Source organism: Lactuca virosa, chromosome 8 (assembly GCF_052849685.1).
Source record: "Lactuca virosa cultivar CGN04683 chromosome 8, Lactuca_virosa_CGN04683_v6, whole genome shotgun sequence".
Classification (NCBI taxonomy): Eukaryota; Viridiplantae; Streptophyta; class Magnoliopsida; order Asterales; family Asteraceae; genus Lactuca; species Lactuca virosa.
In genome coordinates this window covers 236,677,638-236,749,726 of record NC_136433.1, presented here as the reverse complement: position 1 = coordinate 236,749,726, position 72,089 = coordinate 236,677,638, and the positions used below count along the sequence as shown (strand labels likewise).

At 36.6% G+C, this 72,089-nt stretch overlaps 5 protein-coding genes across 8 annotated transcripts; 3 read left to right on the top strand and 2 right to left on the bottom strand.

The window, feature by feature from the left end:
• The first annotated feature begins 35,427 nt into the window (after positions 1–35,427).
• Positions 35,428–38,822, top strand: ERS (glutamate tRNA synthetase). The gene is made up of 13 exons (XM_079067343.1): positions 35,428–35,834; positions 35,906–36,024; positions 36,230–36,351; positions 36,690–36,872; positions 36,955–37,073; positions 37,179–37,227; positions 37,305–37,406; positions 37,474–37,576; positions 37,668–37,731; positions 37,811–37,925; positions 38,005–38,105; positions 38,184–38,340; positions 38,435–38,822. Exons 1-13 carry the CDS (start codon positions 35,533–35,535, stop codon positions 38,654–38,656), a joined length of 1,758 nt encoding a protein of 585 aa, XP_078923469.1. The 5' UTR covers positions 35,428–35,532; the 3' UTR covers positions 38,657–38,822.
• A 7,852-nt stretch (positions 38,823–46,674) lies between these two features.
• On the top strand, positions 46,675–53,430 carry LOC145132575 (brefeldin A-inhibited guanine nucleotide-exchange protein 1-like). 2 transcript variants are annotated; one of them, XM_079067418.1, is made up of 11 exons: positions 46,675–47,943; positions 48,352–48,669; positions 48,812–49,148; positions 49,221–49,643; positions 49,747–50,039; positions 50,123–50,396; positions 50,487–50,986; positions 51,073–51,394; positions 51,480–51,855; positions 51,927–52,573; positions 52,642–53,430. In XM_079067418.1, the coding sequence occupies exons 1-11, from the start codon at positions 46,919–46,921 to the stop codon at positions 53,236–53,238; spliced, it is 5,112 nt and encodes a 1,703-aa protein (XP_078923544.1). In that variant the 5' UTR covers positions 46,675–46,918; the 3' UTR covers positions 53,239–53,430. The 2 variants fall into 2 exon arrangements, with proteins under 2 accessions (XP_078923544.1, XP_078923545.1); XM_079067419.1 differs by lacking the exon at positions 46,675–47,943 and having other exon boundaries at positions 48,501–48,669; positions 48,802–49,148.
• A 1,240-nt stretch (positions 53,431–54,670) lies between these two features.
• LOC145129939 (protein FAR1-RELATED SEQUENCE 5-like) lies at positions 54,671–58,366 on the top strand. The gene is made up of 3 exons (XM_079064781.1): positions 54,671–55,019; positions 55,111–57,392; positions 57,865–58,366. Exons 2-3 carry the CDS (start codon positions 55,212–55,214, stop codon positions 58,036–58,038), a joined length of 2,355 nt encoding a protein of 784 aa, XP_078920907.1. The 5' UTR covers positions 54,671–55,019; positions 55,111–55,211; the 3' UTR covers positions 58,039–58,366.
• A 1,515-nt stretch (positions 58,367–59,881) lies between these two features.
• Positions 59,882–62,360, bottom strand: LOC145132630 (protein FAR1-RELATED SEQUENCE 9-like). Of its 3 annotated transcripts, none has more exons than XM_079067494.1 (3): positions 62,199–62,352; positions 60,317–62,017; positions 59,882–60,203 (listed from the first exon to the last, which is right to left on the bottom strand). In XM_079067494.1, the coding sequence occupies exons 2-3, from the start codon at positions 61,793–61,795 to the stop codon at positions 60,036–60,038; spliced, it is 1,647 nt and encodes a 548-aa protein (XP_078923620.1). In that variant the 5' UTR covers positions 61,796–62,017; positions 62,199–62,352; the 3' UTR covers positions 59,882–60,035. The 3 variants fall into 3 exon arrangements, with proteins under 3 accessions (XP_078923620.1, XP_078923619.1, XP_078923621.1); XM_079067493.1 differs by having other exon boundaries at positions 60,317–61,830; XM_079067495.1 differs by having other exon boundaries at positions 60,095–60,222; positions 60,317–61,830; positions 62,199–62,360.
• Positions 62,361–65,692: 3,332 nt separating this feature from the next.
• CLC-E (chloride channel E) lies at positions 65,693–69,131 on the bottom strand. Its single transcript, XM_079068357.1, has 7 exons — positions 68,659–69,131; positions 68,198–68,582; positions 67,876–68,076; positions 67,333–67,799; positions 66,626–67,245; positions 66,467–66,538; positions 65,693–66,072 (listed from the first exon to the last, which is right to left on the bottom strand). Exons 1-6 carry the CDS (start codon positions 69,043–69,045, stop codon positions 66,478–66,480), a joined length of 2,121 nt encoding a protein of 706 aa, XP_078924483.1. The 5' UTR covers positions 69,046–69,131; the 3' UTR covers positions 65,693–66,072; positions 66,467–66,477.
• Positions 69,132–72,089: the final 2,958 nt, after the last annotated feature.

Below are 72,089 nucleotides of genomic sequence, written 5' to 3'. Positions count from 1 at the left end.
ACATTCGAAATTGAAATCTAATTTCCAAGGACCCAAAAAGCCTTGGGTACCTAAATTTTTCCACTGATTGCAGGTACTATGTGACGAGCAATATGACAACAAATGGTACATAGATAGTGGTTGCTCTCGTCACATGACTGGGAAGAAGGAAAATCTACGTGATTTTCGAAGTCTCAAAAATGCAGGAGTAGTAAAGTTTGGGAACAATCAAAAATGTCAAGTCAAAGGATATGGAAAGATCACGAATGGACAATTCACAGTGAATCGTGTTGCATATGTTGAAGGTCTTCACCATAACTTGATAAGTGTTTCTCAACTTGTTGTGGGTACTGGCAATCAAGTTCTCTTTAACGAAGAAGGAAGTATTATTTCGAATGTAAACACAAAAGAAGTGTTATTAAGATCCAAAAGGAAAGGTGACATGTTCACTCTGGACATCAATCCAATTGTAGGCAAACCTGCTGTATGCCTTCTTTCGAAAGCCACATCTGATCTAAGCTGGCTATGGCATCGAAGACTTTCACATCTCAACTTTCGAAACATCAATAAACTAGTGGTACAAGATCTGGTAAGAGGTTTACCTGTACTTAAATTTGATAATGATTCTTTATGTGCAGCTTGTGAAGTTGGCAAGCAACATAAACAAGGTCATCCAATTACGATAAATTCGAAAATTGTCGCACCTCTGGAGCTTTTACATATTGATTTGTGTGGTCCTTCGACTGTTTCAACTCTCAACAAGAAACGGTACATTTTAGTTATTGTTGATGATTTTTCGAGATTTATGTGGGTTTATTTTCTCAGGCTTAAATCCGAAGTTGCACAAATCATGATTGATTTTATCAAAAAGATAGAAACAACATTAAAGAAGATTGTTCGAAAAATCAAGAGTGATCATGGAACTGAATTTAAGAACAATGTTCTTGATTCATTTTTGGTGGACAAAGGGATTTCGCATAATTTTTCATCTCCATACACACCACAACAAAAAGGTGTTGTAGAACGAAGGAATCGCTCACTGTGCGAAGCAGCAAGAACCATGTTGGCATATGCGAATTTACCTCAATATCTTTGGGCTGAGGCAATATCCACTGCATGTTTTACTCAGAACAGATCTTTCATACACAGGCGTTTTAATATTACACCATACGAAATTCTGAATAATCGTAAACCTAATGTGAAATTCTTTCATGTTTTTGGTTGTAGGTGCTTTATTATGAATCTCAAGGATCATCTTTCGAAATTTAAAGCAAAAGCTGATGAAGGGATTTTTCTTGGATATTCGCACAATTCTGTCGCATATCGTGTGTTAAATAAGCGAACACGAAAAGTGGAAGAAACTTTCAATCTCACATTCGATGATTACTATGTTAAACAAAATGAGCATAAATTTGCAAATCATCCAATTTTACAAGAAACACAAGTTGAAACTGAATCTTTACAAATGGATGATATTGATTATGATTTGATTTTTGGAATTTCAGATCATGCAGTCGATACAGAAATTCATGCTCCTGATAATCACATACCAGAATTTGCGAAGTTTACTGATGAATCAACATCAACTCCTCAAGAAGGCGGAAGTATGCAAAATAATCCAGTGGAGGGGGAGCACTTGGATTCGAATACTTTAAATGACAAAGAGTATTCTTTCGAGGGGGAGAAAGAAAGATTGAATGCTGATGTTGAGGGGGAGCCTAGTGTTGAGAGGGAGCATAATGTTGAGGGGGAGCATAATGCTGATGATGCTTGTTCAATTGCATGTTCAGAAAACGATGAAATGTACGAAGATGCACCTTTAGAATTTGATCCAGCATATCCACCAATGGAAAAATGGACAAGAGATCATCCGAAGGATCAAGTAATTGGGAATCCACAAGAGGGAGTTTTAACAAGAGCTCAAATTCGTGCAAAAAATGAGGTATTAAATACTCATCAAGAATTTTGCATGTTCAATGTTTTCATATCTAAAATTGAACCAAAAACAATTAAGGTTGCAATGGAACACTCAGACTGGGTTGTTGCAATGCAATCCGAATTGTCTGAATTCGAACGAAACAAGGTTTGGAGATTAATTCCTAAACCTGAAAATGTTTCGATTGTCGGATTAAAATGGATTTTCAAAAATAAAACTGACAAAGACGGAAACATTGTTCGAAACAAAGCCAGACTTGTTGTTAAAGGATATTCACAACAAGAAGGAATCGACTATGAAGAAACTTTTGCCCCTGTCGCAAGACTCGAGGCGGTTCGTATATTTTTGGCATATGCAGCTCACAAAGATTTTGATGTTTATCAAATGGACGTGAAGTGTGCATTTCTAAATGGAGAGCTTGAAGAAACTGTTTACGTGGAACAACCTCCAGGTTTTATTAACGAAGAATATCCTAATCATGTTTATGTTTTAGATAAGGCAGTTTATGGTTTGAAACAAGCACCACGAGCATGGTATGCAACTCTTACTTCATTTTTGAAACAATCTAAATTTAAACAAGGATCTGTTGATCCCACATTATTTCGAAAGAAAGTGGGCAATCATCTAATGCTTGTTCAAATTTATGTTGATGATATTATTTTTGGCTCAACTGACCCTGCCTTGTCTAGAGAATTCGAAGATCTAATGAAAAGCAAGTTTGAAATGAGCATGATGGGAAAAATCAATAATTTCCTTGGGTTGAATATTCGTCAAAGCAGAGAAGGAATTTTCATTAATCAGGAAAAGTATACGAAAAATCTGCTAGAAAAGTTTGGATTGACGAATAGCACAAAGTTACGAGTTCTAATGGCAACGGGCATAAAGTTAACACCATCGTTAGATAAACCTGCAGTTGACATAACTTTATATAGGAGCATGATTAGTTCACTACTCTATCTTACAGCAAGTAGACCTGATATCATGTTTTCTGTGTGTAATTGTGCCAGGTATCAGTCTAATCCACGCGAACCACATCTCACTACTGTGAAGAATATCTTTCGTTATCTTAAAGGAACAATTTCGTTAGGATTGTGGTATCCTTCGAAAACTGGGTTCTTTGTACAAGCATATTCGGATACAGACTTGGGTGGTTGTAATCTTGATCGAAAAAGCACAAGTGGTGGATGTCAATTTCTTGATGGCAAATTGGTGAGCTGGCAGTCGAAAAAGCAAACATGCGTATCAATTTCAACTGCTGAAGCAGAATATGTGGCTGCTGCTGCTTGCACCTCACAAATAATATGGATCCAAAGTCAATTGCGTGATTATGAAATAAATATGAAAAAGATTCCATTATATTGTGATTCTCAAAGTGCGATAAGAATTTGTCATAATCCTGTGCAGCATTCGAAGACTAAACATATAGCCCTTCGTTATCATTTTATCAAAGATCACGTGGAGGATGGAAATATTGAAGTACATTTCGTGAAAACAACTGATCAGTTAGCTGATATATTCACGAAACCTTTAGATGAAAAATCCCTTGTGAGAATAATAGAAGGGCTTGGAATGATCGATGGAAATTTTGTTCCATGCGAAAAAGAAGAATGATGGGTGACAAAGAATGAATCATAGGCGCTGAATTAAAAGATAACGCAAAGTCATTCAGCATTCAACGGTTACTGTTCATGGCCAACGCTTCGACCCCTTCGAATTCGCATATTTGTCACTTGTTTTAAGGGTTGAGTTAGTGGTTACTGTTCATAGTCAACGCTTCGACCCCTTCGAATTCGTACATTTGTCACTCCTACTGGAATGATAAAATTTCATCTGTTTGCAACAAGTACAGTATATTTTTCAAATTTTCGAAAATTCAAAAGTCCAAAAAGATTTTCTTTAGTTTTGTCATTTATTTTCGAAAAATTTAAAACTCCAAAAAGATTTTCTTTTGTTTTGTCATTTCATTTTCGAAAATTCAAAAATCCAAAAAGATTTTCTTTAAGTTTTGTCATTTATTTTCGAAAAATTTAAAACTCCAAAAAGATTTTCTTTTTTTTGTCATTAATTTTCGAAAATTCAAAAATCAAAAAGATTTTCATTTGTTTTTGTTTTGTCATTTCATTTTCGAAAATTCAAAAATACAAAAAGATTTTCATTAGTTTTTGTCCTGTCGTTTCATTTTCGAAAATTCAAAAATACAAAAAGATTTTAGTTTGTTCTGTCTTTATTTTCGAAAAATCAAAACAACAAAAATATTTTGATTCTTACTTCTTTTTAGTATTTTGTTGCAGATTATCATGCCGATACAGAGAGGATTATGCATGCAGTACTAGGGTCAGGTACATTTTTCGTATGAATCGTTAAATTTTTTATCATTTGAACTAGTTAGGTTGTCCCTATAAGCATGCTGCTGCATGTTGTCCAAAGCCTCCATGACTCAATGTGTGTGTACGAAAGCCTTAATGAAATTGTTCATACGAAAATTTCTTCCCAATCAGGCTTATATTTACATTAGTCTCTAAGCTACCTGACTCTTCTCAAAATGAGTTAAGAGTTTCCTGTTTGGTCCAAACACATAACAGAGGTACTTTTCGTGTCTTATACCAATCTTTTTCATCCATAACATTCTTACACGATCACACACAAAGACATATGTCCGAGAGGTCTCTGATCAAACCAATAGAGACTTAGACATATCAAAAATCTGTATTAATGATCTGACATCATGAGACCGTGATGAAAGTGAAACCCAATTTACACAACACTTTTAAGGAATTGACGGGGAACATTGTTCCAGATTTTCACGAAACTTTTTGTTTCTGTACCAAAATTCGAAACTCCAAATCATATTCATTTCGAATGCGTGGTCTTGATCAAACATTCGAAACCCACGATGTTTGTTACCCAACAAGATCCAGAACACAATTTTTTTTCTTGAATATGATTTCCGTGTGAGTTTCATTCGAATGTCCTAGTCATGTTACAATTTTTCAAAAACAACTTGTCACTGACTACACTGGTAAAACAAGTAATTTCTGTTACAATTTCTCACCTTATGTTTAGGATGACATGTAACAAAATTTTTAACCTACCCATGAAGCATTATAAAAGAAGCCCTTTGATACTTCTCAACAAGTATTCGATTGTAATTCACGGGAATCCACACAAGCTATTGATCATTTCTCTTAATGATTAATGAAGTAATCTTTGCCCGGGATTTAATCTGCTTTTGTGTCAAATTGTTTCACATCACACTATTCCAAATTTTTTTTTATCTTCGATTCTTATCTATATTCTTTGGAACACTGCACTTACGAAATCCTTGAGGCTCTGAGTAATACCAACTCAGGCTGATGATTTCAAACTTCTGGCATATGACCTGCTTTTTATCCCAAAAGTGAAAGAGCCTTGCTTCTATTCGAAGGGTTCTGACGGTTACAATTCTCTTAGGGATAATACGACAACCTGTTTTTTAATGACGTATGGTATTCTGTCCGGTTATCTAGGTGATGTGATAGCCACTTTTTGACGCATGGCTACTTTTCCGCAGTAATGGTCCGATTTCCAAGGTGCCACGTCGGATATCATTAATTACCTATCCTGCTTCAAATTCAAAATTCAGCGTTACATATAAAAGGGGATTCAAGAGTTTATTATTCGTTTACGTGATCAAAAAGAAATATTCCCAAATTCTCTGTTCATCATCATCTTCAAACCCTAACAATGACGACTTCTGCTCATGTTGATCCTTCGACTGAAGATATTTCATCCGCACCAGTAATGAAGATTCAATCCACTAACTATTACGTGGATGGTGAAGTTTCTCAATATCCAGAAGAATTAAAGATGCTCATCGTTGCTTTGAAGCACTCTGTTTTATCTACGGCGATGTTCAATTCCTTTTCTGTTCCATTATCCTGGCTTTCTCAAGCAGGATCCACTGCGACTTACAACAAAGCATCTGATACGATCACTTTCCATCTGGTGAACGATAAAAAGGTTAGGTTATCCAAGAAACTCTTCTGCCAGATTCTTGCTATTCCGAATTCGCCTCCATATGTTGATTTCACTTTCCCTCAAATAGTTTACATGTTTAATGAGATGGGATATCAGCCACCATTGACCAAGATAAGTGATTTTAAGAAATCTGGTCTTCCAAGACTTTGGAATTTCTTATTTGGTATTTTTATACGCTGTTTAACTGGGAGAACAGTTGGTTTAGACAAAGGAAGAATGGAGGTGTATGCAATGGTTGCAGGCATATACTACGATCTTCAAGTGGATTATTCTACACAATTATGGAAGGAATTCCAAAAGGGTGTAGAACATACGAATGCCCTTCATGGTATTTCGTGTGCACGATACTGGAGCCTTATTTTGCAATATTTTTATAATAAGGAAGGGATTTTGGTACCCAATGACGAAGAACAAGTTGTTTTTCAATCATATCATTATCCGAAGGAAGTTGTAGATAGTGTTGAGGATTTTCCAAATGTGGCTCGTATTCCAGATGCGATGCTCAAAAGAGTTGATCCTACGAATTCAGTTTTGATAGCTTATTTGAAAACCATTGATTCTTCTGTTCAAACTGGGATTTTGTTACCGAGGGAAGAAAAGAAGTCCAAACGATCAAAGAAGTCTGATCCTGCTTCTTCTGAAAAGAAACCCAAAGATTCGAAATCTTCGAAATCTACAAAGAAAAAGCCTGCAACTGTTGAAGTATATGTTGTTGAGACCCAAGTGATTGAGCCCATCATTGAAGAAACACAAGAGAATGTTATTATTCCTTCGAAGACTGGAATGTTTCGAAGAATCAAAATGAAGTCATCCCACAAACGCAAGTCTCCTACACACAAAGTGATTCGAAAACCTCAAATCACTCATCAAGGTGTGTTAATTCGAGAAGTACCAGCACCTGTTTCTCCGGTGTCAAAGAAACGAAGGGCTGAAGATATGGCAAAGCATTTGTCTCAGAAAAAGAAGAAGAAGACTCGAAAACTGGTCCTCTCTACTGAGTCAACAGAAGAAGATGAAGAGAGAATTCCAGAGACTCCAGAGTTCACTCATCTCACAGAAGGTTCAACTCCTGAGAAGACAGTTGTCATACCACCCGAAGATTCGATTGCCAAATCAGTTTCTGAGGCGGTTCGATCTTCAGGCATCCCTGCACACGTATCTGATACGGATGCAAATGTCAATATGGATGAAGGAGGTTCGAAACTTGAAGCTCAAGGTCATGTTATTTCTGCTCCTTTCGAACAGATTGTTTCTGTATCACCAACCACTATTCCCATTACATCAACCACAGATTCACCTACATTCGAACACATAATCAATTAACCATTCACTTCTATTTTCTCTTCTCAATCTATTGATCCACCCAAACCAACTTCACCTATTCAAGAAACCATTGAAATGGAGACAGAGACTGATAATGAGGGGTTTGGTGGTACTTTTGAAGACTTAGAATTTCACGAAGAGGAAGAGGAGTTTCCTGATCATATGCTGATGACCATGAAGCAGTTTAAAATCTTGAATCAGAAATTGAATTCCATAATTCAATCTCAAGCAGATCTCGGGGCTGGTTCATCTGTTTCTAGTTTGGAGGTTGATTCTATGTTGAAAATGTTTGAAGGCAGAGTTATTAGCAAAGTTTCTGGAATGCTTACTGACTCAGAATCTCGCATTTTGGAGAAGGTTGATTATAGTGATCAAAATAATGAACTTCAGATCAAATCTCAAAATTCCATGTTTTCAAGTGATCTGAAAAATTTGAAGCATGCTGCAAAGGAACGACATGTTCTTTTCATTCAAGATGTGAAGAAAATAAGAGAAGATGTAAATTTGCAGATTCACAAACTCCGTGAAGATATGCAAAAAGAAGTTGCCACAGTTCACCAAGATTATGCATCATTGAATCAAAAGGTTGATATCATTTGTGATGAAGTCACACGATTTGTGAAGTTATATGAAAATTTGAGTCCTCAAATAACTCAAATTTCAACATCCGAACATGCAAGTTTTGAGGAAGTGATTAAGTTGCTCAAGGAGTTAAAAGAGATTTCAGAAAGGCCGGTTTCTTCTCCATTGATTACTCCTGAATTTTTATCTCAGAAGTTTATTCAATTCGAAGCCATACTCAACAAGCAACTTGCCCCTCTCTTTCGCATATCAAGCCTTCTTCCAACAACAAATGCCCCACCTGTTTTCACAGGGGTGCAAGGGGGAGAAAGGAAGTCTAGTGGTGAAGATGCGAAAGTGGTGGGAACGATATTTTATTCAAAAATCCCAACAACAAAGCCAGTCATTGTTTCTGCTGATCAAGTGACTTCAACAGTCGTAACAACAATGTCAACTGCAAGACCAATTTCGAAAGGAATTGTAATTGGTAAATCTTCGGAGACTGGTGGGAGTGTTTCGAAACCAAAAGAGGCAATTGAAAATCCTGCTTCTAAAGATAAAGGGAAATCGATTCTTGTTGAAAAATCGAAAGATGAAAAGAAGGCTGAAGCAGAGGCTGAATTGGAAAAACTGAGGATCATCCAAAGCATTATGACTCAACGTGCTAGTGATCCGAAGGGAATGGATAAAGATGATCCAGCCAAACATTATAACTACGAGACAATCGAGGCCAAGGTTGCTTTCAATCACATGTATACATTCGAAAAGAAACCAAAGTAGAGTTATTTGGTTACAAATACTGATGCAAGCCAGCTGGATTTCCCGATAAACGAAATGATGTTTATCATGCCTCAGTTCAAAGCAGAAGGGAATTTTAAAGAAAAAGATGAAGGCACACACATGAAAATTCGTTTTCATGCTGTTCTTGGAAAAGCCCCTGAGGAAGTATGGTCACTGGTTAAAATCAAGAAAGTGATCAGTATGAAAAAGGATGTGATTTTCGAAAACACAGTCCAAAATGTTAAGTACGTGGTTGCCAGGGCAAATGGAAATATTTGCGAATTCACTATTGCAGATTTTCCATTAATGAACTTGTATGATCTTATACAAGTTGCATTACTTTTAAAAGACAAATCATTCTCTTACCTTCAAAACACAGAACCGGATGTGTTCAAGCTTGGAGTTGCTCACATCAATATTTTTATTGAAAACTATTATGAGTGCTTGGAACTAACTGATGAGGAGTTAGCTACTGCCAAGGGAATGAAAATAAAAGCCCCGATGGCTCCTTCGAAGACCCAGGCAGAATTGAAGAAATATGCTGATGGTGAAATTTGCCTAAAGCCTTTTGGAATGGTCTTCGCAGGAAAAGACAAAGCTAGAAAAGCGAAAAGATTTTTATTTCAGGCAAGTGAAGTGGAGAGGTACTCTACGTCTCAGTATACGAACTTAATTGTTCGTATGAATCACTGCAAGAAGAACAATGAAGGAGATAAGAAAGAGTTGAAGAAGATTATCTCCTGGTACACTGAGATTCGAAGGGTGTTGTTGTATTCCATCACACTTCTTACGAACTGAAGACTTCGACTATGATTACAAAGGGGGAGATTGTAAGGGTCGAAATGTTGTAATTAGTCGAAGTATGTTTTGTACCCTTCGAACATTTTTGTAATGTATTTTACTAAGGCTCTTTTATTCGAAGCTTAGAGTCAATGCCTTAGTATATTTTTTGTACGCTTTCAGTTCTCTATAAATAGGGTTATTTACTAGAGTTAGATAAGAACTTTTACAGACTTGTCTATTTTTCTCTGTAAAGAAGTTGAAAGCGTAATAGAGCATAACATATCATATTTACATCCTGTGTCTAAATCTCGCATCAATACTTGAATTCATACTCTGATAATTCATTACTCGATTCTTTGTTTCATCAAATACATTGGAAGTAGGTATTAAGGCAAGACTGTCATGAAGTTGGTTTGTAGATGTCTAAGGTGTTGGACATAGCATAAGTTGCTACAACATTCATGAGTGCTCATAAGTTCTGAGTATTGGATTAAACCCACGCTCATTTGAATCACTTCATGGATTTTATCACGAGTGAATCATGAGACGATAATATCTTATATTCTTCAAACCTAGAGATATGAGTTGTTGACTATGAGTTGGTTATACATTGATTGCACGAAAACACATTGGTAACTCGATGTTATAAAACGTGCCTTTGTGTATGATTCAACAAGTAGTTAGTACAAGCATATGAGTCAAAGTTTATCCATTCCTTTTACCCTTAAAGGGATAAAAGCGATATTTGTGGGCCCCTTGATGATTTAGTGATGACACCCTAAGTGCTTGGCCAAGCCTGGACTGATTTGATTTGTTCAGTTAGTCGGTCGTCATAAATCAGAAATCGGGAAACAACAAATGGACAGAGAGACTGATTATAATCCATGTGTCAGTCCATATGATATCTAGAATGGAGGAATATATGATCACTTATCTAATGGACGCGTCAGTGATTTGTTCAGAGTTCGATAGCAGCTTTTAAGAGCTACGATTGCTGTTCAGGTTGGAGTCATACTTGCAATAATAGTTATTAGACTTATCCAAGTGGGAGACTGTTGGATTAATGTCTAAGCCCATAACTATAATTGGTATATACTTGACTTGACCCGGCATGGTCCATTTGGGTTTCAAGGCATCGGGACATTTGGATAGACCTTTTGTGAGAAGAGGATATTTATGACATATTAATATATTATAAGTTCTAATATATTAATATGAAATCATATTATTTAATTAGTATTGATCAAGAATTAATTTGGAATTAATTTAGTGATCAAAAGAGACTAATTAAATATATGGGGATTGATTATGTAAATCATTAATTCTTATATATGTGGGCTTATGATCCATGATTCCTTATGTTAGGTTTAACCCATGTGGTGACCCATGGATACTCCATGGAGGTTAAAACCCATGGAGCATAAGGAATGGGTAAAGTCATGAGTTACATGGTGTAACCCTGATAGCCACACTATATAAAGACCCCATTGGTTGGTGAAATCGACACTAGTGCATACACAAGAGGGCAAGCCGATTTCTAAGAGTCAAGTATCCCTTCTCATGGTTATTCCAAATGTTGATGATGTTGTGTGAACCATTTGAGGTGTCACACTTGGGACACTAGGCTCTTAAGCTCCATGGAATCAAGCTACAACAAAGAGGTATGTATTCTATCTAGTTTTGTTATCCTAGTACATATGATTGTATGCTAGTTAGGGTAATACCTTGGAAAATTGATATTTGTATGTATAATAGAGAAAACATAGATCCAAGGTATTTAGGCTTACATGTACACCTTAGGAGTGTTAGAATGCTCATAACCCAACACCAAGGGTCTTAAAGGACAACTTAAAGGGTCAAGAACATGCCAAAGTTCAAGAATTGTATGCAAAAAGGTCCTTAATGGCATTTTGGTAAAATGGAGCTCCGTAGTACGCCATGCGTACGTGATGTACGCTAAGCGTACTAGGGTGTGCCCTAGTACGTTGGGCGTACATCATTGTATGTGGGGCGTATTAGCTAAATATGGAAACCCTAATTTTTAGGGTTTGGCTGGTATTTAAGCATCCTTATGGCCTCATTTCCCTTCATCTTACCAACCACCACCCTCTTATTTGTGTTTGCAACCCTAATATCCCCTTGACGAGCCATTTCTAATCTTGTGTGTGTGTGTGTTTTAGTACTTTAGAATAAGAATAAAGGAAGAGAAGACCACCTTGAAGGAGTGAGGCTCTCTAGATCCAAAATCACACCATATTTTGGCACCATTTTGAGGTATCAAGTTCTGAACTTGGTGTTGTTTCTTATAGATCTTGTTTTGGGTTAGTATTTACTCAGTTAGTGGTTCGTGGGGAGAGATCTCAGCGTGGGACGATTTTGTGTTCAGCAGGGTTGCTCCGGTTATGTGGCTTGTGTTATGGATACTCGGGATAAGGGTAAGGCGACCGTGGATTATGTGTTGATTGTGCGCGATTACCCAGATGTGTTTATGGAGGATTTGCTCGGGGTGCCTCTGGAGAGGCAGGTTGAGTTCTGGATTGATCTGGTTCCTGGTGAAGCTCCGATAGCCAAAGCACTGTAGCGGTTGGTTCCTTCTGAGATGCAGGAGTTGTCTACACAGATGCAAGAGTTGTCTACACAGCTGCAGGAGATGTTAGACAAGGGATTCATTCAACTGATCGGTTCGCCTTGGGAGCACCTATCTTGTTTGTGAAGAAGAAGGATGGGTCTCATCGTATGTGCATTGACTACTGTTATCCACTCCTAATGATTGATGATCTGTTTGACCAGGTTCAGGGTGCATCTAGGTTCTCCAAGATTGATTTGTGATCAGGTTATCATCATATGAGGGTTAGGGATGAGGATGTGTAGAAAACAGCTTTCCAGACTCGTTATGATCATTACGAGTTCGTGGTGATGCCTTTTGGGCTCACAAATGCTCCAGTCGGGTTCATGGATCTCATGAACCGCATTTGCAGACCGATGTTGGATCGGTCTGTGATTGTGTTTATTGATGATATATTGGTTTATTACAAGACTCAGGAGAAGCACGATGAGCACTTGAGGGAATTGGTCTAGACTTTGAGGAGGGAAAGCCTTTTTGCAAGGTTCTCCAAGTGTGAGTTCTGGTTTCACGGGGTGCAGTTTCTGTGGCACCTTGTCAACCATAATGGTATTCTGGTCGATCCAGCCAAAGTCGAGGTCGTGATGCAGTGGGAGGTTCCAAGGTCTCCATCTAAGATTCGAAGTTTCCTTGGTTTGGTGGGTTATTATCAGGGATCCATCCAGGATTGCTCCACAATAGTTGTTCCTTTGACGCGATTGACGAAGAAGTCGGTTAAATTTTGTTGGGGGTCTGAGCAACATGCAGCTTTTGAGACCTTGAGACAGCGGTTGTACGAGGCGCCGATTTTGACCTGTCGGAGGGTGTCGACGACTTTGCGGTATATTGTGATGCGTTGATCACAAGATTGGGGGAAATGTTGATGCAGAGGAGTCACATGATCGTTTACGCTTCGAGGCAGCTGAAGCCTCATGAAACAAACTATCCGACGCATGATTTGGAGTTGGGGGCTGTGATTTTTGCACTCAAGATTTGGCGGCATTACCTTTATGGGACCCGTTGTACTATTTACACGGATCACAAGAGCCTGAGGTATTTGATGGATCAACCAAATCTTAATACGAGACAGTTTTGGTGGTTGGATGTGGTGAAGGATTATGATTGTGAGATCCTTTATCGCCCGGGGAAGGTGAATGTGGTGGCCGATGCTTTCAGCCGCGAGGCAGTCGCGACTCCGATCAGAGACATATGTTTGAGGATGACCGTGATTAATCAGCCAACTTGTAACGTCCTAAAAATACGACCCAAAAGTTTCATTTTTAATTTCATGAAACTAGTATCCAAAGAACGTCATAATAAAAATCCACATAAACAAATGTATCAATCAATGTATCACATCAGAGTAAATCAAGAAAATGCGGAACGAGGTGGTGTGTGCCCTGCAATCATCCCGAGCTCTTCCCCTTGGAACTCGAAGTACCTGCAATATAAACTGAAAACCGTAAGCACAAAGCCTAGTGAGTTCCCTAAAATACCACATACCATACATAATAAACATATAATGGGCCCCGCCCGACATCGAGCCCCGTTGGTATACAGATCGGGCCCCACCCAAAATACATATAAACATATATTATATAAACTCATACACATGCAATAATCACATAGATACATATCATACAAGATGATCATCGGGTACCGCCCGGTAAGCATACAAGTACATAACACATGCAAGAGTAACGCAAACATCTAGCACCCTAATATATATAATCATGGGCCGACATTGGTGCCTTCGACCCGCTAAACCCAGTGAGGAAACTCACCTCGCACTGCTGAATCACACTGATAAATCCTTGGCTGCTATTCCGACGAATCCCCTAGTTATCGATATCAAATAACATCCAATTAATAATTGGATTCCAATCCATAACTATTAGTCCATAATTAGGGTAAATGACCATTTTACCCCTTACCTAGTTTGGACCAAGACTTAGGTCCAAACTCATAATCCAAAAGGCCCAATAACCAAATAATCAACCAAGGCCCAAACATGGCCTAATTTTCCAAATTTACCACTTGCAATCAAAAGGCCCAACAAATCCCTAAATATATAAGCCCAAAAGAATGGCCCAAAAGGTCTGAAGCCCAACTAACTGAGTATGTGAAGCGTACTCATCACGTACGCGCATCATACTCGCTTTAGGGCTTATACGCTAAGCGTACCTGCTTGTACACCTAACATACTCCTCCATTCAGACATCTCTCAAATCCAGCACTTAAACCCTTAAGACTTTATTCCAAAACTTAGATCTGACTTCCGTGGACTGATTCATCACGTAAAGTTGCTAATTTTACGTGTATGCATGGCTTGATGAAGCTCTTAAAGCTCAAAAGGACTTAATGGATGACTTAATGCATGGATGAGGCTTTAAACACCATAAAGTTACTAACTTTATGCCTAAGAAAGTCATAATATGCTCAGATCTGAAAGAAATAAGCCCCACAAATGACTTAACCCATCAAGCTAACCCAAAAGGGACCAAAAGCATAAGAAATCAAGATTTGAAGAGAGCTAAGCAAGGAGAAGACAAGGTATGAACTTTATACCTCAAAAGGCTTGCAAAAAGAGTGATGATTCTGGATCTATAAACTTCACACCAAGCAAAGCACCTTCAATCTTCTTTACATCTAGAATCCAAGTGTTACATTACTTCCCTATCAATCCAAACAACCCTTATCAAAACAAGGCTCTCGGCACCGACTCACCTCCTAGGTTTTCCTAGGGCTACCACCACACCACTCTCCACTATCAGTTGCAGAGAGAACTCCCCTTAACACCCTCTAACTAGCTTATGAATACAATTACATACCACTAACACCAGATAATTCTTCGAATGAAAGGTCTCACACTACAACGGTTGGACTCAAACAAGAGTTGCGCAATAAAGCTAAACCTAACCTTCTAAAATTATCTAATCTTAGTAATATGTAATTTAGTGTAATCGCTTACTAGTTAGTTGATGTTAATGGGAACTCCTAAAAGCACAAATCAAGTATCATTCGAGCATCGAGTAAGAATCAAATGATAACCTAAACAGGCCATTCTATCACTGACTGATCAGTACTAGCATACAAGTCTACAAGCTCATACAGTAGGCATATAAAGGCGTCTCTCATAGCATTCTATCATGCAATCCTGAACAGATCCTTACCCCTCATCTAGCATGCGATTCACAGATTCTCAATTCCAATCATATCACAAAACATGTATGGGTATTTTGGGAAAACTTACTTGAGCTCGGTCGATTACATGCACCACACACTTTTCTTTTATTACAAATTTCTTTTATAAAACATTTCTTCTTATAAAAATCTACCAAATCCTCAGTTTGAGTTCAAGCATGCCCGAGAGTATGTTTGAATCCCTCAAACCAAGTCTCTGATACCAACTTGTAACGTCCCAAAAACTCGGAACCAAAATTTTTTGTTTTTATATTAGATAAAACATCAACCAAACGTGTTTATCAAAACCATAGGGAAATATAATCATCCAAAATACATCATAGTCAAATAAGTGAAAAGTCATGGTGTGTGTGCGATGCGATCATCCCGATTTCTTCCCCTTTGATCCGGAAGTACCTGAAATATAAACTGAAAACTGAAAGGACAAAGCTTAGTGGGCTCCTTAAAATACCACATCCCATACATATATGCCAACTCAAGGCTGTGTCGGGTCTATTTCACCCCTGGGTCTATTTCACCTTTGAGTCTATTTCAACTCATATGTCAGCACAAGGCTGAACCGAGTCTATTTCACCCCCGAGTCTATATGAACTCATATGTCAGCACAAGGTTGTACCGGGTATATTTTACACACGGGTCTATTTCACCGTACATACATATATAAAATAGGAACACAGGCATACAACACATACAACAGGAGTCACAAAGACTACAATCACATACCACCCCTAGTGTCCTACAATATATGAGCAAACTCACCTCAGTCTGTTGTTAGTCAACTAGATGCTTGGGCTGCTGAACCGGAGAATCCCCGCACTAACCAACCAAATAAGACCCTAACTAACAATTGGGTCACAAACGATAATCAGGACTTTAATCAACTAATCCCAGCCCCTAGGGTGAAAGACCATTTTAACCTTCCCTCAATTGGCCCAAAAGCCAAGGCCCACACTCAATGGCACAAAAGCCCAAATAATGGTCCAATTCCTAAGGACACCTAAAGCCCAACATAGGCCCAAATCCAAAAAGGCCCAAGCCCTAACAGTGGCTCATAATCAGAAAGACTTATGGCCCAAAAAAGGCCCAACACCCTAAAGCCCAAAGGCGGCCCAAAAGTCAAAAGTCCACATGGTCGTGAACGATGAGTGTTGCCCTAGTACGCCCAGCGTACTAGATATCTACACTGAGTCGGGGATCCAGATATGTACGCTTGCGTACGCCCGACATACGCACCCATTAAGCTCTTTTTCTCATTAAGCACTTAATGCTTTCTACTAAACATCCATATTTCAGATCCAAACCTTGGGGAACGTGTTAATCCATAAAGTCACTAACTTGGAGCCTTTGCATGGCTCAAAAGAACTCAAACTTTAGATTTAGCATCCTACTTTCACCAAATGGACATAAAGGCATGTGTGGTTGATCCTTGACCATCAAGATGCTAACTTTATTAACTAGGGATCTCAGAAACATCAAGAGGAGCAACTCATAACTTCTGGAGTGGAAGAATCCCACTAGATCTCCTTTGTGGGACCAAAAAGTGTTCAAAACTTCACAACAACTTGATCTAAGCATAGAATGAGTAAGTTCCAAGATTTATACCTCATTGAAGTTGGAAATTATGAGTGGAATTTGGATCTACAAGATCTTCCTTGAACAAAGCTCCTTCTCCAAGTTTCTTCTTCTTCAAGGTTCACCATCACACACTAAAACACACAAAAATGGGTAAAATCTCTCTAGATGAACTAGGGTTTCAAAATGTGGCTCAAAAGGGCAATGGAGGCTGGGAAATGAAAGAACCTTGGAACATATGGTTTCTTAAATAGGAGCCAGACCCTAAAATTAGGTTTTGTCCCCTGATTGCGCACGCCCAATGTTCAGGAGGAACGCCTAACGTACGCACTCTCTGCCCAAAAATTACAATAATGCCCCCAAGGACCAAAATTGAAAACTAATTACACGCCAAGGGTCCAAAATGAAAAATACCTTGAATTGGGTGTTACATATGAAGATAAACCAACCACCAATAGAAATCAACACACATATACATATACGTATACACACATGCAGATCTGTAACATCCTGTTTCCTGTCATTTCTTATTTCAAGGTCGTGGGCTGAAAATCTATTGTGTAAAGGCTTTGGGCCTTAAGGAGGAAAATTTTAGTCCTTGTGGAAGGAGGTAATTATGGTTAAGAGATTTAACACTTGAACTATGTATTGGGCCGAAGGGTAGAAAGGGGAAAGTCATATGTCGGGTTCTTACATAAAATATGGATTTTTGTTTGAGAATTTTTTAGTCCAAGTAATCTAGATAATATTATGGGGCTCTTCAATACCTTTCCGTGGATATAAAGATCGTCGAAAACGGAGCTGGTACGAAGAAGTTATGACTGTTAGAAATTACAAAGGTTTTGGGTTTAGTATAGTACGATGGGCGTACAGGGTGTACGTTGGGCATACTAGGCATGGCTGATCGCGAAAGTTCAACCTGGTATGTTGGGCTTACCAAGAGTACGTTGGGCGTACGCGATCAAACCCCAAACCCTAATTTCAGGATTTTGAGCCCTATTTATGCTCATTAACTTCCCTAAACCCTTTCCATTCTCAACCTCCACCTCTCCAACGTCCTTCCTTGAAACCTAACCCTATTTTGAGCCTTGTGCACAAAAGAAGGTGTTTTTGAGTGCTTTGGAGTGTTCTTGGTGCATCTTGGAAAAGAAGGAGCTCATCAAAGAAGTGTTGGTTGTATTGGAGCTTGTAGATCCAGACTTTGTTCACCTTGATCTTTCACGTGGAGGTATAAAGCTTGAATCTTGATGATGCTTTTATTAGATATAGTTAATTTTGGGTGTTATGAGCTTTTGGTCACTTTAGTGCACAACGTTTAGATCTTGAAAGATTGTGACCTTGTTATGGATAAAGTTGAAAACCTTATCCATCCAAACATCATATTGATTGGAGACTTGGACATAATGGATTAAGTTGAGAAAGATGCAGTTTTGGTCCCTTTGAGACTTAAAGACTCGATCTTTGTTGTTTGGATCTTCCGAACGAATACAGTTGGAAAGGTTAGCCATTGTGGAGATATTAGGAACTGTTAAATGTGACTCGAGCATTTGGGTCATGTTCATGGAGCATTTGGAGCACTTAGAAGTGATATAGAGCAACAACGGAACCTTGTTGCTCCATATGATAAAGGGATGGTCCAAGAGTGATGCTCTTGCGCCATGGAACTCCCTCTTGCGCCATGGGGTACCTCTCTTGCACCATGAGGTACTCTTGTTGTGCCATGCATGGCCTTGTTGCACCATGCATGGCCTTGTTGCACCATGCATGTGCCTGTTGCGCCATGGTGATGTTGTTCCTTAAATATTGATGTTCTTGCGCCACACTTGAAGTCTCTTGGACCATCCACATTCCACGTGCGCTATCTGGAGAAGTTTTTGCGCCATGGAGTTTCTGTTACACCAAGATGGTGCAAGTTAGACCATTTTGTTCCTTGATGATCCAAGTATGCTATAAAGTCCTCTATGATGCTCAAGATCATTTAAGGATGCTCTGAAGTTGGTATTTCTCAAGGATTACACCATGTTGTGCCACCGTGATGGTTGTTGGGCCATTAGTGTTCATGATGCGCCACTTGTACATCATGATGCTCCACTATGGCACAAGGTGCTCCATCATGTGTGTTGTTGATGCTCATGGGTGTATGATACCGCAATATGTTACAGAAGATGTTGTATGATGGATTATGATCGGTTGACACCTTTAATGGCCTTATGGGCCAATGGTCTTGGCCCATTAGGGTTTTAGCTCTGATCCCTCAAGTATAAATAGGGATGCATGCAGAGCCATTTGTCGTATGTCTTGTATCTTGATTTCTAGAGTGATAGGCGAATCTCTGGTGAATTTACTTGTAACCTCTATTTGAGAACTCTGAAATAAATAATACTCCCCTCCTGCCCATGGACATAGGTCACCTTGACCGAACCACATAAATATTTTGTCTTTGTGTGCTTATAGTTTTGCTTGTTATCTGCATTACTTCCAAACAAGGGTCATCAGAACTTAGCAAGTGGCATCAGATTTGTTCTGATACTAGACAAGTATCACTTATTTTCCTTAACAAGTGGTATTAGAGTCGCGGTTGGTGTTCTGTTGATTGAAGTTGGCATCTCACAAGTTCAATTCGGAGAAGTTCAATGGTTCGAATGATTTCACTTTATGACAGGTGAAGATGAAGGCTCTTCTAGTTCAACAAGGATGTGTATTGGCACTGGAAGGAGAAGTGAAACTACCAAAGGACATGACGGCTGAAAGGAAGGTAGATATTATGGCAAGAGCGCGTAGCGCAATTTTTTTTGAGTTTGACAGTTGAAGTACTTAGAGAGGTCGTGGCTCAAACGAGTGCATCTGGGCTTTGGAAGAAGTTGTGCGACAAGTATCAGAACAATTCTCTGACGAACAGGCTATACCAGCAACGTTTCCACACTCTTAGGATGTCGGAGAGCACCCAAGTGAAGGATCATCTGGATAACTTCAATAGGACCATCTTGGATTTACAAGGTGTGAATGTAAAGATTGAAGATGAAGATCAGGCACTTATCCTCTTATGTTCACTGTCCAATTCTTATGAGAATTTTGTTGATACCATGTTGTATGGTAGGAGAACGATCACTGTGAATGATGTGAATGAATATTTTTTGTCTACATAACTAAAAAGAAAAGTTTCAGTCGGAGAAGAAGTTTCCAGTTTCGGTTTGTTCATAGGCAGAGGAAAAACATTAGATAGAGGTGGAGGTAACAAAGGGAAGTAAAGTTCTGAATCTAAATCCGACATAAAATGTTATATCTGCAAGGAAAAGGGGAACTTCGGAAGAGAGTGTCAATTGCTGAAGAAAGGGAATAACGGTGTTGGAGCAAGCGACAACAGTGCTGCTGTGATTCAAGGAATTTCTGGTGAAGGGGATGATGGTGAAGTTTTGACTGTTTGTACATCTAGTTCTACTGATACTTAGGTCTTGGACTCTGGAGCATCCTATCATATGACATGCAATAGCAACTGGTTCAACTCCTTTAAAGAGTGGAATGACACAGTCATAGATTTCAGGTCTGAGAAAGGTAGAAGTGGGTTGCAGGGGCTGAAGGTTTGGATGTTATCTTAGGGATAGAAGTTTCAGTTTGGGATTCCGGTTGTTTGGGGAAGATTGTCTTATGCGCAGAATTCCAATTATGTCCCTCAGGTGGATTGTTTGGTTATGAGTGGCAGTAAGGAGCGATTTCGAGGACATAATCTAATTTAAGTGGGGGAGAGTTGTAACATCAGGAATCTAGAAGGTTAATTGTGGAGTTATGCCAATTTCAAGTTGAACTCGGTGAGTTGGAGGAGCCAACTCGGCGAGTTGGAGATGAAGAATCAGGAGCATTTATTAGGTCTACTCGACGAGTTGAGGAGCCTCAACTCGGCGAGTAGAAGTTGTTTTCGTCGCGAGGTTAATAAGACAACTCGGCGATTTGGAGGAGCCAACTTGACGAGTTGGGCGAGGTTTAGGAAACCCTAATTGCGGATTTTGCACCCTATTTAAACAGCTTAAGTCCCAGGTGTTGGCCTCATTTCCAGCCTGCATAGCCTCTAACCCTAATCTCGAAACCCTAAAGCCTTTTTTTAGTGTTGTGAGCTCTTTGTGAGTGTGTTTGGTGTGTTTGAAGCTCTTGGAAGAAGGAAAAGCTTGGTGCAAGGTGGTGATTCAAGTAGAAGCATTCAGATCTTGATTATTTGCATCATTTCCAGCCTATTGTGGGTATAAAGTTCTATCATTGCTTAATATTTTATTAGATCTCTTTTTGGGTTAAGTTTTTATGCTTCTACCCATGTTTGGGTGATTGGTGGGGTTGAAAGACGTCCCAAGTTCTATACTTCCATATCTATGGTCCTTTTGAGCTCTTTTGGCATAAAGGTGCCAACTTTATGGTCCTAAGGGCTTCATGCATTCATTAAGTCCTTCTTTTTGTCTCATTTAAGATTTTGAGCTTCTTCTAAGCATGAATAAGTGTATAGTTGGAAACTTTACATGGCCATCTAGCCTCATATGGTCAGATCTGCATCTTGGAGTTGTGTCCTTGTGGATTAAGTGCTTAATGATTAAGTCCGTACCCTTTTAAGTTTAGGGTTTGGGTTTTGAACCCATTCTGGTGGTTCTTAGGGGTAAAGTTGGAAACTTTACCCTTCTTAAGGCCATTTCAGTTAAGATCTGAGTGGGAGAAGCTGTTAGTTTCGAATGTATCGGCTTAATGGCTTAAGTTGTTTGTGTTGGGTTTTGAGCATTCTAACACTCCTATGGTGTACATGCAACCCTATAAACCTTGGATCTATGTTTTCTGTATTATACATGCAAATATTAACTATTCCAAGGTTTCATCCTAACTAGCATATTATGAAGCACCTATACTACAAAATTCTAGTTAGATGACATACCTTTTGATGTAGCTTGATGTCTTCAAGCTTTAAGAGCTTAGCCCCAATAGTGTGGAAGCCTCAAATGGAATCACAAATCACCAAAACACCTTGGAAGAACTTGAGAGAATATGTATGCACACTAAAATCGGCCCACTCTTATTTTCACACACTTGTGCCAATTTTGTGAGCCAAGGACCCCTTTATATATTATGGAGGATTAGGGTTACATCCATGTAAACCCTAATACCCATGACCTTTCATTTACATAGGATCCATGGGTTAAAAGCTCCATGGACCATCCATGAAAGCTTAGCCCAACCTAAATGAACTTGGCCCATTCCATATATATAAGAGTCCATATTTAATTAGTTCTTTTTGATCACTTAATTAATTCTAAATTAATTCTTGATCAATACTAATTAAATAATATGATTCCATATTAATATATTAGAACTTATAATATATTAATATAAATCATAAATATACTATTCTCAAAAGACTATCCATATAAATTGTGCCGATGAAGTGCAACCCAAATGGACCATGCCGGGTCGGGTCAAGTACATACCAAATATAGTTATGGACTTATACATTAATCCAACAGTCTCCCACTTAGATAAGTCTAAAACTATTATTGAGTATGACTTCAAAACCTAACTGGCAATCGTAGCTCTTAAAGCCGTTGTCGAACTCTGACCTTGTCAATGACTTGTCCATTAGATAAGGGATCATATATTCCTCCATTCTAGATATCATATGGACTGAGACATGGATTATAATCATTCTCTCTGTCTATTTGTTGTTTCCCGATTTTTGATTTATGATTACTGACTGATTGAACAAATCAAATCAGTCCTGGCTTGGCCAAGCACTCACATGTGTCATCGCTAAATCATCGAGGGGCCCACAGATATCGCTTTTATCCCGAAGGTAAAAGGAATGGATAAACTTCGACTCATATGGCTTGTTCTACTACTTGTTGAATCATACACAAAGGCACGTTTTATAACATCGAGTTACCAAATGCGTTTTCGTGCAATCAATGTATAACCAACTCATAGTAACAACTCATATCTCTAGGTTTGAAGAATATAAGATATTATCGTCTCATGATCACTCGTGATAAAATCCATGAAGTGATTCAAATGAGCGCGGGTTGAATCCAATACTCAGAACTTATGAGCACTCATGAGTGTTGTAGCACCACTTTGTCCACCAACTTGGACCTCTACAAACCAACCCATGACAGTCTTGATTCATATCTACTTCCAACATATGACCGACTGTGGATGGTTTGAATAACTTAATCATTCAGGAAGAGCGACTTAGTTATTCTGGAAGTCAAAACATGCAAAGTGAAACACAAGAATAAATGAATCAAATATGGTATCAAACCCTATGAATATAAATAAACACTTTTATTTATCACCATACTGATTACTCATTATTCATTGTTTCGGTTTTATCAACTTTATACTTGAATTAAAAACACTAGTTGTCCCATGCTCCAAGCATGTACACTATGTTTTTCTTAAACAATAGCTTTGCCATACACCAAGTATGCACTCTATGTTTGTCTATGATCCTTACTTTGTGAAATAAACCAATTGAACATAATTTCAATGATTTTAATTTCACACTCCCAAATCCTTATCGAAAAATGTGAGAATTTCAAATTCCTATCATTTATCGAAATCTGTTTAGATTTTAAACTTATATGCACTGACCCTCCTGTAATGAATATGTACAAAGTCACAAAGACTTGTCAACAGTCATTATAAGGTATTCCAATGGAGATCAACTCCATGGAAACTAAGTCTCATATTCAAAGTACATTGCTTTGGACATGCTTCTTGCATTAAGTTTTCTAATCTTACACAGATAACTTCCACCTATGGAGACAACTCCATATTCTCATTTTGACTATCACTTCTGAATAAGAGATGCCTCTTTTCAGAATATGTCAATATGGTCCTTCCAAAATTAGCACTATACTTCCAACTGTCCCTGAGCAACCAATCTTTGGTAAACCTCAGATTGTCCTCGACAATTGCTTAATCATTTTAGTCATATCCAATTCTAGACCTTTTCCCTTCTTAATGCCTCTGGGCATTTGGAAAAATTTAGAAATGACAAATATTATAGCACATGCAATCGATCCTGTACCCAAAGCAAATGCTACACGATTCATGATGTCTCACATAAAGACATGATTCTAGACCAGTCTTTTGCTACAATATTTTTATTTGCCATGTTTTCAAAATTTGACTATGAAGAGGGATGCCGTGATCATAATCGAATTTTGAGAACGCAATATATAGAATTTCCTTAAGTTGAACCAATCCAACATGAAATTCATATATATATATTCTTGACTAAAGATGATTAAGGTCTCAATCTAAGCCTTTAGAACTGAAATGAAGTATATCCTCTCCCTTAATTATAGCAAAACAACTTTTTCAATCCCTGCAGCCTCACGAATTGAAACTTTTGTTTTCTATAATTAACATTGCTAACTTGCAACACTAACAATAATTATCATGCTCCCACTAACATGATGATTATTAGCATAACACTTATGCTCCCACTAGCTTTGACATGTACTCAGAAATCAGCTGGACTTCTAGAAATCAATACTTTATTGACTTTCTTACCAAAGTTCAGATTTCTGATACGAGATGCTTTGATAAAACTTTATCAAAATCATACACCTTTCCTTAGATAGCATGCATGTGTGTCTAAACAATTTCAGAACTATGAAAAGGGATGTCGTAATCATAGTCTCAATTGTTTAGACCTTTTGCCATCTGCTTCAAATCTACTTGGTGGAAGTGTTTCCTCACCATCATTTTCATGAATCGGAGAGAAACCTTATGACCCTTAGATTTTATGGTGTATATGTTCTTATCCATGTGAATCGTCAAAATCATAGTCACAAGACAAGGATAATGACAAATCCAAACTAATATGGACTGAACTTATGCAATCTTAACTTCTTGCCACCTGGCAGTACAGGGCCTGCCATTGCTTCCAAGTTGTTATGCAACCAATTGAGAACTTTCAGAACTCCTATGCAAAGCCAACTTTAACTAGAATGGGCACAGAATATGTCAACACGATAGGTTATAAACCTCAAGGCGTGTGCTAGTGAAGAACCTCAGGTTTTATTCTTGATTAGTTCTTGAAATTCTTTTTAGTATCTTTAAGACTCCCACTATCCTCTTGACATATAAGACTATCTTGCCAAATATTCAAGAGATAGTTCAGATTCTTTATCAAGACAAACACTTCACACAATTGGCCTTAGTTGGTCTTTGTTTTATCCAAAACATCACAACTTACCAATTTCAAATGTACAAGAGTAGGACACTTTTACTCTTACATTTGACAAGTGTTTTAAACCTTTCTTTAAGATATGTCACTCAAGTTACAATCTTGGAGTATGACTCTAAGAATTGTTTTGGAACGAAGTATGACTCATCTTCCTGATCTAACCATTTCAACAATTCATGACTCCTCTTCTTAGTCATAAGAATGCACTAAGATGACCTTTAGAGGACTAATTGTGATATGATTTCTAAATCATTAAGATGATCACAAACATGATACTAAAGTACTCTCCCATCTTTTCAGATTTGAGAAACTTTTATCTTTCTGCCTAATTTGATTCTTCCCATTCGTTCTGCCATACATTGAGACTTTTCCAATGTTTCAGAATTATACTTAAACTTGTAAGTATAACCATATTTACTAAACTTTAGTAAATCAAATAGTCTTAACGAGCTTTGTGGTGGACATGACCAGTGCACAAGAATGTGTACTCGATCCCTTTAGTCCTTCACTTGACTCACACATCCATGTGAACAAGTAATTAGTCTTGATTTTCCAATGCTTGAAAGTTCTCATTCATCATACTATTCAACTTGCATGATTCCAAGTTTCGGTCCAATTGAAACTTGGGTGATGAGGAACTTTCCTGATTTGGTAAATTTAGACACTACCACAAATGAAAGAATCAAATCCATTTTCCAATATTGCTGTCAGTGGAATCATATAAGCAACAATTTTCCTCAAATGTCATTGTAAAGATACTTCAAATAAACAAAATCAAACAATTTTCTTTTATTTTAAAACTTTGCGGAAAAACTTATCCTTACAATCCACATGGAAAATTGTTGTTATCTATTCCTTAGCAATATATCATAACTTCTTAAGCAACTGCTCAAAATTCTGATGTGATCGAAATCCACCTTCGCGATCAGAATCAGCATATACTTCCTTTAAGATTTCTCTCTATTCTTTGATTCTTAAAACATCAACATGTGACCCAGTCACATCATGTAATGAGGATCTCAGAATAGAACTTAACAGAGTTAGATAATGTGCTCTACCTGATGTAGAGTCAAACTTATTGACTTTAACATCCTTAGGTAAATTTGGCAGCTTTGCAATCAACGCCCCTTCCTTTGGCAAAATAAACATATGGACCCTTTGGTAATGGGACTATCTCAGACTTAGCCTTTCTCTTTACCATTTGGTCAACCGGGTTGACTATGGCCAATCCCTTTCCATTGGGAAGAGAATGCTTTTTCTGGATTTCCAGTGTCACCATTGTCACTGTCCATAAAGTTTTTGGGAAGTTGATCTTCTAATCAAATTTGCTTCACTATCGTTCCAAATCATTGCTGATTCAGCAGCACCAAGCAAATAGATATGATCATTAAGGTTCATGTCATAGTTTGTATCATAGTAGTCCCAAAGGAACTCACTATGTGACTTAGAAAGTGATTGAACATCCAACTTTCTCAAGACTTTGAAAACCAACTCTCCCGGCTTGTCAATATGTGACTTCATCTCTAAGATGTGATCACACATAGACCTTGCTTGCCATTAGGGCTTGAGTGACCTTGAACTTGTGGGTTAGGGAGAATAATTGGAGGAGGTGGAGGAAGTAAAGTTCCAAGAGATTTGGGAAGATCATAGATGTCTGAGCTCGACATCTTTTGGGAGATATTCAAGATAGTTGATCTAAAGTCCTTAATATAACACCCAATATGAAATATTAAGGCTAGGACCCATCAAACTATTTTATAACTTGGAAGAGGGATGCCGTAATCCAAGCTATAAAATATTTGAAGGTAGGTGAATGACGATTCACCAATTTCCACCAAGATAAACGAAATGTATTATTAGGTTTTAATTGGTTTTGAAACTCCTAGATTCTTTTGAGATTCATTGAACTTTTCAAAGGCATGTTTCAATCTCGAGTGTGTCCTTCAGGTTTTGTGACTGGGATGCCAAGGATCACAAAACAAGGTGTGAATAACCATGCAAATATACTTGGTACCCTAAATATTTACCCTTCAATCGATGTGCCGGTTAACCACACACGCTCCACCGATACTATGATAAACATTAAGTTACCCTTTACCTACCTTGTTAAATCAAGCTAGTGTGCCGGTTAACCACACACGCTCCACTAACTGACTTAAGAAAAGTGCAAAGTGTAATTTCATGGGTTAGCACCAAATTCATATTTTCCTAAGTAACTAAGATTGGGTATTATTAAGAGTTTAGTTACTTAGTATTTATCATTAATACTTTTAATGAAGGGAGAAATATAGTCCTTGTCCTACCCGTTCGGCTAACGACCCTCCACCGGTCAAAGAAGCGGTGGGTGAGAGTAGACACCCATTAAACTGCCATTTTATAGGCAGTAACCTTATACCCCCCTTATAGACTGGCTTCGTGAATGATGCCTACTATTGGTAAGACGACTTGCTCTTATACATATAATATATTAAACTTTTAATATTATAATAGTATAAGGGTGTATTTTAGACATTTAAAATACTTGGTGGTTTAATCTATTAATTAAACTAAACTTTTAATTTAATTAAACTCAAACCATATCTTTATTTATGGATTTAATAATACTCATTTAATTAAACGCTTTAATTAACTATTAATAAAGTCCATAAAAGTTAATTTGAATTATTCAATAAAACATCATAATTCCAATTATTAAATTCAAAATTAAAACCATTTAATTAATTGTTTAAGTTATGAACCCAAGAGTTTTAGAATTCAATTCTTTTTTTTCATAAAAAGCTTTTTCCAAATTCCAAAACTTGAGGGCAAGTTTTGTAACTCTTGAAAACCTTTGGATTCCATAACTTATGGAGTTAAATACTTGTTTTATGATGAAACTTTTCATGTTCCATAACTTAAGAACAAGTTATGGAATTCTTTAAAACATTAACTCCAAATTTTGTAACTCCATAAAAACTTTAAATCAATTTTTTTTTTAAAAAAACTTTCATATCCATAACTTATGGAGGTTTCAAAACACTTAAGATCACAACTTTAAAAAAAACTTTTGAGCTCCAAAATTTTATGACAAAATTTGTAACTCCTTAAAACATTTATATCAAACTTTTAAAACTAATAAAATAATCATATCATTTTATCTTTTACTAAATTTGACCTAATTCAACTCATATAGCAAATGATTCAAATTTTACAAATAATTAGTTTTTCACACAACAAGTAATTATCTTAAAATTTGACAAACGTCATTTTTTTTTCTTTTTTTTTTCAAGTTGAAAATAAAACATTTGCACCAATATAACAGAAAACAACCCATGGCTCTGATACCACTGTTGGGTTTTGAGCATTCTAACACTCCTATGGTGTACATGCAACCCTATAAACCTTGGATCTATGTTTTCTGTATTACACATGCAAATATTAACTATTCCAAGGTTTCATCCTAACTAGCATATTATGAAGCACCTATACTACAAAGTTCTAGTTAGATGACATACATTTTGATGTAGCTTGATGTCTTCAAGCTTTAAGAGCTTAGCCCCAATAGTGTGGAAGCCTCAAATGGAATCACAAATCACCAAAACACCTTGGAAGAACTTGAGAGAATATGTATGCACACTAAAATCGGCCCACTCTTATTTTTACACACTTGTGCCAATTTTGTGAGCCAAGGACCCCTTTATATATTATGGAGGATTAGGGTTACATCCATGTAAACCCTAATACCCATGACCTTTCATTTACATAGGATCCATGGGTTAAAAGCTCCATGGACCATCCATGAAAGCTTAGCCCAACCTAAATGAACTTGGCCCATTCCATATATATAAGAGTCCATATTTAATTAGTTCTTTTTGATCACTTAATTAATTCTAAATTAATTCTTGATCAATACTAATTAAATAATATGATTCCATATTAATATATTAGAACTTATAATATATTAATATAAATCATAAATATACTATTCTCAAAATACTATCCATATAAATTGTGCCGATGAAGTGCAACCCAAATGGACCATGCTGGGTCGGGTCAAGTACATACCAAATATAGTTATGGACTTAGACATTAATCCAACAGTTTGGTCTCAGGTGAACTCGACGAGTTTGATGGCCAACTCGACGAGTTGTTTTGGTTTTTCCCATTTTGGAGTTGGTGTGGGTCAACTCAGCGAGTTGATTAGATAACTCGGCAAGTTGGATCGGGTTCTTCCCTACTTTTCGGTTGTTAGAGGAACTCGACGAGTTGAAGGACAACTCGAAGAGTTGGGACAACTTGAGCTGTTGACTTTGACTTTTGACTTTTGCCTTTGATCAAGTTTGTCCCTAGGGGTGTTTGAAGCAATCTAAATCGTAAATATGGGCTTAGGATAAGGCCCGTGTGGGATTGGACCCATTTTGGAAAATTAGGCCATTAGTGGGCTTTCATGGATTTTGTGGTTTTGGATCTTGTTGGTTTTGGGTCTTGGCCTTAGTTATGAATCTTATTGGGCTAGGGGTAAAATGGTCATTTTAACCCAAGTATGGATTATGGATTATGGTTTGGAACCCAATTGCTAATTGGGTGATATTTTGGTATTGTTAGCTCGAGAAGTTGTCAGGGCAGCAGCTAGGGATTTCTTTTAGTGCGCTTCTGCATTCGAGGTGAGTCTCCTCACTGTGTTAGCGGGTCGAAGGCACCAATGCCGGCCCATGGTTATTATGTTAGGATGCCAGTTATCTGTGTGACTCTTGCATGTGTATGTATTGATATGTATGTTGGGCGGGCCCGATGATTATTCTATTTGCTAGTATCAGGTTGTGCATATATGATTTGTATGTGGGCGGGGCCCGATGATTGTACAATATGCTATTATCTTTATGATTTTCGCATGATTTGAATGTTTATATGATTTTATGGTTATGCGAGTGTGGGCGGGGCCCGTATCTTAGTGGGTGGGGTCCATACCTCAGTCGGGTGTGTGCGAGGCCCGTATCTCAGTGGGCGAGGGCCGTTATGTGTTTAGCTATGTATGGTATGAGGTATCTTGGGGAACTCACTAAGATTTGTGCCTACATTTTTCAGTTTATGTTTCAGGTACTCCAGTTTTTCAAATAAAGGACCTTAGGGAGCTCGCAGCGTATACACCCTTGTTTACTACAACATGTGATATTTGAGAATGAACTCTGATAATTGTTTTATTTGAAATGTTTTTCAATGTTTAGACAAAGTTACAATAGTGTTTTGATTATAATAAAAACGAAATTTTTATCCTTTATTTTTGGGATGTTTCAACGGAACCAGAAGCGCCCTCTCCCTGAACATTGCGGTGATCACAGCCACCGTCTCTGAAGTATGGCGGAGATCCTAGAACTCTCGTGCTAGCTGTTGCACCTCAATAACCAGTGCAAACTCCGCTCGAAACCTGCTCGAAAAATCATCCCAGGTCATCTCCTCTACGACATCATCACCCACAGCACGACCAACCTCATCCTACCAGTCTCGTGCCCTATCCTTCAAGAGGCAGGACGCTAATTTGGCCTTGTCCCTCTGGGGACAACGAATGGTGCGGACCAGAGTTAGCAACATCTTCTAACCACCGTCTGCCCACAATAGGGTCCTTCTCCCCATGATAGTCTGGAGCCCTATAAGCCCGAAACTCCCTGAAAGTCAGAGAACGCACCCCCATCAGAGCTACCATCTCAGCGCGAAAGGCGCTCATCCGCTCATCAAGTAACTCCATGATGCCATCCTTGACCGAGCCGAAGATCACCAGAGTCTGGTCAAGAATGGAACAAGTAATATCAGATGAGATGAACTCCCTAGTCTGCTCATCGAGCTACCCGACTCCCAATCCTGAGCCCTCCCCAACTCCAGAACTGCCAGTAGGTCTGCCTCGCAATGTCACCATACTGAAAATACACCATGAAAACCATCATAATACACATCAAAACATACCATGAAATCACAACCCTACAAGCTTCCTGATTTTACCACAGCCCTCCTTGAATCGAGTACGGATCCTCTGCTTCCAGTAGTACCGACCCATACTACCTTCCACATCTATCCGTACTTTCCTCAAGAATTGTTGTGACTCCACCAAGTCACTTTTCACTAATACCGCTCCCAGCACCAAATCCCAACCTAGGCTTTCCTAGGGCAATACCCACACCACTCTCTGCCATCAGCTGCAGAAGGAATTCCCGCTATCTCCCTCTAACTAAACCGCGAATACCATCACATATCACTAAAACTAGATAATTCTTCGAATGAGAGGTCTCACACTAAAATGGTTGGACTCAAACAAGAGTTACGCAATAGAGTTAAAACTTAACCTTCTAAAATTATTTAGTTCCCATAATATGTAACTTAGCATATTCGTTTACTAGTTAGTTGAAGCTAGCTAGAACTCCTAAAAGCACAAAGCAAACAACATTCGAGCATCGAGTAACAGAACCAAGCATAACCTAATCAAACCATCCTATCACTGACTGATCAGTACTAGCATGCAAGTCTACAAGTTCATACAGCAGGCATACAAAGGCATCTCTCCTAGCATTCTATCATGCAAAAACTGAGTTGATCCTTAGCCCTAACTAGCATGCGATTCACAAACTCACAAATTCAAGCATATCAAATAACTTGTATGGGTAATTTGGGAAAAACTTACTTGAGCTTGGTCGATTGCATGCACCACACCCTTTATCTTTTTTTTAGAAATCCTTTTATAAAAATGTTTTTTCTTTTGAAAATCCTACCAAATCCTTAGTTTGAGTTCAGACACACCCGAGAGTTTGCCCGAATCCCTCAAACCAAGGCTCTGATACCAACTTCTAACATCCCAAAATATTGTCCCAAAAATTTCATTTTAAAAATAGATAAAATGTTACTTTCAAATATCTTCCATACATCTCAACCAAAAACCAATACATCAATGTCATAAAAATCAGAGTAAATTAACATATGCGAAATCCCAATGGTGTGTGCGATGTAGTCAACCCGAGCTCTTCCCCTTGCAACCGGAAGTGCCTGAAACATAAACCGAAAACCGTAAGCACAAAGCTTAGTGAGTTCCCCAAACTACCCCATACGATACATAGATCACATAATGGGCCCCCGTCCGACATCGAGCCCCGCTCGGTATACATATCTGTTATTCTCAGGCCTCACCTGTCACTGGGCCTCGCCCGCTATACACATGCAAAAAATATCACATAATCATGCTAACACATATAACAATCATAAACACTAGCATATGTTCGGTCCTCAGGCCTCGCCTGACATCGAGCCCCGCCCCGTATACATAGCAACACATAACACATGCAAGGTTCATGCAGACTCCTAGCATCCTAACAATATCAAATAGGGCTAACATTGGTGCCTTCGACCCGCTAAACCCAGTGAGGAAACTCACCTCAAATGCTGAATCTCACAGAAAGAAGTCCCTAGCTGCAGTCGTGACGACTCCCCGAGCTATCAGTACAAAATAACACCCAATCAATATCCAATATTCCATACTTGGGGTAAAATGACCATTTTACCCCTGGGCGAATTTGATCCATGACTAAGGCCCAAATCCACAATATAAAAGGCCCAACACTAACTCATCTTCCAAAGCCCACTTATGGCTTAATTTTCCAAATTGGGCCAAAACCCCTATAATGGGCATTACCCTAAAGCCCAATAATTTCCTTAGTGCAAAAGTCTACTTTCAGATGGCCCACGAAGGCCCAAAGCAATTAGGTCCAAGAAATGGCCCAAACTGAGGCCCAAATGTACGAATCCCATTCTGACTGAGTACGCAGGGCGTACTCAGCTGTACGCAGCGCGTACTCGCATGCTGGCTTGTACGCTGCGAGTATAGACTTGTACGCCCAACGTACTCCTCTATTAAGCCACTTTTTCCATTAAGCGCTTAATGCTTGGCCCAAAGGTCCAAATCACAGATCTGAGTCCTAATCAATGTCTAAACCCATAAAGTCATTGACTTGGTGACTTTGCATGCCCCAAATGAATCCAAACTCATAATATAACATTCTACTTTCATGAAAATGGCCATAACTCATGCATGGATGGATCTCAACCTAAAAAATGACAACTTAATGACTCAAGGACCTAAATAACACCAAGAGTTGCAACTCTAAGCTTCAAAAACGTATGAACTCATAATACCTCGTCAATGGGACCAAAAGGGTCCATAAACCCAAACCAAAATAGATCTAAGCTAATAAGCATCAAGTTCAAGACTTTATACCTCAAATGAGTGCCAAAAGATGATAAGGTTCTGGATCTATAAGCCTCCACTCCTTTAATGAAGCTTCAAGAATGGACACCTTCCTTCAAAGCACCAAAATACTCTTCCATATGGCCTTCTAAGCTCCAAAATCACACAATATGGGATTAGGGTTCGAATGTAGGGTAAGGAGGACAAGGAGGCTGGTGAAATAAGGGTTTCAAGTCCATACGGATGCTTATATAGTGACCAACCCCTAAAATTAGGGTTTTCATTAATCATTGTGTATGCCCTGCGTACGAAGCTGTACGCCCCTCATACGCATGCAGGACACTGATCACCCCCTCGCATGAGTACGCTAAGCTTACCACTAGGTACGCCCTACGTACTCACTTCATCACTTGTACGCTAAGCGTACCTCATTGTATGCTCCGCGTACAACTCAAGGATCAAAATGGGACAAATTAAATATGCAAGGTTAAAAGAGAACTTACTGAGATTCAAGTGTTACATGTTGTGAGAAGACTAGTAGGCGGTAGTGAGCTATATGATTGGTGTTTGTCTGTATTATGTGCCTACTTGATCCTTGATTGTTTATATGTCGGCATATGGTGGTAATGAGTTGAGGCGGTCCTGCTTTGTGCGAAAGCCAATAAACCTGGGAGCAAGCCAGACATAGGCTATGGGCCTGATAGGTAAACATAATTATGTTGTGGGCTCGGGAGCAAGCCAGACATAAGTTGTGGTCCCGAGAGGCAAACCAGACTTATGTTGTGGGCTCGGGAGTAAGCCAGACATGAGTTGTGGGCCGATAGACAAGCCAAACTCATGCTAAGGACTTAGGGGTAATCCAATATGTTAGCTGTGGACCCAGTATACATGTTGTTATATGTTTATGTGGTGGTATTTTGGGAGAACTCACTAAGCTTTGTAATTACCTAGTTGTTTATGTTTTTCAGGTTTTATCGGTGATTGTGGGAAAGTGAAGGCGGGACTGTACATTCTCATCAGCAACATTGAGGATTTCGCGTTTCTTATACTAATATGATTTTTAATAAATGTATTTTGGAATAAACGGTTTTCTAAATAATGGATTTATAATTGGAAAGTTTACTTTAACAAAATTAAAATTTTTGGCCCTGAAAATGGGACGTTACAAGATCTACAACAACGATGACTATTGTTTGTAGCAATGACATTTCCTCAGAGATATAAGGTCATGGGTTCTTTGAAGAGAACACAATGTTGAGCTTCAACTATGGTACGATTTAGAGAGAACACATATGACAGATTTTGGCCATGGTTCAATCTAGACTAGATGAGAAGAGGTGGGACTGTGACTGAAGGTCTTTTGCTCGAAGACGAGTGAAAGAAGAAGGGAAGCAGTAGGGTGGTGAGCTTCTAACCGATGGAGAAGGTGATGAGATTACAAGTGTCGAGTAGAGGAGAAAGATGGTAATGGAATGAGGCTGCGGTAGGGACCGTGGATGATGGTGGCACCAAATTGTCATGGAAGCTATAGAGGGAAGGGGGTAAGGGTAAGGGACAGTGGCGGACCTTAGTGGAGCCCGGGGGGTCCCTGGCCACTGCTCCGATTCCGGCACGTAGTGTAAATTTTTTTTTTATGTTTTTTTTTATATTTTTTTTATTAGGTGCACCGGCTTAAAATACGAGTGACACTACTAATTTAGATTTATTTGGAAAAAAAAATTAGTGTCACCCCTACTAAAACGTTCTACGACCGCCACTGATAAGGGATAAGTCGCCACTGATAAGGGATAAGTGTTTTCACGCCTACACGTTGAAGGATAATGTTATGAAATGTAGGGTATTTTTTAATTAGTAAAATACTATTTTCACATAAAAATATACATAAAGATTAATAAAAATTTCAATCAAAAGTATAATAGTACCAACCATACATGAAATGAAACCAACCAAATAGACCAAATGCATGTCTGCATAGACGTTTTAATAGTTATAGTGAATACTGATTTGTCTAAAACAAAAATTGAATCCCAAAACGACATATATCGATTGGCATACGATCCGGTTCAATTTGGTTCGGTTAAATGGTCCACATTGCTTGCCCCGGTGGAAGTCCTAGTTTACACTTTACACACAAATTGCCAATTTGGTATTAGGAATTTAGGATCCGGTTGAATGGATCCGAACCCGGTTTATGAAGTTTGTTGAAAAGAGCAATGGGCCTTTGCGGGCTCACCGGAAACTTCAAACCCGGTACAAGTTTGGTCAGAATTCACGATCGCTTATGACAAAATCCACAATCCCCTTCGGATAATCGTTATCTATAGTAGCTATACCTGCAGTCTGGTCTGTAGATGATGAAAATGGCGACCCTCGCCGGAATCGGGATCGGCTGTGGGACTCGAGTGGTCGTCCCGGAAGTTTTCCCTCAATCAAAGTTCATACTCCGTCCTTTGTTACAAACCCGTAAAACCAGCAACACTTTTATCAGCATCTCCCTTGTTACAAAACGAAGTTTCTCAATCTCCGCGTCAGTTTCAGACGATAGCAATAGCTTCAACGACCGACAAGTCCGCGTCCGTTTCGCCCCTTCCCCCACCGGTAATCTTCACGTCGGTGGCGCCAGAACTGCTCTTTTCAACTACCTTTACGCTAGGTCGGTTGCTTTCTCCTTAATTTGATAAGAAGGTTCTATACTTCTATAACGAAGATTTCGAATCGGAACAGGTCTAAAGGCGGGAAGTTTGTACTGAGAATAGAGGACACGGACCTGGAGAGATCAACCAAGGAATCGGAAGAAGCTGTGTTGCGAGACCTCTCGTGGCTGGGCCTTGCTTGGGATGAAGGTTGGAGAACCCCTCCCATTCTATATGTCCCGAAATTAGAGTCAGTTTCAAATGGATCAAGTTTTAGCTTCAAAATCTGTATGAATTGTCATGGTTACGGACAAAAATCAACAAAAATGTCATGCGATTAGAAGATTCATATAAAAACTGAACTCTATTGGAAATTCTTTGAACTTTGTTTCAACATTTGCTGTTGATCATATAGGCCCTGGAGTTGGTGGTGATTATGGTCCATATAGGCAATCAGAAAGGAATGATTTGTACAAACAATACGCTGAGAAGCTTCTACAATCTGGTGAAGTTTATCGTTGCTTTTGCTCAAATGAGGTAAGTGCCCTTGAACTTGAGAGACATGTGTATGATGGATGTGAATCTTGAACTTTGTCATATTTATTGATGTGCACTGCTGCCACTGAAAGAAACTTATCCTTTTCCAATCTGCAATCTTATTTTTCACTTTGTCTTCTTTCTTCATGTTACAATAATGAACTGTAGAAGTGACATGTGGTAGATATTGCAAGGAATTATAACATCTGCCTATGCAACCCCTTAAAATCAAGACACTAAAACATGAATTTTGTGAATGGATTATCTTTGATTCAAATTATACTGCATGTCCTTTCTATATGGTGATATGTTGATTTTTATCCTGTTAAACCTTTTAGGAACTTGAACAAATGAAAGAAATTGCAAAGGAAAAACAACTACCTCCTGTATACAGTGGAAAGTGGGCCCATGCTACAGATGAAGAAGTTCAACAAGAGTTATCAAAAGGAACTCCATATACTTACAGATTCCGTGTCCCTAAAGAAGGGAGTTTAACAATTAACGACTTGATTAGAGGAGAGGTAATTAATTTTTATACAAAAATTAATTTAATAACTTATTAGACATTAAAAATTTGATATTGTTTAATGATGTTGTGTAAAGGTTAGCTGGAATCTAGACACACTTGGTGATTTTGTAATTATGAGAAGTAATGGACAACCAGTTTATAATTTTTGTGTCACTGTTGATGATGCCACCATGGCAATAACACATGTTATAAGGTAAATCACTAAATCTATATATTATTATATATCTAATATTATTATTATATGATTATATTATATAATTTATATTACAGTATTGTATTAAACACTTGTGCTTTTCAGGGCAGAAGAACACTTACCTAATACACTAAGGCAAGCATTGATATATAAGGTAGTTTTATTTTAATATTAATAAAAATTTGATATGATGAAATTATTAATCTTTTCTTTTGTTGTTTTTTCTCATAGGCTCTAGGGTTTCCAATGCCTTCTTTTGCACACGTGTCATTGATTCTTGCCCCTGATCGAAGCAAACTGTCGAAAAGACATGGTGCAACTTCAGTAGGACAGGTACAAATGACCATTTTACCCTTGTATCTAGAAGTGATGATGAGTATTAACTTTTTGAGATTGACAGTATAGGGAAATGGGGTATTTACCTCAGTCAATTGTGAATTATTTAGCATTGTTGGGTTGGAGTGATGGGACTAATGATGAATTTTTTACCCTTGAGCAACTAGGTTAGTTCATGTAATGTAATCTTGTGTTATATGCACATAATACGCCCTTTTTCGTCTTTTTAAATAAATGTATTTCTTTTTTGTGCTACAGTTGAAAAATTCTCGATTAATCGTGTCAACAAAAGTGGAGCCATATTTGATTCAACCAAATTGAGGTAATGCAAATAATTCATTGTATTATTAATTTTCATCATTCGCCTTTTATAACTTTTGTATTTAAAAAAATAAATAAAGATGGATGAATGGGTTGCATTTAAAAGCTCTTCCTATGGAAGAGTTGATAAAGACAGTTGGTGATCAATGGAAGAACTCTGGCATCCTTAAAGAGTCAGAAGGAATCTTTATAGAAGTAAGAATATATTATATTATATTATATTATATTCTGAAATTAAAATTGGAGTTACAATTTATAGTTTTTTTGTATACAGGATGCTTATAAGCTTCTAGAAGGTGGGATTGATGTGATAACAGATGCAGAAAAGTTACTTTCGGATTTACTATCGTATCCTTTTCATGATACTCTATCAAGGTATAAAATAAAATAATGCAAATTTTATGTAAAAATTTATTACTCTAAAATTGAAATTGTATTGTTTTTTTTTTCTAGTTCTGAAGGTAGAGAGATGTTGGAAGAAGGGCTTATAATGGTTGCAGAAAGCTTGTTAGCTGCATATGATAATGGGGAGTTTATGAGTGCACTTGAAGAAGGAAAATCCGGGTGGCAGAAATGGGTGAAAGCTTTTGGGAAATCATTAAAACGAAAGGTTAGTCTATAATTATAATTTATAAAAAAAAATGGATATTTTTTTTATCGTATATAATATAATGATGTAATATTTATAATGTGAGTGATGATAGGGGAAATCACTGTTCATGCCTTTGAGAGTTTTGCTGACTGGAAAGCTGCATGGGCCTGACATGGGAGAGAGCATAGTTTTGATTCATAGAGCTGGGACCAATGAGATTGTGACACCTCAGGTTGGGTTTGTTACACTGGAACAACGCTTGAAATCATTGAGAGAAGTTGATTGGGAAGCTTTTAGAAAGGTGGATGAGCCTGCTACTGTTGCTTCTCATTGATTATATGTTTTTTGTTGGGTTTGATTTTTTTCAACAAGTAATTCAGATTTTGTAGCTTAATAGGTCTATTATTGTATGTTCTTGTTGAGTTGCTTGCACTTTGCTAATAGTGGAAAAACATGAATACTCATGATATTGATATTGATATTCCTTTAATTTCCATTAACAGTGGCACTTGTTTTTATATGGATTATGTAATTATTGATATTGATACATCTTTAATTTCCAGATTCCTAATCATGTGCCTCTAAAAGAAGCTGCTCATACATAATAGTTTTATGGACGTGTATGTCATCATATCATATCCTCCAACTACAACCATTATGCTGCTATTGTTAACTAGATGTTCAGACATACAAGAACTTGTAAATGGCTTCATGTTTCTTTTCTAAAATTAATTAACGGTCTTCTGGTATGAAAAAATGTTGTTTGTATATGATTAGATAAAATTTGAGAAAAATAACTTTAAACTTGAGGAAGTAGAAGTAAAAGGTTGAATGCAAGAAACAACTACATATATATTTTTTTTATTTGTTTGTTATAACATTCTACTTTGATTTATTCTTATTACATTATTGTACTTTAAATAAGTTCATGAGACTTTTGATGCTTTTGTTTGTTCAATTCTTTATAAATTTAAATTATTTGTTTGAATATAATTGATAACTTTTTTCTCAATTTGATAAATTTTATTCAACATTCAACACAGTTAGTCAGATGTGTAATAAAACAACATAGTTTTAGTCAAAGACAGATGTTGTCAGAGTTTCTGTCCATGTTAGGCTCTGACTCAGTCAACAACTATAAACAACCCCTAAGTTTGGTCATTGTGCATCTCTACCTCTGAATTTTTTGATTAATTTCGGGAAAAAATGTTAATTGTTTGGCTATTTTTTGCAAAATGTTTAAGAAAAATGGCTTTTTTTTTCTTCTTCTTCTTTTTTTTTTTTAAATCATTTTATCTTTATTTTACATCCATAATAATACTAAAAATCAAAACTCACAGATGCCAATTTTTTTTGTCACACCGAATGTCTAAATTATTGTCTTAGATTTCAAATTGGTTATAGTTCCTAATATTATGTTGATTGTGAGAACCAAATAGTCCACAGAAACTAAAGAACTGAGTCAAAGACTTTATTATGTTGATTATTTTAGTTTATGCTTAATGCAGGTTTGATATGTGAGTTGACATGCCATTGAAGTTTGAGTAACATTTTTTTATTAAAATGTTTAGACTAATCTGGGAATTTTCGATGTTAAAATTAGAGACTTTTGTTATAAAGAAAACATTAAATTGTTTAAAATTACAGAATTTACGGATGTCACATTGTTCCCGTAAGGGGACATTGGATTAACGATCAATGTGGGTTCATTTCACGTATCTCCCACCAAGTACGATTTGTATGAGTTACTCTTATATATTATCTGTTAAATTGTAATTGTTCATGTAACGACCCGACTTTTCCATCTAAATATTCTAGGGATTTATTAGAGTATTCTATAAAAATTGGGAATTCTAAATCTCAAAAACACTTTACATCCTAGGCTATAATCGGGTTTACGATAAATCTTAACCATAATTCAAAGCAACAAGGAAATACCAAAAATAAAAGTGATTTCTAGTCCAAGCCCTCGGTACTTCTACATCCTCTTGTACAACAACTACTACCTTAACTTGCAATAAATGAAAAATCTACAACATCAGGTCTGGTGAGTTATATCATACTTTGTTTTCGTGCAGTCTTACTCTATCTCTCTCGTTTCTTTCTTTTCATACTCTACCATTCTTCTCTTTATTTCTTATACTCTTTAACTCTATTCTATTCTTCCCATCTCTTCTCGTCGTCATCTACTCTATTCTTCACATACTTTTTGTTATCTCATCTCTTCTCACCTCTTGTCTCTCTGCTCCCATATCCGCTTGCTTTACCATTCTACTCTCATTTAGACACAAATAGTCTAATCATATTGTAACATACACATTTTGAAATAGTGTTTTGTAATTTTAAAAAGTGAATAATATTATGAAATTTTATATGTTTAAGAGTATTGAGTTCTAACAAGATAGTTTTTACTAGAATTGAAGTAAAACTATGTTTAGAATCACTCAGAAAGTATTGGAAGTCTTATGAGATTCCAATCAAAAGGCAAATATTGAAATTTAACGAAAATATATAAAATTTGAAATAAGTAAAATTTTATTATTGAAAGTTATAGATAATTTCGTTAGAAACATTTAGGCGAAAACCTCATCGAAATCCGAGTTATAACGAAGAAGTTATGACCAATCGAAGATCCACGACAAAACCGGCACGACGCCGAATGACGTAAAAAGTGAGTTTTCGATAAACTAATTTTTAGCCTATATGATCTAAATGAAAGTCGTAGTATTCGTTAAACCGAGAATTTTCATAAAAAGAACGTCAAAATCTGACTTCGTATGAGGAAGTTATGAATTTTCTAAGTTTCGATATAGTAGTAGATAGCTAAAAACTCGAAATAAAGATCGAGTGATTTCTAGCCGACACAACCTAAACGAGAATCGAAGGTCTCGTCAATAGTAGTACAACGGTAAAAAGACAGACGGAAACGGACGTCGGATGAAGAAGTTATGAATTTTTAACGGATTTTTCCTGTCCAGGCCTATTAAAAATATAATAATAATAAATTCAAAATTAGCCGATGGAATCTAAACGAAAGTTGCAGAGCACAATTTCACCTACGTGTGGATATAAAGAACGTAAAAAACGGAGTTCGTATGCGAAAGATACGAAATTTTGAATTTTATAGCACAAATTTTGAGGCTGGTCCGAAGGATACGACCTACGTACAGTACCTACGCCCAACGTACTAGATCCGAAGCATACGTATCATGTTGGATTGCCATGTCCGAGCCCGGGTTCCGATCAGCCGACACCTCGCAGGTATGCCCTGCGTAGAAGACCGCCTCGCAGTACGCCCAACGTACCGAGGACTTACGCCCAACGTAGTCAGCAACTTCGCTGCCCTATAAATAGAAATCGAGGCTGCCATATTTTTGTTTAGAAAATCTCATTTCTTTCACACTTTTACACCTTATACTCTCTCCCAATTTACCCTAACACCCCCCCCCCCCCCCCCCGGAAGTCCCGATATCATTCCCGACACTCGAAGCAAGTCCCGACGCTCTGAAGTTCCCGAGAAAATTATATTTTCAAGTCGAAACTCTGCCCGCGTAAGGCCGGTTTTCAACTAAAATTCCCGGTTTCGTCACAGGAAGTTATATTTAAAGCCGAAGTGCTGCGCAAATTATCATTTAATCCCCGGTTATTTCACGGTGAGTTCAATATAGGGACAATTGTATGTTATGTGTTATATGTTCAATGTGCTTTCCGATGTTATTATGATAATGAGCTATACCTTATACCACGAAGTGTATGACATAAACATCACTTGGGTACAAGTATGTAGCCTTTTGCCATGAAGTGTATGACATAAGCATCACTTTGGCATTGATAGAATGCTAAGATAGGGTTGAAAGCCTATGTATTTTAGCAAAATGATATTCTGAAATTATATTTTCTGCGCCACTTGGGCTGAAGTCTTATTGATGTATATCAAGTATTGAAATTGTTATGTCTCATTGATTACAAATCTTTGAATCAGATTGATCGTTGATATGGAAAGCCTGTCATATGATACTCATTTGTCTTTCTTGTTCTTTGTCCCTTTTTGCTTCTGTCATATTGATATGTATATGGCAGAATGTTATATTGTAACTGTTAATGAACTCACTAAGCGTCACCCGCTTATCCCTCTCAATGTTTAAACTATTGCAGGTGATAAACATTCAGTATAGTCATGTACTGATAGAAGATGTAGAATAGATAATATTATAGCTTTTGTATTGTATTCCTGGGGAAGTATGTAATATATATAAAACTCTTTAAAAATCTTAATAGTCGGTTTGTATCCAGTCTATGTAAATAAACTATCAATGTAAAATATTGTTTTATGAATATGCATGTAGCATGTTTTGGAATAACAATGTCTTTAGTATGAAAGTTTTGGGTCTTTCACATATATGATATTTCATCTATCATATAGGGGGACAACATAGTTCTGACTTACCGGTGTACAATGATTCGGACTTAGTCCCTTACTTTGATCCATCATAGATCCTTGTCACTTTTCTTTTCTTGAATCCCTCGTGGATCACTATGATCCCTTATGGATCATCTACACTTAATCCATGGCAGATTATATCCAGGTTCTTTAAAGAAACCTCTTACCTTGTTCCACTCATGGAACCCTTTCTCAACCTTCTCCAACCACACATAATCTCATTCCCGCAAGAATCATTTATCTACATTTCCGAAGGAATCATCATCTTATTCTCGAAGGAAACATAATCTCATTCCCAAAGGAATCATAATCTCATTCCCGTAGGAATCATCCTTATACATTCCCATATGAAGCATCTTTCTATTTTTCTCATAATCTTTCATGTGAGTGATATGGTATCCCCGTAGTCTTATACCTCACATGTCTCGTAGCATTCTATCTCATCATTTCATTAATAGATCTTCCACTATCAATCTAGTACTTAATTCATTAAGTACTTAATTTAAATATTCATCTACTAACATATATGTATTTAACACAACACCATTAGAATCTAGCCAAACATCCATACTCTATCTTCGTCTAATATATGATGGGTATTTAACACAATACCACTAACATCTAACCATACATACCTACTCATTTTACAAGATTAAAATTTATGTAATCATATTCCATCTTTACATAATATTTTGTGGGTATTTGACACATTACCATCCATATATAAACATGCATACATATATATTCATAAGATTATAAAACATATCATTATAATACATTAAGTAAGAGAGAGAGAGAGAGAGAGAGAGAGTATAACTCACCTTGTTAATTAGTGAAGGCAAACTACTATTGGCTTCAAATCTCCAATTGATGCATCTTGATCTGTCTTCTTTGCTCAAGGCCTATTCATACAACATATTAAGCTCCTTAGAACTTGTCTTAGCCTATTAATAACTTAATAACTCTATATACCAAAATAATCACTCAGTTGATCATAATTATAACATCTTATTTTCTATCTCTAAATTTGTTATACCTTGATGAATTAAGCAACACATACTACCTAATTAGCTAATTCATTAAAATCTGAACTCTATTGCATAAATCCATCTTCCTCACTAGTTAGGGTTAACCCTAATTTCACCTTGGAAATCACATAAAAAGCTTTTAAACACTTTCAATAACATACAAATCGAGTTATAAGTCGATTAATTCAAACAATCTAACTAATCTAACAATTTCACCATTAAAGCTCAAAGCTTCATAAAAGGAAGAAATCGTTACCTTAAGGGGGAAAGGATGTTAATCCTTGCAATCCATCATCTCTAGCTCATCTTAGCACTAAAATCACCATTCCTCAACTTTCAAATGATTTAGGAGAGTTTTTGGTCCGAGAATAAGCCCTTAACTAATTTAAATCTATTTTATGGTCTGCGAAACCGTGCGACGACAACATGCCTACTGTGTTATGGTGCGCACTATTAGGTCGCAGTCTCCCTTTGACTGAGCCATGGTGCCTTTATCGAATAACATCCTACTTTTGCCACCACAATGTGGTACCCATATACCACACCACGATGCAAAGTACATTGCCCTCTATTTACGACGAAACTCTAATCCATTTACCGTTCTGGAAACCACGCTGCGGTGGTTATACATCAACAACTTCTTAGCTGATTCCATTCCATTTTGGGACATTTTTCCTCTAATCTTCTGACACTCATATCTTCTTCGTTTCAAACCAGTTTTCTATGATCTTTATATCCATGCGAAGGTAGGGATGAGTTCTACAACTCCATTAAGTCACTTCTGACAGACTACATACGGATCTTAATCTATTAAGTCACAAACTTGGCCCCAATAGCATAAAATTCCCATTTTACCCTTTATAGCCTAAATGCACCATCCCTTGTATTTCTTCTCTTGAACTCACTTATCTCATCTTATAAATGCGACTTAGACTTATCTTGACTAATTTCATGAGATTACGACTTCTCAGTTCATGAAATTCATCTAAATGACCGATTTTCCCTTTTGGTCAAATATTGACCCAAAATCAAATCTCTTAAATTTTGGGTTCTTACAATTTAGCTTTAAATTGTCTGTTGATGACTCAAAATACAAATTGCGGCGTTGTATCTTTATTGACATGTGCAAATGTGCTAAAGTTCCTAACTATATAATCGAAAATTCTCAACCTAAAGTTGATGATAATGAGGATTGAGATGCTATTGACTCCCAGATTAAATCTTGGTTTTATTATACTTGTGATGCTAATCTCTTACAAATCATTTCTAGTGACAATTATGCTTCCAAAGATCTTTGTGACAAGCTACATGAGTTCTTCGTTAATGAAAAGATGTCACATATGCTTTAACTTCAAGAGAAATTTCACAACACGAAGAAGGATGCCTCATCCATAACTCACTTTTGCAAGCCTTTTAAGATTGTGACTTTAAGATTGATGAAATGGAATTGGTAACTCAAAATTTACGTCAACTTCTTTTAGGGGCGGAGCAAAGATTTAAGAATAACGGGGGCTGACGCCCTCACATCGTAATAATATATTAAAATATAATGTTATATCCGAATAAAATAATATAGTTTTAAATTTTAAAAGAAAATTGACAAAGAAAATTTTGTCGATATAGAAGCTCCATCGACCATCATAGTATCAATTTTTAAAAAATTTCAACAGACCATAAACATCGACTCATATTCATCTTCTAATTGCTTGAAAAAAATCCATGCTTTTTTCTACTAATAATTTACTATATGATTATAATAAACCAAATTATCAAACATAATCAAATTATTATTTATAAATAATAAGAAATAAAATATACGATAAGAATTAGAAATTATCTTCTTAATTAGAGAATTGAAATTGTGTCGAATCTCGAAACGATATCTTAATTGAAAATTAACCTTGTCGACGAGTAAAAATAACTACATATTATCTTGGTGATTAGTGAATAGTCAACTAACAAAAGTTATTTATGAAGAAATGGATATATAATCAACTGCTAATTAAAATAAGATAAATAGGTGGAGGCCGTAGGATTTAATAATCATTTCCTCGTTGTTTTTTTATATAATAAATAAATGAGTTTTTTATATAATTGGGAAGGGCTACTAGGTTCAGTTAATTAACAAGGGCTTAAAGGTTACTAATGAGCTCATTTTATTTGTAATTTTGCTGAAGTTTGATAAGAGATTAGGGGGGCTAAGCACCTGGCAGCCCCCTTATTGTCTCCGCCTCTGACTTCCTTCACCTTATCATAACACTAGAATGTTTACTTGGGATTTAATATTTAAAAGGCTAAAATGTGTTTTTTTTCATAAATATGGGGATTTTTATTAATATTTCGTTTTAGAGAGGCATTTTTTCCCTCCTTTGCCTAGACTCGAAATTTGTTTGAACCATGTCATGCAATAGTGAACTAACCATATAAAAAAAATATGAATATAGCATAAACAAAATAGGGACAAACTCTAACCTAATTCCAAATCATAGTATGGAATAAATAATCAACAATAAAAAAATAAAAAATAAAAATAATCCAAACATGAAAATCATCATCACAATGGACAAGAAATAAGTTAGCAAGTGTCACATTTACATAAGAATAAGAAGAAACACAATAAGAACAAAAGTGATTTTTAATGAATATGAGATAATCTATATTTTATATATTAAAAGCTTTTCTATATTTATTCACTTTTGATAACTATTTTTTCCCATTAAACCCTCTTTTGCTTAGGGTAACATTTTTTTTATCGTTATGGGGAAATGTATATTATTTTATATAATTTTATATAATATACTATAACTTTATAGAAGAAACCGACACAAAAGTAATTCTTTATTGACAAATTTAATCAATTTAGGAAAGGAAGCGTTAGTTAAGAAGAAGAGTAGATTCGAAATGAAGTTAAGAGCTTTTCGTGCGTGGGTTGAATTTACAGGCGATCCGCGTTTAGTATCAATTCAGATCAAATCTCAATCTCATTAATGAAATTGATTCCCAGATGGGATCATCTATCGTCAATCTCCCATCTTCAACAACAACATCAACATCAAAACCAAAATCAAGATCTTCATCTTCTTCTTTAGCTCATCGCATTTGAGAATTCTTCCTGCCATCAACAGCAATGTCGTCGGGGTCTCAAACCCTAGGCGGCCAATCCCGCTGCGGATGGTTACTGGGGCCATCACTCGACAAGATCATAAAAAATGCTGCCTGGCGCAAACACTCTCACATCGTCGCTGCCTGCAAATCCGCCCTCGACAAGCTCGAAACCCTCACCGACGATTCTTCCTCATCAACTCCTCTATACGGCGTCTCCTCCGCCTCCGACGCTGAATCCTTCATCCTTCCCCTCATCCTAGCCATTGATTCATCTTCTCCTAAAGTCGTCGAACCCGCCCTCGACTGTTGCTTCCGTCTTTTCTCCCTCCGCCTCATCCGCTGCGAGATCGACCCCTCTGAACAACCCCCCTCCCTCATATTCCGTCTCATTGATTCTATATGCAAGTGCAGTGGTCTCGGCGAAGAGGCTGTTGAGCTCGCAGTCCTCAAAACTTTGCTCTCAGCCGTTCGATCATCCACTGTTTTGATCCGGGCCGAATGCCTTAACCAGATTGTGAAGACATGCTATAATATATATCTTGGAGGTGTCAATGGAACTAACCAGATCTGTGCAAAGTCGGTGTTGGCTCAGATGATGGCTATCATATTCGCTAGGGTAGAAGGGGATTCTCTGCTAGTCACCTTCAATACAGTATCCGTTACCGAGCTGTTAGAGTTCAATGATAGAAATCTTAATGAGGGGAGTTCTATACAGTTTGTTCAGAACTTCATTAACGAGGTTGTTTTCACTAACGTAGTCGATGCTGATCTTAATGCAAAATCGTTGCCTGAACTGCAAGACGGTAATGCCAGTGAAAAAGCTGAGTCTCCGCATGCTGAATTGCCAGATAAGGAGGATTTGAGTGGTTATTCTAAGATAAGGGATGATGGGGTCATGGTTTTCAAGAATTTATGCAAGCTGTCGATGAAATTCTCTTCTCAGGACCAATCTGACGATCAGATCCTTTTGAGGGGAAAGATGTTGTCTCTGGAGCTATTGAAGGTAATCATGGACAATGCAGGTCCACTATGGCGTACAAACGAGAGGCAAGTAACTGCATGTCTCTTAAATGGACACCTTTTGATGTTTAGATAAATGTCTGTATACCTCTTAACACTCTTTAAGATTACCTGATAACTTCATGTCATCAGAACAAATATATGTTGCTTTGACAATGCCATTTTCATAAGTTCAGTTAGTACCTTGAGTCAGTAAGGTATAGGACAAGAAATTCAACCACCAAGCTGTAGACTTTTTCATGCCTTTAATGGAAAAGGAACTAAAACTGTATGTAAAAGCTCTAAAATATCAATATTCTATTATGATTAATCAATTATCTTGAATGTAACCTCCAGTTGCCTGTTTTTTATACTTCTATTTTATTTTACTTTCCAGCAATAAATTAACCATATAAACTTTCTTAGGTTTGATGATTGCAATATCTTACTTCACAGGTTCCTAAACGTGATCAAACAGTTCCTTTGCTTGTCCTTACTGAAGAACAGTGCACTTTCAGTCATGTCAATATTTCAGCTTCTCTGTGCGATATTTCAGAGCTTACTAAGCAAATACAGATCTGTGTTGAAATCAGAAATCGGGATATTTTTCCCCATGCTCATTCTCCGTGTTCTTGAAAATGTCCTTCAGCCAAGTTTCATACAAAAGATGACAATCCTTAATTTACTGGATAAAGTATCTCAGGATTCACAGATTATGATCGACATTTTTGTCAACTATGATTGTGATGTTGACTCTCCAAACATTTTTGAAAGGTAACAAACTGGTTAAAGTTTCTAAAACATCTCATGTTATCATGTTTTTCTAGGTATTCTTTTTTCAAAACATAATGTTTTAACAACATTAAAATGGAAAATACAATATTTAAACCTTGTTAATTCGGTCAGACATTTGCAGGACTGTGAATGGTCTTCTGAAAACTGCTCTAGGTCCACCACCTGGTTCCACAACCACCTTGTCTCCTGTTCATGATCTGACATTCAGATTTGAATCTGTTAAATGTTTGGTTATGATCATCAAATCAATGGGAGTTTGGATGGATCAACAGCTAAGAATAGGTGAATTTGGTGTAAAGAACAATACATCTGATAATAATGATAGTGTTCTTGAAAGTAGCATGAGTGTAGGGGGAGATGATGTAAGTCTTCCTGATTTGGATTTGCATCAAGAACCAAATTCTGAACATTCCACTGCTACACTAGAGCAACGCAGAGCTTACAAGATAGAACTTCAGGTATAAATATAATTTATCTTAAAGTTAGGGTTTTTAAATTTATGCACTAAAACTATAACCTTGATATTGCAGAAAGGTATTGCTCTGTTCAATAGGAAGCCTTCGAAGGGTATTGAGTTTTTGATAAGTAACAAAAAAGTTGAAGGGACACCTGAATCAGTTGCAATGTTTTTGAAAAACACTTCTGGTTTAAATGAGACAATGATTGGTGATTATCTTGGTGAAAGGGAAGATTTCTCTTTGAAAGTAATGCATGCTTATGTGGATTCCTTTAATTTTGATGGAAGGGATTTTGGTGAGGCTCTTAGGTTTTTTCTAAGGGGTTTCAGATTACCTGGTGAGGCTCAAAAAATTGACAGAATCATGGAAAAATTTGCTGAAAGATATTGTAAGTGCAACCCTAATTCCTTCACTAGTGCTGACACAGCATATGTTCTTGCATATTCTGTGATTATGCTCAATACGGATGCCCATAACAGCATGGTCAAAGATAAGGTCAGGATTTCAATTTTCAATTTTCAATTTCAACCATTTATTTATTCTCAGTTTATAAATATATATTTTCTGATTTTGATGCTTTGGTTTGTTTATATGTAAGATGAGTAAAGCTGATTTTATTCGGAACAACCGTGGGATTGATGATGGAAAGGACTTAGCTGAAGAGTATTTGGGTGCTCTTTATGGTCAAATTGTGAAAAATGAAATTAAGATGAAAGCAGATGCTTCATCAATACCACAAAGCAAGCAGACAAACAGTGTTAATAGATTATTAGGGTTGGATGGTATACTTAATCTTGTTTGGAAACAAACTGAGGAAAAACCATTGGGTGCAAATGGAGCTCTTATTAGACACATCCAAGAACAATTCAAGGCAAAATCAGGAAAATCAGAGTAAGTTTGCTTATTCCGATGGAATTGGAATTCGCTATTCCATTCCATTCCATTCTAATTTCTTTATATGTTTGTGTCTGCAGATCTACTTACTATGCTGTAGCAGATGCAGCCATATTGAGGTTTATGGTGGAAGTCTGTTGGGGCCCAATGCTTGCTGCCTTCAGTGTAACACTTGACCAGAGTGATGACAGGGCAGCCACTAATCATTGCTTACATGGCATTCGCCATGCTGTGCATGTGACAGCTGTCATGGGTATGCAGACACAGAGAGACGCATTAGTCACAACTGTTGCCAAGTTCACATACCTTCATTGTGCTGCAGATATGAAGCAAAAAAATGTCGATGCTGTCAAGGTATTCGCCTATTCGGTATTCCCTTTCTTTTTTCTTATTTTCCAAAAATCTTTAAACTGACTTTTTAAATTTTAAAAAAAATATTTGTAGACAATAATAGCAATTGCGATAGAAGACGGGAACTATCTTCAAGATTCATGGGAACACATATTGACATGTCTATCTAGATTCGAGCATTTACAGCTATTAGGAGAAGGTGCTCCATCTGATGCATCTTTTTTAAGTGGATCAAACATTGAAACAGAAGAGAAATCTGTAAAGTCCAATTTCACATCCTTAAAAAAGAAAGGAACCCTTCAAAATCCAGTTGTAATGGCTGTTGTTCGAGGCAGTTCTTATGATAGCACTTCTTCCAATAATCACACATCAGGATTAGTAACCCCAGATCAAATCAACAACTTCATTTCCAACTTAAACCTTCTTGAACAAATTGGGAATTTCGAGCTTAATCACATCTTTGCTCATAGCCAGAGACTAGATAGTGAAGCTATTGTAGCTTTTGTGAAAGCTCTTTGTAAAGTTTCCATGACAGAGTTGCAGTCTGTTACAGATCCGCGGGTGTTCAGTCTCACTAAAATAGTTGAAGTTGCGTAAGATCCTATCCTTCTCCTTTTCTTTTTTTCTTTTCAATGTCTAAATAAGTAATTTCACACCTTATGATTTGGATTTTTTTCAGGCACTACAACATGAACCGAATCAGATTAGTGTGGTCTCGCATATGGAGCGTGCTTTCAGACTTCTTTGTTTCAGTTGGTTTATCAGAAAACCTTTCAGTTGCCATTTTTGTCATGGATTCCTTACGCCAACTTTCCATGAAATTTCTTGAACGCGAAGAATTGGCAAATTACAACTTTCAGAATGAGTTTTTAAGGCCTTTTGTCATTGTCATGCAGAAAAGCAACTCTGTTGAAATCAGAGAACTCATTGTTCGTTGCCTCTCACAAATGATCCTCAGCAGGGTTGATAACGTAAAATCCGGGTGGAAAAGCGTTTTCATGGTAAGTCAAAGTCAAATTTACAAAACTAACTTTGGAAAAACTGAAAAAGTGAAAGTTTATTTGAAATATATATGTGATTATATAGGCATTAACAGCAGCTGGAGCTGATGAAAGGAAGAACATTGTGTTGTTGGCATTTGAGACAATGGAGAAAATAGTACGCGAATATTTTCCTTACATAACCGAAACCGAAACTGCAACTTTCACTGATTGTGTGAGATGCCTCATCACCTTCACTAACAGCAGATTCAACAGTGATGTAAGCCTCAACGCCATTGCTTTTCTTCGATTCTGTGCTGTGAAACTTGCAGAAGGAGGACTTATCTGCAATCAAGAAACTGTTCCTGTTGATGATGATTCAACTTCAAGCATTCAAGTGGTTAAAGAAACTGCTGAAACCGATGGACAAACTCCCATGGAGAAAGACGAACATGCATCCTATTGGATCCCTTTGCTCAGTGGTAACTAACTAACTAACTAACTTACTTTCCTAATCCTCTAAACATGATACTTTTCTTATCATTACTTTCAGGGTTATCTTCATTAACATCGGACCCAAGATTAGCAATCAGAAAAAGCGCATTAGAAGTTCTTTTCAACATCCTAAAAGACCATGGACATCTCTTCTCCCGATCATTCTGGATCACAGTCATCAACACTGTAGTTTTTCCCATTTTCAAACACGTAAATGAAAAAAAAGAAAATCAACAAAACAAGACATGGGATTCGGAAACTTGCTCTGTAGCAACTCGATGTTTAATCGATTTATTCATAAACTTTTTCCCGATAATGCGTGGGGCCCATTTATCCTCGGTTATATCGCTACTAGCAGGATTCTTGAAAACCCCGGGTCAAGGTTCTGCTAGCACTGGAGTAACCGGGTTAATGAGACTCGTGGGTGAGTTGGGTGGGCTGTTGACTGAAGACGAATGGGCTTCTATTTTTCTTGCTTTGAAAGATACCTCGGGTTCCATGTTGCCTGGGTTTTTCAAACTTGTTAGGGTTATGGATCGGATTGAGATGCCACCAAATGTTGGCCAAATCTACGATGATGCTGAGATGCTCAATGGAAATGGTTCAAATTCAATTCAAGATTATGAAGATGATAACTTGCAGACTGCTGGATACGTTGTTTCACGAATGAAAACACATATATCAACTCAGCTACTTATCATGCAGGTAGTTATTACTTATTACTTATTAGCATTGCACTTTCAAAAATATTCTTATTATTAACAAAATAACAGGTGACAACGGATCTCTACAACATGCACCAACATTTACTAAAAGCATCAAGTGTGAAAATCGTGTTGGAAATATTCTTACAAACTGTATCCCACTCACAACAACTATCCTCCGAAACAAATCTCCACAAAAAACTCCAAAAAGCATGCTCCATTCTCGAACTATCCGACCCGCCCGTGATCCATTTCGAAAACGAATCATACCAAAACATGCTCAACCTCCTCCACCACTTACTAGCAACCGACCCGGATCTATCTTCCGAAATGGAGATCGAACCTCAGTTGTTTTCAACGTGCGAACAAATCATAAAAATATACTTAAACTGTTCTAAATTAGAAAAACAACAAGAACATGTTCATTGGATACTTCCATTGAATTCAGCAGTGAAGGAAGAGTTAGGTGCGAGAACAGGGTTGCTTGTGTCGGCTTTGAGGGTTTTGACTGAAGTGGAGAATGATATTTTTAGAAAGTATGCGGCTCGGGTTTTTCCTTTGATGGTGGAGTTAGTGAGGTGTGAGCATAGCTCGCGTGAAGTACAGATGGTTTTGAGTGAGTTGTTTCAGAGATGTATAGGCCCGATAATAATAATGAAATCGTGACATGTTTTTTTTTTTTCTGTAATTATATATATTATACATTAAAAATATATATATGTATTTGTAGGGTAGTGGTGTAGTTTTGGTTATGACATGATTTGTTTATCTTGTGCTCCATTTTTGGGACTGTAGTGTGAGTGTTGTATTTTGTATTTGTATTGTAGGGTATGGTATGGCATATGCTCATTCTTTTCATTCATCAATACAAACAACTTGCTAATGGTAAATTTGTGAGATAGTTGTGTTATTGATAGCTAATGTGTGAAGACAATATCATTATTGGTCCACTGGACGTTGATTCTATAATCACAAGAAAAAACATAATCAAAACTACTACTAACATCACTTGCAAAAATGTTTAGGCTATATTTGGTTGACTATCAGAAAAGCTAGCAGATAACTGAAAAACATTTTGTACTTGAAAGGCTAGCGTTTCTAATTAATAAAAAAATTGATGTTTTATTAGTCAAAAAGATACAAAAAAAACTTTAAGAACCTTTTAAAACTAAACCAAAAACTTTATCGTGCTTTTCATGTCAATAACCTTTTTTAAAAAGATAGCTTATAAGTTAACTTTGATATACCAAATATATCCTTAATTAAAATTAAAGTCTTTTAAAAGAAAACATCACTTACCAAACAATTAGGAAAACCCTTAATATTTTCAAGATTCCCGATTATCTATGAGGTGTAAGTTCTAACTTGCTTTCCTTACAAATAATAGTTTTGATTCTTTCCTAAGATGAAACAATATATTACTTCTTCATTAATCGAGTTGCTAAATGTTTTGCAACTTTATATTTGCGACCCATTCTATTTTGATTATAACATACACATATGTGCTACTTACTCAGGCCCTTAGGTATAACAAACACGAGAGGGCTCCGTGGCCAAGTGGCAAGGCCACCATGACTGTGCACACCGCCACCCTTCTCCTGTTGTGCAATGATCGTGATGGATCGTTGTATGTGGCACAACGGACCACGTTGTTTGTGTGGAAGGAGAAGATGATGAAGATTTCAGGAGATTGTGGTGAGGTAGAGGGAGATGGCGAGACGAGTAACTGAATATAACTCATGATCTTACGTTTGTAACCGGTGAGATAAAATCTAAACGATTGAATTAAGAATTTTCAAACATCGGGATCACAGTTTAACATGTTTAAAATATTAATAGTGCCTAAATGTCTTAAGACGAGTTCGATGTGAGACGCCCGAATAATGGTCAATATTTTACCTATTTTATATCAATAGTGAAGTTTTAAGACAATTTATGAGTTACTAAAAGAATATATATTTTTAGTTGAAGAAACTAGTAACTAGTTGAAACTTTATGAACTAAATAATATGTAAAAAAGGTTCAATACTTCATTTTCCAAAAAGTAAAAACATATATTTTGTTTCTTTCTTTCCTTTTGGGAAAACAAGAAAGTGAAAAATTTAAAGCCAAAATAGATCCTCAAGCTACGAACCTCAAGAGTAAAAACGCAGGAGGAGCAGAAAGCCAGAAACAAGGAAGAAGAGGAGGAGATCCGCAACCACCGATTCCAAATGCGATTCCACTCTTCGTTTCCCCTCTCATATTTTTAGACCTGCTTGTTAATAGCAATACTCAATACTAATCGAACGTGTTCTGTTTCATCTAATCATATTATAAGAAACCCTAATACTGGAACAAAGCTCTCCAATTCCTCCTTGTTATTGTTCAATCCCAGCTTTTTCTATACATGTATTTATAATAGTCAGGCACATGAAGCTGTTCAATGCAGCGTATCCATGATGCTGGTAAGTTATTCCCTTGTTCGCTCCTCCAACTTGATCCTCTCATGGAACCTTGGTTTATGTCATGACTTTTATTGTTTATGCTTTGACATAGACTACAAATTCTCATTCGAAGACCTCAATTACTACTGAAATACTTATATTACGTCATTCAAGCTTCATCCGTTTCGAATTGGACCTGGATTGGAATTGGACATGGAAAACGAGGTGATCGAATTCGACATAGGACTAGGAGGCGGTGGAGATGATTCAGTAGCAATTATCGACGATGAAGAGATGACTGATGATTCTCCCACCGCCGCCATGGTCGGAACCAGCAGTGGGAGTCTCTTCTTCGATACTTCAACTTACGTTCCTCAACGCGACCTGGATCTCGAGCCTTTTGAGGGGATGGAATTCGAATCTGAAGAAGCTGCCAAGGGTTTCTATAACTCATATGCTCGTCGTGTAGGGTTCAGCACCCGTGTTAGCTCCTCCCGTAGGTCCAGGAAAGATGGAGCCATCATACAGAGATCCTTTGTTTGTGCAAAAGAAGGATTTCGCAACCTAAATGAGAAACGAACCAAAGATAGAGAAATCAAACGACCTAGAACTGTCACCAGAGTAGGTTGCAAAGCATCAATGTCTGTGAAGATTCAGGATTCAGGGAAATGGATTGTGTCAACGTTTGTCAAAGAGCATAACCATGAATTAGTTCCACCAGACCAAGTCCACTGCCTGAGATCTCATCGCCAAATCTCTGGTCCTGCTAAAACTCTGATTGATACTCTTCAGGCTGCTGGAATGGGTCCCCGGAGAATCATGTCAGCCTTGATCAAAGAGTATGGTGGCATCAGTAAAGTCGGATTCACAGAGGTAGATTGTAGAAACTACATGAGGAACAACAGGCAAAGAAGTTTAGAAGGAGACATACAACTTCTCCTTGATTATCTCAAGCAAATGCAAGCAGAAAATCCATCATTCTTCTATGCTGTCCAGGGGGGTGAAGAACAGTCAACAGGTAATCTCTTCTGGGCTGACACAAAAGCAAGATCCAACTACACTCACTTTGGGGATACAGTCACATTTGACACCACCTACAGATCAAACAGGTATCGTTTACCCTTTGCACCTTTCACTGGAATCAATCATCATGGTCAACCCGTGTTATTCGGTTGTGCTTTTCTCATAAACGAATCCGAATCCTCATTCGTTTGGCTTTTCAAAACATGGGTTTCAGCCATGTCCTCCCGCCTCCCAATATCAATCACCACAGATCATGATACAGTCATTCGATCAGCCATCATGCAAGTTTTTCCTGACACTCGTCACCGTTTCTGCAAATGGCACATCTTCAAGAAATGCCAGGAAAAGTTATCTCACGTGTTCCTCAAATACCCAAATTTCGAAGCGGATTTCCATAAATCCGTGAATTTAACCGATTCAGTTGATGAGTTTGAAGCTTGTTGGTTGTCACTTGTTGATAAATATGATCTTAGTGATCACGATTGGCTTCAAGCAATCTACACCTCACGTAAACAATGGGTTCCTGTCTATTTACGTGACACTTTCTTTGCAGAAATGTCTATAACCCAAAGAAGTGATAGCATGAATTCTTATTTTGATGGGTATATAAACGCATCAACAACTCTAAATCAATTCATAAAGTTATATGAAAAAGCATTGGAAAGCCGAAATGAGAAGGAAGTGAAAGCGGATTATGACACAATGAACTCCCTCCCTCTTTTAAGAACTCCATCTCCCATGGAAAAACACGCATCCGAACTCTACACAAGAAAAATCTTCATGAGATTTCAAGAGGAATTAATCGGGACACTTACTTTAATGGCATCCAAAGTAGAAGACAACGGTGAGGTGACAACATATCAAGTTTCAAAATATGGTGAAGACAACAAATCTTACAGTGTCAACTTCAATGTTCTTGAAATGAGAGCTACTTGTAGTTGCTGTATGTTTGAATTTTCGGGTCTTTTATGCAGACATGTTTTGGCTGTTTTTAGAGTGACAAATGTTCTTACACTTCCTTCATGTTATATTTTGAAAAGATGGACAATAAATGCAAAGAGTAGTGTGATACTTGAAGAAAGAGGTAATGATGCGTTTTCTGGTTATTTGGAGTCACATACTGTGAGGTATAATACCCTTCGGCATGAAGCTTTTAAATTTGTGGAAGAAGGGGCTGAATCTGTTGATACTTATAATGTGGCCATGGTTGCTTTGGAAGAGGCTGCAAGGAAAGTTGCCATGTCAGCAAAAAATGAAGGAACAGGTTTTATGGTTAATGGGCGTAGCAGGGAAGATTCTAGAAGCAATGGGACACTGACAAAAATGGATATTGGTAATCATTGTGGACATTTGGATCAGAATTTATCAGAGGTTAGTTTCTTTATAGCCTTTTGTATTACAAATCTTATGATACTGCAAACAAGTTTACTTCTTTACTCTTCTTTTTGTTTTAACTCAGCACACCAATCTGGTGGAAAAATCTTTATTTTGCATTAATTTCTGCTGGATATTAAAGTGGACATGTGTGAAAATGGGTCAATGTGGGTTTTTGTTTGTCGATAAAGGGTCAAATGGATAGATTTTTGAAAAATGGGTTAAAAAGACAGATGGTGTAGAATCTTTCTAGGTCTTTTTTTTTACAATGAGGATGAGAAGGGCATTCATGTCTTTTTGCATACATAGACGAAAGATGGTGGAACAAAAAGTAGAAAAAAGCCATGGCCTGGTCTCTAGTTTGTGCAAAAGACATGAATGGCCTTTGTCCTCGTAGAGTGGAAAGGGTGTAAAAATTGATGGTATTGGGATAATTAAGATTAGTAAGTTATGATTGTTTGTTGTGTAGGATGAGATGGATAGGAAGATTGAAGAACTTAAGCAAGAGGTGGATTCAGGTAGGAGAAAGTGTGAAGTTTATAGGAGCAACTTGGTTTCAGTTTTGAGAGACATTGAAGACCATAAACAACAGCTATCACTTAAGGTCCAGATCATAAAGTATAGTATGAAAGATTGCTTGTAAGTAAACAAAACAAAGTAAAGTTTCTTCTTTTTCTCTTATTATAGCGCTATAGCTGTAGCTGTTTTCTTGGCTGAAAGAGTATTCTTTGATGATGCCCATGCCCATGCCCAACATATATGTATAGTTTCCTTATCATTATTATTATTCCATCCATTTTCAGCCTTCCCATCTCAATTCTTTTTCTTTTGTTTTCTTATGCAATATGTGACAGTTGAGATAATAAACATAGAAGAAAATGAGATGGGAAGTGATTTGCATGTCCATCTCTTGGGATATCAAACAATGTTTCACAATACCTTTCAAACTCCTTTGTGATTCCTATGACAAATTAAGGCTATTCATACATGCATTTAACTCGTATGGAATTTATACATTCATTTAACTTTTTAAATCAAAACATATGTCATCATCTTCATGTTACAATTTGGATTTTATCAATCAAATGATACTACTCCCACTAAGATAGAAATCTTGTTCCTATGATATGCATATGTACATAGTGTATTTTTACAATGTTTTCGGATTCAGGGGCCCGAAATACCATATATTTAACTATTTTATTTATAAAAATAAATATATGTTTTGTGTTTGAATAATTAGTGTAATATATAAAGTAAATAAAATAAACAAGTTAAAAATACCGTAAATAAAGGTTATAAAAATAAATATATGTTTTGTGTTTGAACAATTAACTGATGGGTTCCCACTGGAACAATAGTCACTCGGTACTCCACTTGCCATCTCACAACTCGAGTCTCAACATGACCACAAAAATTAGGACATCATACTCGGGTACATCGGTACATTCATCATTTATTGTCCTCACATGTATTTATTCATTGAAAACCGTTTCAAGATTTTATCTATCTACATACTTTAACCAAGTCCAATTACTCATTTTGACCTATTTCTATGTATCTTAATCTTAATGCAATATTCTCCTACATATTTCATAGAGAAACATCTTCCTAGACAATACTTGACTTTCTGCAAGGCTGTGATGTTTTTTTTCGATGAGTAAATATGTTGTCCACATACAATATAAGGGAATACAATTCTCCCACTAAACTTCTTGTATCCAAATGGCTTATCCATTTTTGTGAAACCCAAACTCTTTTTTCTTCTCACCAAATAGAAGATTCCAACTCTAAGAAGCTTGCTTAAACCTGTTTTTAAAGCTTATATATTTTGTTAGGATTCTTTGGATTGAAAAAAAAAAAAACAATCAAGTTGTGTTATGTACATATCCTCTAATTAGTTCCCTAAGTAAGACTGTTTTGACATCCATTTGTCATATTCATAGCCATATAAAGCAGATATGTCAAATAAAAATATAAATATAGCAACAAGTGAAAAAGTTTCTTCATGGTCAATACCACTGCGCCTTTATAAATCCCTCGGTTACAAGCCGTCCCTTTCCATTCATCTTAGTTTTCTTATTGAAAACTCATTTGCATCCAATAATGTTATTTTATCAGTTAAGTCCCATACTTCCATGATTTTTTTATTGGCACGCATGAGATAAGCAAGTCTTATGGTTTTTCATTATCCACATGTATGCTCATTTTGTATCGGTTTTTAGTTTAAAGTTTTTAGTAGGAGGTTGTGTCATGTCATCAAACAAGAACATACATGTTTATCGCACAAGAGTTTATTTGAAGCTATTAATTGGAATCACAATAAATCAAACAGTTGCTCGTGCTACCCAACTATCATATCAAGCAAAATATAAACCCTAAACCCTAAACCCCAATCCAATTTTTTCTTTTCACTTTCTTCAGTAATCTAGTTTCACGTCCCTTGATCGAAAGAAGATATTCTTATGGCAAAGAAAGAAAGGCAATTGATCAAAAACAAGATTTCCTTCTGAATTTCTTTATTGCAACAAATATTTCAACTAATATGTGGCTTGATTTGATGTACATGGGTTTCACTTTTGGTGGAGGTTAAAAAGATCAATGCAAACATGCTTTTGGCCAAAAACTGATGAAAGCAACTCATTCTTTTAAGCTTAGCCTTGCATTCTGCACTTTAACTGAGAGCTTCAGCTTCTGTTCCTCCATATCTTTCAAAACAGCCAATAGATTCGCACGATATACTTCACATTTTTTATTTGTATCCTCCAGCTCAGCACTCAATTCCCGAATTTTCTTTTCCTTCTCACCCTAAAAACACCAAAACACACTTAATGGATACATGAGTTAATCTGTTAAGCTACATGATTCTTTTTTACTCAATACAAAATAAAAATTGTAACTACAAGAAACAAGTTACTTACTCTAGATCGATACGCAATTTCTTGACTTCCATTACCAAGATCCATCTCTCCATTTAACACCACACCATTGTTCATCATCACACTTTGTCTCTTTGAAGCAGAAACTTTCTTTGAAGCTACTTGTAAAGCTTCCAATGCCACATTATAAACAGATATAGACTTAGCTCCTTCTTCAACATATTTTATAGCTTCATGCCTTAAACTATTATATCTTGCATTCAAAGAATTACCACAAGAATCATTTGGTGATTCTTGACCATATACTACAATTTCACCACCTCTCTTAGCATCCCTTGTCCACCTCTTCAAAATATACTGAGAAGGAAGTGTAAGAACATTTTTCGCTCTAAAAACCGATAAAACATGTCGACAAATAATCCCTAAAAACTCAAACATATGGCAACTGCAATTAGCTTTCATTTCAAATGAATTAAACCTCACAATATACCCTTTCTGATGTTTCTGTTCTTCCCCAAACTTTGCCACTTGAAATGTTGTGAAAGCTCCATTATCTTCAAGCTTAGTTGCAGGGTTTGCAAGGGTCTCGACTAGTTCCTCTTGAAATTTCAAAAATGCCCTTCTGGTGTAAAGATTGGCAGCTTGTTTTTCCATGGGAGATGGGGTTTTAAGAAGTGGCATTGTGTTTGTTGTTTCAAAATCTGCCTTCAATTCCATCTCATTCCAATATGATATTGCAGCTTCGTATTGTTTGATTACAGATTGGATTGAAGTTGTGGCATCCATGTAACCATCGAAGAACAAATTTAGGGTTTGTTCGGGGATTTTTGTGTATAATTCTCCAAAAAATGTGTCTTGGAGGTAAACAGGAACCCATTGATGACGTGCATTGTAGATTGATTGAAGCCATTCGTTGTTTATCAGGGAGTATTTTTTAAGAAGAGATTGCCAACAAGATTCAAACTCTTCTACTTTCTCTGTTTCATGAATGCAATTCCCAAAATCTTTATCAAATGAAGGTCGTGTTTGATAAATATGAGAGAGTTTCTGTTGGGTTTCTCTAAATATGCTCCATTTACAGAATCGATGATGGGTTTGGGGCAAAACCTGTGAAACAGCCATCTGAATGTGATGATTGGGTTCGGTTGTGATGGAGACAGGGTGGTTTTCTGACATTGCATGGAGCCAATTTTGGAGTAGCCAAATGTAAGAAGAATCGGATTCATAATGAAGCAATCCACAGCCGAATAGAACTGGTTGACCATGGTGATTGAGCCCAGTTATGGAGATCAATGGAACCCTAAACTGATGGGCTACGTATGACGTGTTTAATCTAACAGTATCACCAAAATAACTGTAATTCATCCTGAACGATGAATCAACCCAAAAGATATTCCGATTAGATTGCTCACCATCGCATTGAATTGCATAGAAGAAACTTGGATTCTCTGTTTGCATTCGCTTCAGATAATCAATAACATGCTGATCACCATCACTCCCAAGACCCCTCCGTATACTCATCTGTCGATCGCCGGAATCCGGATGCAGGATGAAGCCTGGAATAGAGAAAAACCTTTTTAAGAATTTATTAATTCGACAAAAACCCTTTTCTCTTTTTGTTCTCGATCTAATTCCATCTCTCTCTCATATGCAATCTGATTCACTCGGTCCAGAGAAAAACAAAGGAAACAAACACGATACACGAAAAGCATCGTCTCTGGTATCTTCTCCTTTGCTTCTCTCCTGAAAATACAAAGAAGCAGCTATCGACTTCAACACAACGATAAATGTTTCACAGTAGGGTTTCGGATGAACATATTGTGGAAAATTGAAACCAAAAGGCAACATTGAACACCTTTTACAGAAGTATCATATCAAATAATGACGTATACGATTTGAGGAATCGAGAAAGAAGTGTAATCACCTCCCGGATGAGTAGAACGGACGTCCGGTGACTCGAGCAGGAAATTCGTCGGCGACACCTGTCAGTAGGGATTGGGATTTGGGAGTGACAAATCTCTTGCCCTATTATGGTTAAGTTAACATAAAGTCATAAACCCCAAGCTACCGGCTTTTTGCAAATTTGAGTAACAATTTTTATGAGGATGATCAAGAAATGACCAAAATAGAATATCTCTTTTATCTTTGTCATAAAATAGTCATTTTATCCTAAACCCTAAAATGATATTTTTCCAAAATTCGTTTGCTTTGTTAAATAATTATACATATTTTTTTTTTGTAGTGATGACTGATGATAATCCATAAATTAATTTCGAAAATTCTAAGTATTATTCATTATATGAAAAAAGTTATTATGTAGTGATAATGACAAAAATTACCATATTATTATGAAAAATTAATATAAATTGTTATTTGTTATTAAAAAGACCATCAATTTCAATCAGGCATCTTCAGATTTTGGATGATATATATTGATTTTTCTCTCATTTACACCTAAAAACTTGTAATTTGTTTTTTCTTTACCCCTTTAGATATGAAATGTTTGTTATTATCGGATTTTTAATTAAATGACATTTTTATGCAGTTATATTGTATTCTGCTTCACTTTTGGTATGATTCTTTAATATTTTTTGTTAGATTTAGTAAATAACGAATTACTTTCTTGAAATTTCGGATTTAAGACATCCTTTTGAAATTTTCAAAATCGTTATTGGATTTCGGGCATGTTCTTAAAAATTCGATATGCATTTTCACTTTGTCATCAATAGGTCGATATGCATTTTTACTTTGTCATCGTTTGTTTGAAATCCGACATATGAGCTCCAAATGGCTTTTTATTTTTATTTATTTTATTAAAATTGTATATTTATTTGACATAAAGCTAGTCCAATACTAAATTTGTTTAATCGAAAATGCAAAATTTGAGACATAGTTGTTATTTGGCTAAATATGAAAATATTGGATCATTCTCTTAAATCTTCGGTAACCACATAGTTATTATTTGGCCAAGTTCTTTTGTAAATGAATCCACAACAGCAAAACTTATTTTCTAAGCTATTTCATGACACCTAATCTCAAATTAATCAATCTAAAAGCTTAAGAAATCTTCACAGAGTTTTTTCACATTAACTTATTTATGGAACCATAATTTTGATTTGATATAGTTTTATTGTTTATATAAGTTGGCTATGTAAGAGTTGTTTGAAGAACGCCTCCACCAAAATGATTGAAAAGGCTTTAGGAGAGAGCTTGTAAATTTATAATTCTTTAAGAAAAAGTTCTATTTGAAAAAGCTTCCACAATATATGATAAGCTTTTTCTTTTTCACAGCTCTGATGGTTGTCTTGGATAAGCTTTTTCTTTAATTGTGAAAGTTCAAATCCACAAACTATTTAATCCCATACGATCATAGTGAACTCTAAAAATTTATTAAAGACTTTTTAATAGGGAATTGGACAAGACTTACATATAATTTAAAAGTACTTATAGACTAGACTAAAATGCAAATTTGGTTCCTGTGGTTATCAAAAAAAAAATTGAAAAAAAAATTGGATAAAGTCCAAAAAGATTTCAAATTGCACCATTAGTCCAAAATCAAATCTTTTTTTTTGGATAAGGTCCCTTTTAAACATTGAAAAAGACTGTTTTACCCTTTTTGTTTCTTTTTTGCTTTTGTTTCTATTTATTTAAATAATTAAAAATGTTTTAATTAAGTAGAAATAAAAATTGACCACCCACCTCCCTCTCTCTCTCTCTCCTATACGATGCCATGAGCAAACTCCAAACCATGAAGAAAAGAAAAAGAAAAAAGAACAGATTCTAACTCCAAAAATAATTACTAAATCAATATTGAACTAAAAAATCCAAACCAAATAGTGATCTAATCCTAATCGAAGCTGGAAAAAATCAAAATCTTCGAGGAAAAAATCGAAGATGAATTCTGGATATTGACAAAGATGGAGGTTGAGGATGAACATCAACATAAAATGAAGCTGGAATAAATCTGGGTCGCTTTCGTATTCTCTGACCACCGACACCGAATCCGTTTTTTGTGTTCATCTTCTTCAACATACACACACAATGATAAACACAGACACTTGCAAATCGAAATTGTGAAATAGTGCTTTGAACTAAACTCAAAAACCCAACCTTGAACCTGTGAAGTTGTTACACCCTTTAATCCAACCAGCTAATAAAAGTTCAAATAAATAATAGAAAACTTAAAAGAATTAATCCCAACTTTGAACTAAATCTAATCTTTGATTGTATGTTTATCAAAGCTTTCAAGACCCCAAAACCCAGAAAACGCAAAACCTAGAAAAATCAAAATCGAAGTTGTGAAGCACCTCCAAATCATTGATATAGGTGAGAAAGAAAACAAAGAGTCTTTCGATTCAGGTGCGTACTGGCCAGAGGCCAAGTCAAAATCATTTCAAAAAATCGTTCATTTAAGAAGTGTTTTGATTCTTAAATCAATGGGCTTCTTTGGATCAATTTTGAAATTAAAGGGTTTCCCTGAGTTGATGAACCTGATGAAGAACCTTGGTGCAGGAAAACCCCATCTTGATTTGGGAGAAAAATGTGTTGTTGACAGAGTCAAAGTATGTGATGGTTGTGTTTTGATCATCGAGCACCAGTGGGTGACTTCTCTTTCTCTTCTCTTTCTCTGGAATCTGTTTACGGGATGTATTTAAAGCATTTTTTTTCTTGGGTTAAATGGGTTTCAAGATTTGGATTTGTAAACCTACTTAAAAAAGAAGAAGAAGAAGAAGAAGTGGGGTTTCTATGGTTTTGATTCTGGTTTTTGTTCACAAGGGGTCGTTTGGAGAAGACGAGTTGTATGTGTGCGAGTATGAGAGAGAGAGAGAGAAGAGAGGGGGGGGGGGGGGTTCAGATTTTATTTCTAATTAATTAAAACATTTTTTAGTATTTAAATACAAAGAAACAAAAGCAAAAAAGAAATAAAAAAGGTAAAAAAGTCTTTTTATATTTAATAGGGACCTTATCCAAAAAAAAAAGATTTGATTTTGAACTGATGGTACAAGTTGAAATCTTTTTGGATTTTAGGGACCAAATTTGCAGTTTAGTCTAGACAATAATATTCAATTATTGGGGAAAATCAATATACTTCTAATGTCGAATCAAAATCAACTAGGACAAAATAAAAGCATTGGAAACTCTCTGTAAATTAATAAACAGTTACAAATATATATTAATGAAATAAATGTATTCATTTTTTTGTCTATTCGGTTCTAACTAATAACAATCAAACCAATACAAAAATCGAAACATATAAACCATATAGCCCAATTCAAATTATCCAATTGAATAATTTGGTTTTATCCGAATAATGATGAACCTAGGAGATTATGACACGTATTCCCACTAAACATGTCAACTTAATTACACACGCATAGCAAATATTCAAGTTCATAATTCATATATAAAACGTGTGAATTCACATTTATCAAAATTTCATAATAAATATTGGAACACATCACCATCATGTCTCTGCTTAATTATCTAAAACAACTTGAGAGTATTCTTATTCCTTTACCACATTTGAAACAATAACAAATGCTATACATACACATACACCAAGAATGGGCATACCTTATCCCTTGATCTCTTAACTTTTCTAATCTAATCTTTGTATATTTTTCGATTTCTAGTTTTTTAAGCATATCTTTGAATTGTCCTCACAACCCAACTTTTTCTTTATACAATTTCTTTTGGATAAACACGACAACTTGAATGTTGTAAAAAACTACACCCAACCAATTTCTCTATTAACATCTTTCATTTTCCCCTTCAAGTTTCCTCACATTGGCATGCCCCTAAAAGTTACATTTGTACACCAAAAAAAATTCATTATTGCAAAAAACCAATAGAAGAATACATAAAATACCAAACACAATTGTAGAGTCAGCTTTATAGGGCTATTTTCGATGATAAATTTTTTTTTTGTTCCATTAACATAGTATAACCTGTCATGTCCTTTAATGTCCTTGTACCACATTTTTATTGCAACATTTGTCCCATTATCATGAGTATCAGTACTCTACTAGTAAACTATAAAGTATTGTACTATAGTACAGTACTATACTAGTACAATACTTCACGGCTAGTATTACAGTACTAGTAATACAGTAGTGTACTACTAGTACTTCTAGCATTACAGTATTGTACTATATTAATAGTACAATACTGTAATACTAGTACACCACATACCTCTGTCTGAATCAAGTTGTGGGGTTGTTGAGTGTGGAAAACCAGACAAGGTGTTCTCTTGTTTCCAAAGCCCTACACCATGTAGAATGACAATTTATATGAATCTTTTACTTTTTTTTTTTTGACAATAATCACATGAGATGAAAATTTTTGGGAAACCTGCAAGCTAAACTGATAGATTCTCTATCTAAGATTCCAACTGGGAAGGCTTTCTGTTCTTCTGAAATAACTGGCAAGTGAGTTACACCATGCATATTCATAATCACTTCAGCTGAGTATAGACTCATCTCAGGTGTTACAGTATATGGGAATGTACACATGTCATTCTTCAGTGAACATAGTTCAGACACTATCAATTCCTGAGGTATTTTGTTAGTTTGTTGTGATAATTTACAAAAGTCTTGTATGTCTCCAAGAGTGAGTAAACCTATCAAGAGATTTTCATCATCAACTATGAGAACACAAGATTGGTTATTTGCAAGCATCAAAGCTACTACTTCCATTAACATGGTGCTCATTACCACACTCACATACTCTCTTCTCATGGCTTCTGATACAAGAAGCTCTTTTGTCTCAAACTTATTATTGTTTTCATTCTCTTTCTTTTTTGAGAAATCATCATCCTTTTTCTTTAAAGACCTTGATGTTATCCATGAAGACAATCCTACAGCTCCCAAAAGTGGCAACACTATTCGATAATCATGTGTAAGCTCAAATAAAAGCAAAACTGAAGTCAGAGGCACTTGACACACCCCTGCAAGTGTAGCAGCCATCCCAACCTACAAAATTTTCCCTATTATTATTCTCATTATTATTATTATTATCTTTTTGTGTAGTAATAAAACTATCAAAGTAATGAATATTACAAGGCCATATGCTTGTGGTGATGCAACCTCCATGCCTGATATATGAAAGATTGAGTTAAACTGAGGAATGAAAGAACCGAATATTTTCCCATATGCCATTCCAGTAGCTGCACCAATGAAAAGTGATGGAGCATAATAGCCTCCTACTAATCCACATGCTCTACAAAATGATGTTGCTATTATTTTAACTGCTATTAGTTGCAATAAAAGATCAACTGATAGACCTTTCACAAAGGGTCGTGTCTCTAAAAGGGTATCAACATTTTCAAAACCCCAATATAGAATTTCTGGATACAACAAGGCTATGAGCCCAACTGTAAAGCCACCAATAATTGGGAATACTGGTTTTGGTATGAAGAAGGTGTTTTGAATCTTGTTTGTTGTCATCATCATCCATGATGTGCATGAAGAAAAGCTTAAAGAAACAAGCCCACAAAAGATACCTAATAGAAGGTATAATGGAAGTTCTGAAACAAAAAGGTTGAAGAAGATGTTAGAATAGGGATTACCTAGAAGGGTAAAATTGTAATTTTGAACAAATACCGGTTGCTGAACGGAAATCATAATCTGGAACAGTGAAGGCAGGTTCAGATCCAAGGCCGATTTCTGATACTACAGAGGCTATCACAGCACTGAGAATAACTGTTGATGTTGTATTTGTTAGTGATAATGATGACTCAGCAGGTGATGGCCATAACACTGATTCAACAGCAAAAAAGCATCCAGCAACAGCAGCATTGAACCCTGAAATCAAATACCACAAATCAACAAGAAAACATGTTCTTGTGTAAGTAATTAATAGAGAACATGAACATGATCGATATTGGCAATTACATCTCACAGAAGAAAAGAAAGTAGAATTAACCAGATGAAATTCCAGCAGCTGATCCTGCAGCTTTAAGAGAAAGTTTTCTTTGAGCATTTTTATCAAACAATGAACCGATTCCTTTAGCAACTGATGCGCCAATCTCGACACTTGGACCTTCAGGGCCAAGAGAATTCCCAGTTCCAAGTGTTACAGCAGCTGCTACCCCTTTCAGTATCGGTTTCATAACAGCTTTTAACCTATCTGCTGAATCTCCTTCATCTAAAAAAGAGCTTTGAAAAATGTTCAATAAGCTAACGATTAATCCTCCACAAGTGGGTATCAAGATAACTCGCATCCACATTTTCTCATGTGGCAACTCTCTTAACCATGAAGCACCTCGAGATGGGATTCCGTCCCAGCAAATATCACGGATTTCGTGCACCTAATACAAATTACTCATTAGCAGATTGTGACATTTTGATGCAAAATTAGAAGAATTGCAAGGGGAAATCGCATACCGCATTGTTGAAGAGAACGACACAGAGGCCAGTGAGGAGACCAACAAAACAGGCGGAGATTATGCCACTGTTTTCTCCTAAAAGGGTAGCTTCTTCCGCCCCCACTCCACCCAAATCTTTCCGACCTCCAGGCTCCAATGGCAATTGATCATCCTTAGTAGCCCGAGCCAATTGTATTCTTTGAGGTTTGTCAGCTCTAACGATCCAAAAAATGGATAGAGGACGGGGGTGGAAACATAAAGCATGATGAACATTGCGCTGAAAGCTACCGGCGGCGAGGCGAAAGAGTGGGGATGAGAGTGATGATAAAGTGTGGTTGTTATAGGACGCTTGATGAAGAAGATGACCAGCATTAGCAATTGGAATTGGAAGGTTTACAGTCCGCATAATCCAAAATGCGCGAGAATAGAATGTTTGGTTTTTGGTACAACTCAAACTCTCTGCAAACTGCAAACTGCAAACGACCACCACGTCTTTCAGCCTTGAAACGGATACGATTTCTGTATCTTATTATAATCAAGTTTAATAAAACTAATATTATTTTTCAAAGTAAAAAGTCTAGTAATTGTATTTGCATATCAAGTTATTTATTTATTTATAAACACTTTTATATATATATATATATATATATATATATATATATATATATATATATATATATATATATATATATGTATTTATTATAAAATCGTTGTTTGTAATTTTGTATATATTTTTTAGTAAAATATGCATTTGTATATATTAGGTTTTAATAAAACCTTATTTCTATATATTTATGTATTTATATGCACACAAAATATTTTATTTTTTATGTACTTAATAAATACCTATTTTATAAAAGTTTTAAGGTATATATTGATATAATAACATATTCTACATAAGTGTATTTCATGCATTTTCATATAGCTATATTTTTATAAATAAGTATTTAAAATAAAAAGTATTTTTATAAATAAGTATTTCCCATACAAAAATGTTAAAAAAAGTTTTTTATATAGAAAAAAAATGTTTTTTGTAACGCCCACAAATTCAGGATACACATAATAAGTAATAATTATTAGAATTAAAATTCTTGAATAAAATAATCTATAGTCGTACGCGCTGCAGACTATATAATAGAAGTTTCATATTAAGGAAAAATCAGTCGAATCGTCCGTAAATTATGTGCATGTATAGAATTAAAATCCCAGATCACCAGTCACCAACCTAAGTCAAGTGAGTGTATTAAATATCTGATGGAAGTCATATGTGAATTATGTGCTTATTGTCTAGATTATATGTTAGGATATATAACTTACTATGTGCGAACTAGATATGGTTCTATTTTATGTTAGGATAAATAGATAATATTACATAATAATATTCAAAGCAAAATTGTTGAGAAGAAAAATGATTAATAATATGTAATACTCTTATGGAATATATATACACTAAGATAGGTTAATGTCGCCCAAGAATAGAGTTGGTATTAAAAAGTTGGTTTCAGGCACTATAATCTAGTCTTGGGATAAACTTAGACTTATGGAAGATACCTAGTTCAATTAAGTTGATATTAGGTAGCCTCATGAGGAGAATGTGTGTAACCTAGGAACGGAGAGTAAAGTTCTGTTCCATGACACTATCAGATGTCGATGTATGGTAGCTACGTACGAGATGACTAGAAATAGTGGGTCCTAATCAGTCAACTGTTAGCGTTATGTCTGGTTACCCCACAGAGTAGGTGACAATACTTGATCATTCTAGGCGATCTTGTGAATTACGTTGTTAGTGTAGGCTCATAACCTATAAATGTAGATGAAAGGTAATATCCTATTCATCGAATTACTCTGAAGGCTCGGGTGCCTTAAGACTTACACCGGCCAAGGGTGCCCCTAGCTGTGTAGTCAAACCCTTACCTTAAATGGTTTGTCGGGGAGATAATTCTACCTGATAATCTTGGACTAGGATCTATGAGGATCGGTAGGAATAAATATGTAGGAATGTAAGCTTGTACGGATATTGTATGGTAACGGTTTGTGTTGCATGTTTGATAATTATGTAATATTATCATATCAATATTGTGGGATTAAAATCCCAATGTATCTCACCATGTTTCTCCAACCTGACCCACTCAGTTTATATGCATCACAGATATCAAGACTTAAGCTAGTGGAACTTGATTAGGATGTTAAGTGATTAAGAGTGAAACATCCCAAAATACGACCCAAAAATTTTTGTTTTAATATTACTAAAATCACATCATCCAATGCCATACATACTAAGAACCATAGAGTGAGTAACTCAAAAGTCAAGTAATTGTGTCAAAACAAATACTGTATCAATCATATCGAAATATCTGAATAAAACTCCCAGGATAAAACTGAAGCTGTGGTGTGTGCCATGCCATCGTCCCGAGCTCTTCCCCTTACTTGCGGAAGTACCTGAAACCAAAAGCTGAAACTGTAAGCACAAAGCCTAGTGAGTTCCCCAAACTACTACATACCATACAATGACATGTAAGCAAATACTGGGCCCCGCCCACTGCATCGGGCCCCGCCGGGCATCGGACCGAAATCCGGAACTAGCTTGGGCCCCGCCCGGCATCGGACCGAAGTCCGGAACTAACTTGGGCCCCGCCCGGCATCGGACCGAAGTCCGGAACTAGCTTGGGCCCTGCCCGACATCGGACCGAAGTCCGGAACTAACTGAGCATAGCATAGCATAATCATAACTACTGGCATAAACACATATACTACATACTGCATCGGACCGAAGTCCGGAACTCATATCACAAAACATGCTTGAATCACAAAGACATCAAGCACACTGAACTACTGCATCAGACTAAAGTCTGGAACTACTGCTAACTAAACGGGTCGGCATTGTGGCCGTAGACCCGTTCCTACTTGAAGGAAACTCACCTCGTAAGCTGGATGCTAAAAAAAGCTACTCGGGAACTGTCTGCTACTGCTCCGGTATCTCCCCGGCTACAATTCCCATAAATATACTCAATCAAATACTAATAACTAAACTGGGGGTGAAATGACTATTTTACCCCCGGTCAAAGTCAACTTCCTGATCAAAGTCAACCTCCAGTTGACCGGACTCGCCGAGTTGGGCCGCCAACTCGCCGAGTCCCTTTCATCCGTTCTAGTCCTCTACTCGCTTCTACTCGTCAAGTTTGGCGAAGACTCGACGAGTTCTTCTTCGATACATACATCGAGTCTAACTTCATCCAACTCGCCGAGTTGTATGAACACTCGTCGAGTCTGAAGAACAACTCGCCGAGTTGAAGAACAACTCGCCGAGTCCCAAGCATGCTATTACTATACAGTCGATTCTAATCGATTTCAATGCTTCCAAATCATAGATCTAGGCTCTTAGGGTTGGTTTTACACGTAACGTTTCCAACTTTACGTGCATGCATGAAGAGATGAGGCTAGGACATCAAA

What these genes read in the sequence shown, in the direction of transcription:
- ERS (XM_079067343.1), top strand. Translation starts at nt 35,533, where the DNA reads ATGATGAAAATGGCGACCCTCGCCGGAATCGGGATCGGCTGTGGGACT. An exon ending in TTTGATTCAACCAAATTGAG is followed by an intron (nt 37,732 to 37,810) that starts GTAATGCAAATA and finishes AAATAAATAAAG; the next exon opens with ATGGATGAATGGGTTGCATT. An exon ending in CAGAAGGAATCTTTATAGAA is followed by an intron (nt 37,926 to 38,004) that starts GTAAGAATATAT and finishes TTTTGTATACAG; the next exon opens with GATGCTTATAAGCTTCTAGA.
- LOC145132575 (XM_079067418.1), top strand. Translation starts at nt 46,919, where the DNA reads ATGTCGTCGGGGTCTCAAACCCTAGGCGGCCAATCCCGCTGCGGATGG. An exon ending in CTTACAAGATAGAACTTCAG is followed by an intron (nt 49,149 to 49,220) that starts GTATAAATATAA and finishes TTGATATTGCAG; the next exon opens with AAAGGTATTGCTCTGTTCAA. An exon ending in ACAGCATGGTCAAAGATAAG is followed by an intron (nt 49,644 to 49,746) that starts GTCAGGATTTCA and finishes TTTATATGTAAG; the next exon opens with ATGAGTAAAGCTGATTTTAT.
- LOC145129939 (XM_079064781.1), top strand. Translation starts at nt 55,212, where the DNA reads ATGGAAAACGAGGTGATCGAATTCGACATAGGACTAGGAGGCGGTGGA. An exon ending in TGGATCAGAATTTATCAGAG is followed by an intron (nt 57,393 to 57,864) that starts GTTAGTTTCTTT and finishes TTTGTTGTGTAG; the next exon opens with GATGAGATGGATAGGAAGAT.
- LOC145132630 (XM_079067494.1), bottom strand. Translation starts at nt 61,795, where the DNA reads ATGAGTATACGGAGGGGTCTTGGGAGTGATGGTGATCAGCATGTTATT. An exon ending in AAATTGCGTATCGATCTAGA is followed by an intron (nt 60,204 to 60,316) that starts GTAAGTAACTTG and finishes TGGTGTTTTTAG; the next exon opens with GGTGAGAAGGAAAAGAAAAT.
- CLC-E (XM_079068357.1), bottom strand. Translation starts at nt 69,045, where the DNA reads ATGCGGACTGTAAACCTTCCAATTCCAATTGCTAATGCTGGTCATCTT. An exon ending in TCGTTCTCTTCAACAATGCG is followed by an intron (nt 68,583 to 68,658) that starts GTATGCGATTTC and finishes AATTTGTATTAG; the next exon opens with GTGCACGAAATCCGTGATAT. An exon ending in CACCACAAGCATATGGCCTT is followed by an intron (nt 67,246 to 67,332) that starts GTAATATTCATT and finishes AAAATTTTGTAG; the next exon opens with GTTGGGATGGCTGCTACACT.